The following is a 72,089-nucleotide window of genomic DNA, read 5'->3' as shown; positions in this document are numbered from 1 at the left end:
CTACATTCAGTATTAGCCATGATGGCCAGACTCATGTAATTCATTAATGATTTTTCACTGAATAGATTGGGAAAGGCAGAGGAGGTTGTATTATCTAATTTTCTATTACTGTAATGAAGTATCATGATCAAGGTAACTTACAGAAGGAAGGGTTTATTTTGGCTTATGGTTCCAGAAGGATAAATAAGCATCATTATCACAGATGGCATACATGGCAATAGTCATGGTGGCTGGAGCAGCAAGTTGAGAAGTCACATCTTGAACTGTAAGCACAAAGCAGAGAAAGCAAACTGGGAATAATTAGTGCATATCTTTTGAAACATCAAAACATACCCCTAGTGACATACTTACTATGGAATGGGGTGCTTCATAAACCTACCTAAACAGTGCCACAAACTAGGACTAAATATACAAATGCCTATGGGGGACATCTCATTTAAACCACCACAGAGGTTTTCTGATTTCAGGTACATTATCAAGTGCTTGTTTATAATTTCTGTGTAAACCTTAGTAAATTTCCTTTAAAGAGTAAATTGAGAAAGAGATAAAATTCTATAGTGTTGCGCCCGTCCCACCAGCAGGAAGAACGACAACAACAGGATTCTTCTCAAGCACACTTTATAGGGAGCTCCAAGCTGAAAGAGAGAAGGACTGAAAGAGAGAAGGACTGAAAAAGAGAAGGACCCAGACCCTACGGAGTGCCAAGCTTATATACTTGTGATGATGTGGACGTGCAGTGTCGTCTGATTGCCTTAGGTCTCATCGGATGATTATGCATCACCCAATCGGGATAGGTGAGCAGCCATATTAGGATAATGTCATATGCTCATGTGCAGACGATTAGGATACAAAAGCAGTAAACAAGCTGACGTGGCAAAGCCTGACAAAGCCAGCATGGCTTCCCACACTATAGAGGGAATTAAAAACAATGTGGTTTTGGCACCATATCGGCTCTTTGATTTTCTAAAATTACACCATAGGTTCCTCCTATTCATTGGCTATTGCAACAGACTACTACTAGCTAGGCTGGCAAATGCACCACCTCTAATAAAGCTAAGATCTAAGGCCTATGCTTGATGGACTATGATCAGCACAGAGGTAACTTTGTCTCCAGATAACAATATGTATGCTCATCTACAGTCAGTGTTTATGGTCACCAGTCTGCCCCAAGTTCCAAATAATTAGTTAAGACTATTAATCCAGCCAGCTATGACAAAGTTCCAGGAGGCAGATGTCAGGCCTCTACAATATCTGTAAGATAAACAGTTGCATAATAGGCTTATTGTTCCCAATTTTATTATAGGAACTATTATCAAGTGAATTATGTTGGGTGAGAAAATTTTCTTGGGAAGATGTAACACATGTTTGTCTACACAGCTGAGATAGAGAGCCAACAACAGACCAAAGTAACAACTGCACTAAAGTCCAACTTGGTGAATTACTTAAAAAAAAAAAAATGGGGTTACTAACAGGAGTATTGCCGCGCCTGCACGGCCTGAGACCCAGAATCTGTGGAGGGTGTCAGAATTAACAACACAGGACTCTTGCTTGATGTTAAGAAGGCTCTCTCTTTATTTTGCTCCTGGGGCTGGCTTTTATACCCCGGCACCAGATGAAAGAGGAGGAAGCGGAGGGGGTGGTTAGTCATTTCAGGTTTCAAGGAATGGTTAGGGCGCTTTCAGGGGCCCATCCCAGTGTTGTGGAAACCACAGGAACATCTTACCTTAGTAAACACATTTTTCTTTTCCTCCAGTTACAACTGCCATCCCCTGATGACAGCAGGGGAAAGTGAATTCTTAGCCAAGGTCTTAATTCCCACAGAGTATGGGTAAGGGGCTACTTAACTGGGACACAGATGATTCAAAAGCAGCAGCATCACCAAAAAGCCCACCCTAACATAGGTGGTGACTCACAACAGTTGCAACCTCAAAGCTCTCTGCATAGGTTGCAGACATCTGGAAGGGTCCCAGAGATCTCACCTTTTAGCATCTTGCAAGTTTCAGCTTCCCTAGACATAAGATTTTTGCTTCCCTCTTGAGCCTCATGAGCCTCTTCATATCTCCTGAGGGGAATGTTTCTGTGTGTAGGAAATTACCATATGTACCAGGAATTCTAATAGGCCTTAATAATAAAAACCTGGAGTCAGTCTGACCTCATACTAATTGTTCAAACTGCAGTGAGCTCCTGTCTCCTCCCATCTTATATTTCTCTCACTGCCTAGCCATATCCCTTCCTGTCTCCACCTCCTCAGTCCTGAGATTAAAGACATGTGCCTCCCAAGGACTTGGATTAAAGGTGTTTTTCTACTACCACTTGTTCTGTATCTCTTTTAGACTGGCTCAATTTCATGTATCCCAGGGTGACCTTGAAATAACAGAAATCTGTCTGTCTCTGTCTCCTGAGTGCTGGTATTAAAGATGTATACCACCACTGTCTGGCCTCTATGGCTAACTAGTGTGGCTAGTTCTGCACTCTGATCTTCAAGCAAGCTTTATTTGTTAGATCACAAACAAAATATCACCACAATCATAGAACACTCAGGTCATGTTTTCTAGAGTAAATTTGATTAATAACGTATACCTAATTATGAATTTGCTCCCCAGTAGTCTCCTCTAAGCTAGGTAAACTACAGTCTGAGGTATGAAATAAAATAGCAGTATTGAAGATGGAATGATAATGTAAAAATACCTCAGACTTATCAAGTAGTTAGGCTTGATAACATAAAAGACAACCTTTGGATTCTAACAGGAAGACTATTTGATATGAAATATAAATAAGTAAATAAAAGCCCAAAGTGATTTTAAGGATTCTTCTGCTGTAATTTTAAAAGAGGCATGAGAGAGAAAGATGCCATGGGACAAAGTTCACTTGGAGGATTTTTTATTAGGGGAAAAGGAATGTGAAAAGAGGGAGGGGGAACTGACCATCTTCTATCAAGACAGTAGATTCAGCTATTATCTTCACTCATCCTAATGAGCCTTGAGTTTCTGCGTCAGGTTGTTTTGATAAATGTATTTGGTCTAAGGTATAAGGCCTAGGTAAGGACTCCCCAGGACCTCACCATGGCATTCAGAATCATACAATTTAAAGGGGGGGGGGCGTAGAGAGATGTCTCAGTGGTTAAAAGTACTGGATGTTCTTGCAGTGTGCTGATACCTTGCTTCTACAAATAAAGCTTGTCTGAAGAGGAGCTTGTCAGTAGCTAACCATAGAGGTCTGGAGATCTGTACAGACAGACAGGAAGTGAGATGGCTGGTTGGAAACAGTGAATGAGATGGTTGGGCAGAGAGAGGATGTAAGCAGGAACAAACAGGAACTCAGCACCTACATGCTAACTCACAACTATTAGTTAACTCCAGTTCTAGAGGATCCATCACCTTCTCTCAGCCTCTGCAGACACAACACATGTAGGAGACACACAGATATACATGCAAGCAAAACATGCATATAGATAACTTTTTTCTTTAAAATGCCTATCAGATTGTGGCAACCTTAGAGCTGGAATATTGAGAAAGATGGGCTTCTGATAATCAAAAGCCTCTTGTTTTCTTCACAAGATAATAGGGAGCTAAGTTATGTCTCTTTAATTATTCATACAGAGTCTTAGCCATAAATTTGTATTCAGGAATAAAAAAAAACAATAATAGACTATTAATTTAAAAAGAAGTCTGGGACTACAGAGATGGCTTAGAGGTTAAGAGCACTGGTTGCTCTTCCAGAGGACCCATGTTCAATTCCCAGTCCCACATGGCAGTTTACAACTGTCTGTAATTCCAGTTCAAGGGAATCTGACACCATCACACAGATGTACACACAGCCAAAACATCAATGCACATAAATTAAAATAATCATTTTTAAAATCCTAAGATGTTTTCTAGTACTTGGGATTGGAAGGGTCTGAGTGGCTTAAATAAAATCCCCCAAAAGAATCTATGTCCAAGACTCAAAATAAATCCTAGCTATAATGCCTTTTGTAATAATAAACTGGTCATGAGCTCAGAAATTTGATACCCTTTGTCAACTAGGAAATTTAAAATTTATATTAGGGAATTTGAGGGCCTCTTTTCTTTTTTAAGAAATGTTCTTATTTTACATATAAATTCCCTCCTTGCCTCTTCCTCCCATCCTCCCATACCCCCCACTGACCCTCTAACCTACCCCCACCCACTCCCCAAGGATAGTGAGGCCTTCTATGGGGGATCATTAAAGTCTGTCACATCATTCGGGCAGGCCTAGGCGCTTCCCCATGTATCTGGGCTGAAATAGTATCCTTCAGTGGGGAATGAGCTCCCAAACTCCATTTGTGCACTAGGAATACATCCTGGTTCCACTGCCAGAGGTCCCCTAGACTGCTCAGGACTCCTAACTGTCACCCACATTCAGAGGGCTTGGTTCATTCCAGTGCTGGTTCCCCATCTGTCAGACTGGGGTCCATGGGCTCTTACTAGGTCAGGCCAGCTATTTCTTTAGGTTTCTCCAGCAGGGTCTTGACTGCTTTGTTCAACTCTCCTACCTTTGAGGGCCTCTTTTTAAGGAAGGAAAGGTAAGATCACCCAAATGTTTGTAAAATTAATATAGAAAGTTGTAAAATGTCCTTTGCTAGGGCCTGTTCAAAAATATGGAGGCTGTCTATAAAGTCTCATGGAAGGATAGTCCAAGTTAGTTTTAATTCCAACCCTGTTACTCCAACCCTGTCTACCAGAGTACTCAAAGCCAATAAAGAAATTAAGATACAGGAACTGGTGTGGGGAGAAGCTCACACACCACCCTCAGACATGGTTTCCTTGTGTAACAGTCCTCACTGTCCTGGCACTCACTCTGTAAACCAGGTTGGCTTCAAACTCACAGAGATCCACCTTCCTCTGCCTCCTGAGTGCTGGGATTAAAGGCGTGTGCCACCACCCAGCTCCATTAGATCTTTTTAAACAGCCACAACTGGAGTATTACAGGATGACTAGTAGAGAGCTAAAAGACATGATAAAGAAATTTCTCAGGAGATTAAACCTGAGTCCCACTCAAACTTCAGGCCAGATCAAAATGTAGGGAAAGCTTGAGTGTTCTTTAATCTAGGTGACTCTGACTGTTCTATCTGATATGTTAATAGCCCATGCACAGTGATTAGCAGGGAGGCCTACTAAAGGCTAAATCACTGTTTTTGCCTTCAGGAAAGGTGATTATGGCCATTATTATGAGGTTTTGTAGCACGTTGAAGACAATTTGAACTCCTATTGCTCTTAATAGATCTCTGCTTGATAAAAGGATAGTATATGAAGGCAATATTAGAAAAGTATGGGTAAATATTACCACATACACAGCATAAAGGCAGAGGAAGATTTTGGTCACAGAACTGCTGTTGATAATCTCACTTCTATAAAGAGTCAGATGCTAATTGCCTTAAATATAATATTAGAGACCTTGTCAAGAAAACCTAATCTTTGAAAAAAAAAAGAATGCATCTAGAAAGTATTATATCAAGCAAGGTAACAAAAATTGTATGTTCTCTTTTACATGTGGATTTGTATCAGGCTTCCTTTTGAGCTAGCAATTAGCTCCCAAATTGTGACATGGTGGTTTCTTATTAGCTATGAATGTTCAGCCTTATCTTATGCTTGTCCCACTAGCTTTTACCACTTAAATTAGCCTGTTTCTCTTCATCTGTGTTTTGCCTTGGAGCCTTTTACCTTTCTTTTATTCTGTATGTTCTTTTCCTTGTCTGTCTGACTGGTAGCTGCCTGCTTGTCTGGCCTTGTGTTATCTCCCTCTTTTCCTCCCTCATTCTCTTCTCCTCTCTTCTGAACCTAGATTCACCCTTCTACTTACTCTCTCTGCCCACCATCCCCACCTATACCTCTACTGCCTGGCTATTGGACATTCAGCTTTTTATTAGACCAATCAGGTGCCTTAGGCAGGGAAAGTAACACAGCACACATTTTTACATAATTAAACAAATGCAACACACCTTTACATAGTTAAAGTAATATTCCCCAACATAAACAAATGTAACACATCTTTACATAGTTAAATAGTCCACAACATGGATCCTGTCATATAATTTCTGTGGGAGAGGGTATACGAAAGTTGGGTATAGGCTATGAAATTAGTAAGGGGACCAGTTAGGAGGAAAAAAGGATGTTGAGACGGGAGAGGGTAATAGGTAAATGAGGTGTGAAAGAAAGAAAATAAAAGAGGCTAGAGGAATAGATGGATGGGGATTCCAGGGAATAGAAGAGGATCAACAAAAACAAATTTTGTTTGGAAATACCATAATAAAACCTAATACTGTGTGCTCTATTTTTTAAATAAAAAAAGAAGAAAATTTAAAGTCTTGCCTGCAACTTCAAGATTTACATAATGCTCTAACATATCAATTGTCACGGTTGAGTCAAAGGACAACTGAACCAAGAACTTCCTTATTCTAGGGTTAACAACTGGGGCTCTGGTCTGAGAGCCCTTTGATGCTTGTGGCACTAAGCTCTTCAGTGTTCTGTTTTACCAAACTGAGGGCAATAGATATTGGAAGGATTCCAATATTGGGTAATTTCTCTTCCAGTGGTCTTTCTGATGACAGACAGCATTTATTTCAGAGTCTTTCTGATTGAGGATGTCCTTCTGTATATATGTTTCTCTTATTGGTTGATGAATAAAACAGTGTGGCCAATAGAGGCAGGAAGATAGTCAGGACTAGGAGACGAGGAGAATTCTGGGAAAGGTAGGCAGAGACAGACTGTGAGAGGACACCATGTAGTCACAAAAGGAGCAACAAATCCAGTCATTCTCTGGTAAGCCAAAACCACATGGAAATAACATAGATTTATAGAAATAGGTTAATAATTAAGACAGAGATAGCCAATAAGAAGCCCTAGCCATCAGCCAACAGTTTAATAATTAATATAGTGTCTCTGTGTGTTCATTTGAGGCTGAAGTGGCGGGACCTGGCAGGACAAGAACCTCCAGCTACATCTTTCCTCTGGGAAAGAAAAGCCAGTGGGAAATGTTGAGTCATCCTATAAAGCTGAAGGAATTTCTGCATACCTTTTTTTCTCTTCCCCTGGTAGTGCTAACCTATTTTTGTCCCCTCATTCCCCCCTCTAGCCTTTTGTCATTGAAAACAGAATTTCCTATATTTTTGACCATCAACGAGTATCTTGGGTACTAATGACAAATTTTGCAATTTCCTTCTGGTATCAGGGGTGGATTGATAGAAATTTGTCTCAGAGACGTATTTTTTTCTTCAAAGGAAGTGGTAATACACACTCTACTAAAGATACCTTAAAAAGACAGTAAGGATTTTGCCCCCCCCCACACACACACACAGAGAATTACCAACTCAGCATAATACTGTGGTATTTACTTATTGCGTTTTAGTCCCTCAAGGACACAGCATAGCATCCTCAGTATCCCATCTCTGAGAATACACCAGAAATGCTTCAGGTCATATGGGATACTTAGGATCTAATGCATGTAACTGATCTGCACAATGTTTATTGGAAGCCACATTAATTCTCTCAAAATCTTTAAATTATTGTCTTACAATAGCATTGGCATCCTCCCAAGACCGTTCATAATTTTGAAAGAATGTCAAAGATTGGGTATATATTTCTCAGAATCATCTAAGAAACTTCTATGAACCTTTGTTTAAAGTCTTGCATAGAGAATAGTTGTTTAATCCCTAAGAAATTCTTGGAAAAGGCACACCTGCAGGTTGGGAGTGGTGGTGGTGGTGGCACTGGCCTCTTATTGTCCACTAGATGGCAATGTTAGCAACAGTTTTTGTTCTTACCATTTTTCAGGTGGCTATCTCCCACATTCCCTAATTGAAAGGGTCTGTCTTACTTTATTACTCTTGGATGTAATTTACATTGTTGCCTAAATCTGGCTCTTCTCTTACAAAAGATAAAACGTATATGTAAGATGCCTTGGACCTTTTCCCAGTTATCTACAAAAGAGACATAGTTGTAAAACCAAATTATAAAAATTACTTACATTTCCAGGCTGTGTCTTGCCTGCCTCACACCCACCAGCTCATATTTTATATTCAGCTTGATTTCTCTATGTCCTGTGATTCAAGTACATGGTATCTTCAACAATAGGGTCTTACCATCAAGTTATGGAGGTAAACAAGAGTTATGGAAATAGCCTGTATGGTTTTGGAAGTATATGGGACCTAAATGACTCAAAGGTACATTATACCATGTAGTGGGATATTCACTTTGTCTCCTTTTGTGGCACTGACCACGCCCATTGTGGGGTGGAGACAGAGCAGAAGTGACCGGTGGAACTAGGTCTGAAGAGGGAGCCTGGAAAGCTCTCTTGCTGGTGTGACGTGGAGAGGAGAGCATCCAGTGGAACCTGCTGGTGTTCATCTGTCTAGGTTGTACGTTATTTCTCCCTGAATAAACATCTGTTCGGCCTATTTATCCTGATCCTTATTAAACCATGATATCCGGTGTCAGAAGTGGGATCAGGATTTTTATGGGACTTGGGTTTCCCCCAGGCGGCAGACGCCATTCCCTCCACCCACCATCCCTGAACAGGTAGTTGCCTTGCCTAACCAGGCGGACACACTGCAGCTTATGAGACATTTGTATCTGCCCCACAACTCCTTTACCTCCACCACGGCCCTGAGACCATTGCTCATGTCCTGCCCATTCCCTCACATTGCATTCACACAGAGCCCTGTGGTGCCCGCCTCATTTGTGTGTTCCTGAGCAAGGCCTGGACTCTGGGCCTGCCCTGTTTGTGTTCCTGTGGTGTGGCGGTGCCAGTTGGAGGCAGCACCTATTAGCCATGCGGTCACAGCAATTTGCACAAGGCCTGTTTCACTTCTTTATTTAACAAAATTTCGCTTGCCTTAGTTTGTTAAGAGCTAGTCTACAGGGACTGGGATCAGAAGGATCGTCTGCTGCCGGAAGCTATTTGGTGGTACACTTCCGGACACTATTTGGTGGTAGACTTCCGGGTAGAACCGGGATCGGAAGGATCCTCTGCTGCTGGACACTATTTGGTGGTATACCTCCAGGTGTAACTATCACAAGTTGAGATCTACAACTAAAAGCATCAAAGTTCCAGGACAGCAGAGTTACACCTAAGGTAACTGTAACATCCTTTGTAATTTAAGCTGATATAATATCTGAGATCAATTGCTCCATACCTATGGTGGATAATCTTACAATGCAGGACTTTAGGAATTCTTTTACTTCATATATAAAAGAAATTTTAGCAGAAAAAAATTATTACTGGACCACTATATACATTATTTTTATAATAGCAATAATTAACATGGTATTCTTAAAGAAATGGTTTGAGATTAGAGCAAACAATAAGGAACTTGTACAAACCATAGGAGACTTAGTAACAAGGATTCAAAACATTGAAAATGACAGAACACAAAACATACAATGTTTAGGAAAAAAAGGTTCAGAATATTGAAGATGGCAATAGAGAGCTGACAGGTAGAATACAAAACATGGAACATAAAAATGACCAAGTAGAACACAGAATTTGTTCCATGTCTGATGTCTCAGTAACCAAAAGAGAAACAATACAATGTATTAACACACTAGCAGAAACAGCTCGTTCCTGGTTGGATGAAGCTACTAATAAGGTTAAAAAACTAGAACATCAGATAGAAAGACTAGCAGATAGAATCTGTTCCATGTCTGAGGATAATGACAAGCTAACGGATAGAACATTGTTTCTGGAAGGCAGTTTACATGCCATTCAGATAATATCTAAGGATGAGAATATTAAAAACATGGAATCATTCGTAGTTGGAGAAAGTAAGAAACTGACTGAAGCAATGACATCTCTAGAAAGTTATTTGACTGAAGAAGTTCAGACACTCAAAGAAGCAATGGAGAGTAGATTTCAGGCCTTAGAAGACCTTCAATCTGATACATCAGAAGAAGAACTACAGGTAAGAGGGCATGAAAAAGACTTAAAATTTTCTACACTGTTTAGGGTCAGGAGATCTTTCCCTGTATCTATTAATGAAAAACCAGCAACGAAAAAAAAAAAAAAAACACCCAAAAGGTGTCATTGCATATCAGTGGGAACCAATACGTATGAAAGATTTAAAAGGTATAAAGGAAGCAGTAGTCTCTTATGGCATGCACTCACCTTATGTGAAGCAATTAGTAGAATCATGGGCATGGAATAACAACGTAACCCCTAAGGATTGGGATCAATTAATATCAGCTGTCCTTGAAAACTCCTCTCAATTAGAATGGAGGGCTTTATGGAGAGAGGAAGCTAAAGCTCTTGAACTTCAGGACTTAAAGAAAGGTTATAAAGCCCCAAAGATAAAATTCTTGGTGAGGTTCTTTATGCTGACCCAGAAACCCAAGCTGCCTATGATGAACATATATTGTCTCTATGCAGTACAGCAGGTCTGAATGCTGGGGACAAGGTTCATGAATTAGGGGAGAGGATAAAAACCTATCCCAAGATAAGGCAAGGACTGAGAGATCGTTTTAGAGTGTTTCTAGAAAGATTGTCTAGAGCAGTACAATTAGAGATAGCAGACATAGATTCTAGGCGAATACTCATAGAATAATTAACTTATGAGAATGCAAATCCACAATGCAAACAAGTGCTTTTGCATTTAAAAATCAGATCAGCACCCTTGGATGAATGGGTCCTATATACAGCCAACATTGAGTATAATGACAATAAAACTGGAGCTTGGGTAGGAGAAGACATATCTAAAGGTCTGAGAAGACATCAAGATAACAGGTCTTAATTATGGTGACATAGAAGCTTGGGAAGGTAGGAGAAGCCATCTCCAAAGGTTTGAAAAGATATCAAAAGGTCAGATGTTTTAACTGTGGTAAGATAGGACATCGAAAAAGAAATTGTAAGCAAAGCATCTCTAGAAATAACACTCCCAGGAATGAATCCAACAGAAGGCCTCAGCCTTCTGGGTTATGTAGAAGGTGTGGCAAAGTCAGACACTGGACAAATGAGTGTAGATCGACCAGAGACAAGCAAGGAAACCATTTACCATCGGGAAACTACTTGGGTGGCTTCTCAAAGGCCCCCACATCAAAGGTGGTCCAAACATTCCCACTCACTGTAGATAACAATCTCCCACAGGACAATTAAAAAATCCAGTGCCTATTGTAAAAACTCATACCTCTCTGGAGGACAAAGAAGTGATGGAAGTTGAATCAAACATGACAGAAGGAAATAAAAACGTGTATTTTGGCAAACCTCTATAAACAGTCAAAGGCCTGGATTAATAGTTAAGATGAATAACAGACTGTTTGAAAGAATTGTTGACACAGGGCCTGACATAACTATCCTAACTAATAAATCTTGGCCTCGAAAATGGCCCCCACAAGAGGTAAATGTTAAATTCTTAGGGATTGGAACCCTGTCTCAGGTAAAACAGAAAACAAGATGGATTGAATGTGTAGGACCAGAAGGACAGAGAGGAAGGTGGAGACCACATGTGGCTGATGTAGTGATAAACCTATGGGGTCGTGATCTATTACAGCAATGGAATGCACAAATAAGCATTCCTCCAGTATTAGATAGGAATGATAAATGACCTCATGATTGTGGAAGTATTATAAAATACTATACAAGACAGACACCAAATATCCAATCTGTACAAAAACAGAATGCAAGTGCTGAACAAACAGAGGAACCAAAAGCTCTACCCTTAAAATGGCTAACAGAGGAACCTCTCTGGGTAGGAAAATGGCCTATGACCTCTGAGAAGATAGATGCTTTAGAAAGCCTGGTTCAGGAACAGCTAAATGCTGGACATATCGAGGAATCAACCAGCCCTTGGAATTCTCCTGTATTTGTTATCAAAAAGGAATCTGGTAAATGGAGAATGCTTACAGACCTGAGAGCCATCAATAAAGTTATACAGCCTCTGGGCTTTCTACAGCCTGGAATGCCCTTGCCTTCTTTGATACCTAAAGAATGGCCTATTATAGTTATTGATTTAAAGGATTACTTCTTCACTATACCTTTACAAGAACAAGATAAAAAGAAATTTGCCTTCACGGTACATAATTATAATAATTCTCAACCGGTGAAGAGATATCAATGGAAGGTTTTGCCACAGGGAATGCTAAATAGCCCTACTCTGTGCCAATATTTTGTACAAAAACCTCTGGAAATAATTCATAAACAGTTTCCACAATCCATAATTTATCATTGCATGGATGATATATTGTTAGCTGACTCTAAAGTAGAAATATTGGAAAAAAGGTTTGAGAAAGTAAAGGAATTTTTATCTCACTGGGAATTACAAATTGCACCTGAAAAAATACAAAATGGAGATTCTGTCAACTACTTAGGATATAAAATAGGTCTACAAAAAATTAGATCACAAAAAGTGGTCTCAGGAGAGACCGCTACCAGACTCTTACTGATCTTCAAAAATTACTAGGAGCGATTTCTCAGCTGTAAACTATTATTGGAGTAGAAGGGCATGATTTGAAAAACTTGAAAATGGCCCTAAAAGGGGACAAGGACTTGAATAGTCCACCAATACTATCAGCTGAAGCTGAAAAGGAATTAGAATGGGTAGAAAAGAGGATGCTAAAAGCACATGTGGACCCTGTGGATCCAAACCTAGACTGTATTCTGGTTATATTACCATCTAGAGAATATCCTTCAGGGATTTTGATGCAGAGAGAAGATATCATACTAGAATGGATATTCCTACCACATAAACAGAATAAAAAAACTAAAAAACATTCATATAGAAAAGATCTCTGACTTGATTATAAAAGGTAAATTAAGATTTTGTCAGCTAACAGGAAGGGACACATCAGAAATTATAGTACCTTTAACTAATGAGGAAATTTCCTCCTTATAGAAATATAATTAATATTGGCAGAAAGCATGCAGTAATTTTGGGGGAATGATTACCAACAATTATCCCAAAAGTGAAAGAATCAAATTCATAAAGAAAACTATTTGGATCCTTCCACGCATTGTAAGAAAAACACCTGTCTCTGGAGTTCCTACATTCTACACTGATGCAATCAAATCAGGTAAGGCATGATATAAATCAGGAAAAATAAGTAAAGTGATTCAAAGCCCTTACAGTTCTGTACAAAAGGCAGAATTGTATGCCATTCTCATAGTATTTATAGATTTTACAGAACCCCTCAATATACTTACTGACTCTCAATATGCAGAGTTGTCTTACACATTGAGACTGCAGAATTTATTCCTGATGATACAGAATTAACTTCATTGTTTATACAGTTACAAGATATTACCAGAAAGAAGACTCATATATATATATATATATATATATATATATATATATATATATATATCTCACTTATCAGCTCCCATACAGGTCTTCTGGGTCCTCTAGCACAAGGCAATGGTGAAATTGATTGGTTATTGATAGGAAGTGTGCTAGAAGCCTCAGAGTTTCATAAGAAACACCATGTGAACAGCAAAGTTTTAAAAAGGATGTTTCTATCACTTGGCAACAAGCCAAGGAAATAGTAAGGAAATGCCCTACTTGCTCACCAGGCAGTAACCCTAAAGGAACAAATAGGAATGAAATATAGCAAATGGATGTGTTCATTTTACAGAATATAGAAAATTAAAATATGTACATCACACTATAGATACATATTCAGGGTTTCAGTGGGCCACTGCTCTGAGCTCTGAAAAGGCTGATTCTGTTATCACACACCTATTGGAGGTAATGGCCATTATGGGCATACCTGCACAAATAAAAGCTGACAATGCTCCAGCATATGTCTCCAGCAAATTGAAACAGTTTTTTGAGTATTATAACATAAAGCACATAACTGGTATACCACACAATCCTACAGGACAAGCAGTGGTTGAGAGATCCAATTGTACTTTAAAAGAAATGCTCCATAAACAGACAGGAGGAACCAAGACACCCAAACACAGATTACATAATGCTTTATTAACATTAAACTTTCTTAATGCTAATGAAAAAGGAAAAACAGCTGCAGAAAGACACAAGACACTGGACAATAGAAAAAACTACTGAACTAAATAAGCCAGTGTACTTCAAGGATATATTGACCTCAGAATGGAAACCAGGATATGTGTTACAGTGGGATAGGGGTTTTGCATTTGTATCTACAGGAAAAGAAAGGATATGGATACCATCTAAGTTAATCAAGATCCGAGTTGAACAAGAGAAACATCTTAATGAAGAGAAATGACAAGTCATCCAAAAAATTAAGTCCCATGAGGTGTGTGGAGACCTCTCAAAGGTAGGGGAAGTGTTCTGTTCTTGTCCTTACAGGAAAACAGAGAACACCTATCTTCAAATAGCCAAAAGACAATGAACATTAGGTACCTACAGAAGAGAAGACAGCTCTCCAGAAAGAATCACTTAATGAAGAGGAATCTGGTTTATGATAAAAATATTTAATTCTGTTAAACTATTTCTATACAGAAATCTATTTCTCTTTACTGTCTAGTATTCCTGTAGTCCTAATTCATGTAATTCAATGCTGGCTTTGGAGTTGGATTTGGCTTTGCTTCTCTAAATGCAAGCACGTTGTTAAGATTAAATTCACAGTTTCTGCCTTATATCAAGAAGCCAATTGGTGTCAGGCAGAAGAAAGCAAAGTCTGGGGACTCATTCGCTTATACGCAATTTTCCCTCTGAAATCCTAATTTTCTCATATACATTTTAATGCTTATTGTTGCCTTTCCCTAATGCATACCTTAAACTTGAAAATTTTACTTTGATATTGATGTTTAAGTTTTCCACAAGGAATAATAACAATTCCTAACAGCAATCCTTGACGTCTCCAGAAATAAGATTGGGCCCCACGTCATCATTTCCACTTGACTCAACCTGATGCATCTGGACTACAAACTTCACCCTAAAACCTGTTTGAGACTGTTTTGCTCAAGACAACTCATGACTAGCTAGCTGTAATGTTGCACCTTCTTATTACACCCTGGCCATAATTTCAAATAGAACTCCAGTCAAGCATTTCCTGCCACACAGTGACTAGCTACATATGTCACAGCCAGTTTTCTATTGAGAAATTTAGTTGCTAAAAATTTTCTTCCTACAGGGTCCCATGGAGCAATCACCGTCCCAGGTCAGCAGGAAGTAATCTTAAGACAACGACGCCCTCTTTCCCCACTCTTGGAATTTAGGGATAATATTCATCTTCTTAAGGTTGGTTTTAGTTACTTGGGGTTGGGTATGGAAGGTGATGCTTAGACTTGGGTATCTCTTTTAGACAGGAATATAGTATGGTTGGGAAAAGTGTGGTTTAGAATGGATATAGGTAGATTAGCCTATCTTCTTGTGAATTATTTAGTAAGAGTGAGATATTAGTATTACAGCTTACATTGTTATATATTCTTATTTGTGGTAACCTATGTAAAATTAAGTTTATATTCCCTTCCTGGAAGAATTGTATATTATACTTTGTCATATTGTATGAAATCTTTCCATTTATGATGTTTTATGCACATTATTCTTACCATATTCTATGTATATATACTTTTACTTATGGTCAAGATATTTTGTATATTGATACAATTTGGGATATTTATCATGCTTGCCTTTATAGTTCTACCTCATGACTAGACATTTATACTCTACCTCTGTTTTAGGGATTTACATGTATATGTATGTACATAGATATTTATCCCTGCTTTACTCAGGGAAGTTTCAGTTTTTTAGCAAAGTTCCTGAGTATTACAGATTATCTTCACCCATGTTTCCTTTACCTATGAGATTAGTCAGATGTAGATGCTTAATCTTCAATCACTTCATAGACATGTAGAACATGACATTTAAATGTTTTAATATTAGTACTCTGTCGACATGAGACACTATTGCTCCTGACAGCACTGTGCACTTCCCTGAAAATATGTTGGACACTGTTGTTGCTCCTGCTGGAGTCCATCTTTGCTTCAGCTATGGCCTCTTGGGCAAAGAACTGTCCCCACCTTGACCACTGATTTGGACATGCAGTCCTATATGCTTGCAGGAGACAAATATAAGACTGCTAAACCTTGCCAAGTCAGGGTAAGACAGCCATTCTACCTCCCTGCTGTTGTTGTGGTCTGTCAAGTGCTCTTGGCCTTAGCCAAAACTGGGTGTACCAACGTTGCTGTGAGACCTAGGGTGACTGTCCAGGTAGCTTGCTGCTTCTGTCCTCGCTGCACCTTTTAGAAGTTGCCCATCTGCACTTGCTGTCTACCCTAGTATCATTATTTTCCTTCTCAGGTCTTGATGAGGTTGAAGATTAAACTATCACAACTATTATTCTGTCTTTCTAGTTAGATATATTAGGTACTAGACTTAAGTTTTCCAGCTTAGGACAACTCTATTGTAAACTCCGTCATCCTGGGACTAGATATGTAGGTCATTTTGTTCTCGATTTTCCTTTTCTTAGAGCATACTTGTTATTCACTGTTTTGTATATAGTTTTGTATCAAGCCTAAATCCTTTCTTTAGACTAAAAGGGGAATTGTAGTGGGATATTCACTTTGTCTCCTTCTGTGGTACTGACCACGCCCATTGGGGATGGAGCCAGGGGTGGAAGTAACCAGTGGAATTAGATCTGAGGAGGAGCCTGGAAAGCTCTCTTGCTGGCGGGACGTGGAGGAGAGCATCCGATGGAACCTGCTGGTGTTCATCTGTCTAGGTTGTAGGGTATTTCTCCCTGAATAAACATCTATTCGGCCTATCTGGAAATGGACTTTTTGTTTGACAGCTTATGGTATCTGGAAATGGCATTATACCTCTACACAGGGTAATTCCATTAGAATCCATCCCCCCTCTGTGTGTGTGTGTTGTTGTTGTTGTTGTTGTTGCTGTTGCTTTATAGGAAGCTTCTAAAGTATCAGGTTGCCATATAGCTTTTTCAAAGATCTTCATTATTAGTTATTCATCCTCATACCCCATCCTCTTCCCTGCCTTTGTATCCTCCACCAACACTTAAGTATTCCTGGCCCATTATTCTCCTTTTCCACTTCATACCCCCTATTTTCTACTATCTCTACTCCCTTAAAATATACCTCATAGTAATTTTCTAGTTTCCTGACTTCTTTTGATTTTTTTTATTTTATTTTTTCTGGATTTTTAAAACTTTTAATATTTTTTTCTTATTGTACATACTAATCCCAGTTCCCTCCAACTTCCATCTTCCCATGCCTCCGATCCATCACCCACCCACTCCCCAGGGAGGGTAAGGTCTTCAATGAAGGATCATCAAAGTCAATCAAGTTATTTGGTGTAAGGTCTAAGCCCTCCCCCGTGTCTCTTACCAAGGGAGTATCCCTCCATGGTGTATGGGCTACTGGAGTCGGCTGCTGCACTAGGGATACATCCTGGTTCCATTGTCAGAGGTGCCATATACTTCCCAGGCCATTGAATGAGACCTGTGTTCAGGGGGGTCTGGTCAGTCTTATGCTGGTTTCCCAGCTGTCAGTCTGGGATCCATGAGCTCCCCCTTGTTCAGGTCAGCTGTTTCTGTGGGTTCCTCCAGCCTGGTGTTGAACCCTTTGCTCATCACCCCTCCCTCTCTGCAACTGGATTCCAGGAGTTCAGTTCTGTGTTTAGCTGTGGGTGTCTGCTTCTGCTTCCATCAGCTACTAAATGAGGGCTCTAGGATGACGTAAAAGTTACTCATCAATCTCATTATCGGGGAAGGGCATTTAAGGTACCCTCTCCATTATTGTTTAGATTGTTACTTGTGGTCATCCTTGTAGGTCTCTGGACATTTCCCTAGTGTGAGATTTCTCTTTAAACCTATAATGGCCCCATCTATTATGCTATCTTTATTCATGTTAACTTGACTCAATTTTACTGCTCCCTCATGTTCTCTCCCCTCCCCCCTTCTCTTTCTACTAACTTCTTCTCCCTGCTGCCTGCTCCCTATTTGCTCAGAAGATCGTTTCCCTTTCCCCTTCTGTGAGGGACCATGTATGTCTCTTTTAGGGTCCTCCTTGTCTTCTCTGACAGTGTAGATTGTAGGCTGATTATCCTTTGCTGTGTGTCTAAAATCGATACCATGTTCATCTTTTTTGTGACTGGGTTGCCTCACTCAGGATGGTTTCTTCTAGTTCCATCCATTTGCCTTCAAATTTCAAGACTGCATTTTTTTCTACTGAGTAGTACTCCATTGTGTAAATGTGCCACATCCTCTTTATCCATTCTTCAGTTGAGGGAAATTTAGGTTGCTTCCAGGTTTTGGCTATTACAAATGATGCTGCTATGAACATAGTTGAATGGATGGCTTTGTCACGTGAATGTGAATCTTTTGGGTATATGCCTAAGAGTGAAATTGCTGGATCGTGGGGTAGACTGTTTCCCATTTTTCTGAGGAACCACCATACTGATTTCTAAAGTGGCTATATGAGTTTACACACACACCAGCAGTGGAGGAGTATACTCCTTACTCCATGTCCTCTCCAGCATAAACTGTCATTGGTGTTTTTTATTTTTGGCATTTTCACAGGAATAAGATTATCTCAGAGTTGTTTTTATTTGCATTTCCCTGATGGGTAAGGTTGTTTTGCACTTTCTTAAGTATCTTTCAGCCAGTTTGGATTTCTCTGTTGAGAATTCTCTAATTAGAACTGTACCCCCACTTTTTAATTGGATAATTTGGTGCTTTGGTAACTAGCTTCTTGAGTTCTATGTATATTTTGGAAATTAGCCCTCTGTCAGATGTGGGGTTGGTGAATATCTTTTCCCATTCCGTGGGCTACCATTTGGTCTTGTCGACTGTGTCCTTTGCCTTACAGAAGCTTCTCAATTTCAGGAGGTCCCATTTATTAATTGTCATCCTCAGTGCCTATACTATAGGTGTTATGTTCATTAAGTGGTCTGCTGTACCAATTTGTTCAACAGTACCTCCTACATTCTCTTCTAATAAGTTCAGTGTGGCTGGATTTCTGTTGAGGTCTTTGATCCATTTGGACTTGGTTTTTGTGCATGATGACAGACATAGTTCTATCTATAGTCTTATACACACCATCATCCAGTTGTGCCAGCACTATTTGTTGAAGATGTTTTCTTTTATCCATTGTATAATTTTAGCTGCTTTGTAAAAATCAGGTGTCCATAGGTATATACTTGAAGTTCTAGCTAGAGCAATAAGACAACAAAAGGATATCAAGGGTATACAAATTGGAAATAAAGAAGACAAACTTTCACTTTTTGTAGATGATATGATAATTTACATAAGTGACACAAAAAACTCTACCAGTAAGCTCCTACAGCTGACAAATACCTTCAGCAAAGTGGCAGGATATAAGATTAACTCAAAACAATAAGTAGCCCTACTATATACAGATGGTAAAGGGTATCAAAAACAACTCTGTACAATAAAGGAACTTCTGAGAGCATCACCATCCCTGACTTCAAGCCCTAACATAGAGCTATAGACCTGAAAACAGCTTGGCATTGGTGCAGAAATAGACAGGAAGACTAATGGAATCGAATTGAAAACATTGATATAAAGCCACTCACCTTTCTGATTTTGTGTGTGTGTGTGTGTGTGTGTGTGTGTGTGTGTGTGTGTGTGTGTGTTAAGAGAACAGGTCACGCATGAAAGTATAACATAGAATTGTCCAGTTTGTGGCTGGGAGGAGAGGAAGAAGAACTTGAGGAAGGAGAACTGGATAGAGGAGAACTGGGACTGGGCAGAGGTGTAAGTAGTAGGAACTATATAGAGCTAATTAGAAAGCTGTAAAAAACTATGTAACTGTGGATACAGAAAAATTCTCAGAGAAGATTATTTATGATGAAGTACAAGAGAAATTGCCACCAGAAAGCATCTGTGCTTCATTATATTTTCCTCTCAGATAAAAAAAAGTTATCAACACATTTATGGATTTTCTCACATACCCTGGTGCAGACTGTGGGCTGTTCCCCAAATTGTCAGAGTTCTATTTCTAGTATAATGTAGAATCCTTTGACAATATACTCCAGAGTGGTAGAGCTGGATCATATGTATACCTATTTCTAGCATTTTGGAAACCTCCACACTGATTACCATAGTAGCTATACAGTTTGAATGCTCAGCAATACTGAATATATATTCCAATTTAGCTATTGCCATTTCAGCATTTATTGGTATTATTATTAATTATATTTTAGGAATTCTTACTGGGGTAGGATGAAACTCCAAATATTTTTAATTTTTATTTCCTTAATTGATAAGGATGATGATATTTAAAAACTCTTAGCCATTTGTATTTTTTCTTTTGGGCAATTAGGGAGGAATGGGTTTATTTGACTTATGCTTCAATATTATTGTTCATTATTGAAGGGCATCAGGATAGGATTAATTAAACAGAGAAATATCATCTTTACAATAGGTTAAGGGAGTATCCCTCCATGGGGGATGTGCCTGCAAAGTCCTATTGTGCACCAGGGATACATCCTGGTTCCCTTATACTGCCCAGGCCTTCTAGCTGAGACCTATGTTCAGGGAGTCTGAGTCAGACCCATGGTGGATTCCCAGCTATCAATCTGGGCGCCCGAAAACTCCTCCTTGATCACAGCTGTCTATATGTGTTTCTGCAGGGTTGTAAGGTGTAAGGTTTTTCCGCCTGCCGCCGTCTGGTCTTGTCCCGCCGCCACGCCAGCCCCAAATAATACACAGAGACTCTGTATTTGATATTATGCTGTTGGCCAGGTACTACTTTCTTATCGGCTAGCTCTGTCTTAAGTATTAACCCATTTCTGTTAATCTATGTATTTCCATGTGGTCTTCTTACCCAGAGCCGGCTGCCGCATACTGCTCTCTCCAGACTCTCCATCTTGACTCCTCCTTACTACTTCCTATTTCCTCCTTGTCTCTCCTATCTTCCTTTCCTATTGGCCAACAGTGCTTCCAGTTCGACTCAGTGTTGTGGGTGTTTGCTTCTGTTTCCAACAGGTACTAGAAGAGGGCTTCATATGGTGGATAAGTTGGTGGTTGATCTCATTTTCAGGGAAGGGCATTTATGGTAGCCTTTCCACTGTTGCTCAAATTGTTAGTTGGGGTCAGACTTGTAGATCTCTAGACATTACTTTAGGTTCAGTTTTCTCTTCAAATCAATAATGGCACTCTCTCTTATGTTCTCTCTCTTTCTCTCTCTCTCTCTCTTCCTTTCTTCCTCCCCTGAACCAATCTTCCTAGTCCCACATGCTTTCCCTTCATCCAATTCTCTTTCTCCCTAGTTCCCACTCCACTCACTGGCCCCTGCCCCCACTTCCCATGTGCTGTGGAGAACTAGTCCCTTTCCCCTTCTGTGAGGGACCTTATATGAATCTCTGAGAATCCACCTTGTATCCTAATACCTCTGGTGGTGTGAATTATAGGCTGGTGATCCTTTGCTCTAGGTCTAAAATCCATATATGAGCGTGTATATACCATGTTCCTCTATTTATGACTGGATTACCTCACTCAGGACGGTTCCTTCCATACAAAGTTGATTGTTATCCTTTCAAGGTAAGTGAAGAATTGTGTTGGGATTTTATGGGGATTGCATTGAATCTCTAGATTGCTTTCCGAAAGATTGCCATTTTTACTATGTTTATCCTGCCTATCCAAGAGCATGGGAGTACTTTCCATTTTCTGTTATCTTCTTCAATTTCTTTCTTTAAAGATACAAAATTCTTATTATACAGGTCTTTCACTTGTGTGGTAGGCATTAACCCAAGATACGTTATGTTGTTTGTGGCTATTGTAAATGATATTGTTCTTCTGATTTCTTTCTCAGCCCCTTTATTGTCTGTATATAGTAGGGCTACTGGTTGTTTTGAGTTTATCTTGTATCCTGCTAGTTTGCTGAAGGTGTTTATCAGCAGCAGGAGTTCCCTGGTAGAGTTTTTTGGGGGGTCACTTATGTAAACGATCATATCATCTGCAAATAGAGATGTTTGACTTCTTCCTTTACAATTTGGACCCCCTTGATCTCCTTTTGTTGTCTTATAACTTTAGCTAGAACTTCAAAAACAATATTGAAGAGATATGGAGAGAGAGGGCACACTTGTCTTGTTCCTGATTTTAGAGGAATCGCCTTAAGCTTCTCTCCATTCAGTTTGATGTTGGCTGTATTCAACCATATTCTAAGATACACCTTATACTCCCCAAATCATGGTTTCCAGGACGGCTCTGATGATCAAGAGTTTGGTTGTTTTCCTGCAAATGTGAAAAGCTGATTTGGAGTGAGATCCCAAGAAAGTAGAAACACCAGAGTGGGATATTTCTGGCTCCCGGACCTCCTTTCAGATTAGCGTGGAGCAGCACTGAGGTAATTGGTTGTGCGTGTGAAGTAGTGCCTAGCTGTGTACAAACAGCCCGCATGCAAGAATCTTGCTAAGGTCACTCATCAGTTCCCGTGACTGTGTTTTGTTTTGTGTTTTTGTTTGTTTGTTTGGCCAGAGCCAGTCCTCTCGAGGTCCTGTTTTCACAAGTGCTCTGTGGGCCTCGCCTCACGTGGTGCATTGAGGGGAAAGGGGCGGGGTTTGGCAGAGGCGCCACCTCAGTCCTTCCCAGAACCGGCAGGGGGCGTTAGTGTCGGTGGTGGGCTCTGAGACGCCCTGAGCAGCCATGAAAGACCCCGGCAGCAGTGCGGGTGACCCACCGAGCAGCAGAGAAGACCAGAGTAGCCTCCCAAACTCTGGTGCCCAGGACAGCGGAGGTGGTACCGAGAGAGATGAGGGCAATGCCAGAGTGCCGAATGGTCCCGACTGCTCTGGAATCCCCCAAGGTTGTGAGGGCACAGAAGAGGATGGCACGTTGGTGGAGAAAGCTGCCCTTGTGGAGAAGCCACCACATGATCCGGAGCAAGAGGGAGAAAGCGAGGGAAGCCAATTCCTGGAGTTGTATCCTTTCTGACGTCTGTGACAGCAGCTGAGGTGGCCTAGACGGCCACAGAGAGTGCTGGGGGGGGGGCAGCATGGGGACGTCTTGAGAAAGTGGTGGAGGAGGAATGGGGGAATCAAGGGCCCTGGAGAAGGCAGTCTGTGGGGAGAGCAGCCAGAGACAACAAGACGAAGTCACCTTAACGGCATCCACACCAGTGAGCTCACGGTGCCTTTCCTGTCCTTCATGGATGCAGAGATTGCGCGCTTGTACCTGACCCGGGAAGAGGAGTCCCTGGAAGGAGCAGTTCACCGGGAGCTCAGAGTGACTGGCAGTGACCTTATGATGTAAGTTCTAGAAGGGGAGGGGCCTGCTAGGGGGCAGTTGGCAGCCGTTCCTGTCTCTGCCTGAGGAGCCCACCCCATTGTACACTGGCAGACACCTTAAGAGTCACTGTAAGGAGGGGACGTGGTGAGCTGGGCCTGTAGGCGCCTGGCAGGGAGACTGAGGGAGTCCTGGAAGGACTGGGTCCACTGGCTCCAGGGGAGGAGGCATGGAGGACGAGTGGGCCGATGGGGGGGGGGAGCAGTCAATGGCTCTAGGGTGACTTTTCCTCTCCCCCTCACTTTTAGTCGAGTGACTTCTGAAAACTCCAGCCTCCTCCACAGTTGTGTCTCCTCCCTGCTCAGCCAGCTCTCTACAGTGGTGACTGCCCTGAGGTTCTTTGTGCCTGAGTTCTTCAAGCCTCACCAGGAATAGAGAGGGCTTGGGCTCTCAGCATGCATCCTCCTGCCCCAGCCACTGCACCCTTCCCTAGGGCAAAGACTCCCACAACCTTTGCTTTACTGGGGAGGAGAGGGGAGGGGAGGGGGTGGTGGTGGTAATTGTTTCTCTGTGCTTTCCCTAGGGTGGCTAAGTGTTTGCCAACGTTCAAAATAGAATAAAGCTGGGAGACAGGTCTGGGTCTGTGTCTCTGTCCATCTATTGCTAGTCCAGGTTTCCTCATCATCAACCCTCTGTTGCAGGAGAGAGACTGGGATTCAGATGCTCAAGGACGGCAAGGTGATTGCAGGCGGGTTAGGAAATGTGCAATCAGCTGGGTCCTGTCACTGACTGTTAGCTCCCACCAGCACTCTGATAAAATATTTACACTCTTTCTTCTGTATGCATGTGTACTAAAATATCCTCTTCCTTAACCTCCGTTTTCAAAAATACAACCTGATACTTGCTTCCTTTAAATATTTTTCTGTCTAGTGTTTATTGGTTGCTTTTTTTTTAAACTTTCTTTCATTTCTTAATATTATGAGGCACAGCAATGAAAATTTATCAACACATTAAAAAGAAAATGAAAGCAATTTACATTAAGTTATTTTACCTTGTGAGATTTAGGAAAATGCTACTACTACTTGAACTCTTCTGGTCGTTCGAGACAGGGTTTCTCTCTGTAGCTTTGGAGCCTGTAGCCCTTGTAGGCCAGGCTGGTCTTGCCTGTGCCTCCCAAGTGCCAGGATTAAAGGCGTGTGCTGCCACCGCCTGGCTTGCTTGAACTCTTCAAAAGGCTGTTTGACTGGGCTGGAGAGATGGCTCAGAGAGCTTCTCTTCCAGAAGACCCAGAGCCAATTCCCAGCGCCCACATGGAAGCTCACACCTGACTGTAATTCCAGTTCCAAAGGATCTGGCACCTTCACACACACATCCGTGCAGGCAAAACACCAATGCACACAAAGTAAATAAAGAAATTAACTGTTTAAAAAGGGCTCTTTCTAATTCCCCCCCCCTTTGGTAGCCTTATCAAAGTCTGAGAATTTCAGAATGCTATGTTCCAGTGAGAGCTGGCCAGGTTAACAGAGCTACTAATAACCTGGGACACTGAACTGTCTTGTAAATAAGAAACAAACAGGACGACATACGAAAAGAACCAGAATCTTTCCATGTTAACAATAAATTGCAGTTTGGGACACAAAAAGGCATTTGGTTGGTCCCCTGAAGATAAGATAATAAATGGTTATGCTTTCCTGGAGGGCCAAGGAAGGAAAGAGAGAATCCGGTGGTATTGGTTGAGCAGGAGACTCTCACTGCTGATTCTAGTGGCCACAGGCTGTGCCTAGATCAACTTGCAAATGTTTGAGAAATACAGGAAAACCACGTAACCGACAGTAGCTTGGCCTTACACGCTTCCCTCAATGGCAAACACTCGACCCTAACTTGGCTCTCTCTCTTCACGATAAAGTGAAAGTCCGTGGCCACAGAATTAGAGATCATGAATGGAACATCCTGCGTTAGTTGTCGTTTTAAAATGTCTAAAGGAAACACGGGGTGCTGGAGAGACTGTTCAATGGTTAAGAGCACTGGCTACTCTTCCAGAGGGTCTGGGTAAAATTCCCAGCATCCATATGGTGGCTTATAGCCACCTGTAACTCCAGCTCCATGGGATCTCACACCCTCTCCCTATTTTGGCCTCTGACCCTGAGACCCAGGCAGTGTGGGTCCCAGAAACCTGGCAGGAATGGAGAGGGAATGGAGAAATAACAGGTGCGTGCACAGAAATGCTGTGAACAGGTGGGCCATGCACACTCTGATGGAGCTGCAACAACTATGTAACAACCAGGAACCTCAGCATGTTGATATTAGGTACGACACAAGATGTAGGAGCTAGCCAATCTCTGTAGGAGGTGTCTGTAGGTAAGCAGTGTCAGACTGAAAACATCCAGGAGGAGGAAGCTGCAGTTGCTGGTTTTTATACACACCGATCGAACAATCATTCTTTCCTGCTTGGTGCATGCACACTGTCAACATTTGCACTTGGACTAGAGGAAAACTTTGCCACACTTCTCTGAAACCCACCCTGTGGGGAAGGCTTTGCTATTTTCATGGGTCTGAGGCACTGTGTCATTTACATGCCTTGCAATGTCAAACAATGCACATCCACTCCGGACTTCATCCTTTCTTACACATTTACTCAGAGTATCCCCACATACCAAGAGTGTCAAGCATGCACAAAACGCATACATAGAGACAAAACGCTCATACACATAAAATAAAAATAAATGAGCTGAACAAAAAGAAAACAAAAACAAACAGGCAGGCAGGCAGGCAGGCAGGCAGGCAGACAGACAGACAGACAAGTTCTCTCTATGTATCCCTGGCTGTCCTGGCACTCACACTGTAGACCAGGCTGGCCTCGAACTCACAGAGATCTGCCTTTCTCTGCCTCCTGAGTGCTGGGACTAAAGGCGTGTGTTGCTACACCCTGGTGAAAATCTTTAAAAATAATGATAATAAAAGAATTGTTAGGTGTTTTCTTGTACTGCCGTCTTCCCATAGCTTCTTCCAGTGCGTGCAGGCGGGGTCTCTCTCTCTCTCTCTCTCTCTCTCTCTCTCTCTCTCTCTCTCTCTCTCTCTCTCTGTCTGTCTGTCTCTGTCTCTGCCACTGCCCTGGTGGGCTTAGGAAGGTCAGAAGTTTGATTTTTGTAGCTCTGGGTGGTCAAAGCTCTCTAGGAGGTCTCTCCTCAGGCAAGGGCCTGGCAATGGGGGTCAAAGATCCAGCAGGCAGGGGGAACTCAGGATGGTCCCACGGGGCTAAGCGGATCTCCCGCCTGGGCCCGGAGCTCCAGGCAGAGGACCGGCAGTGGAGGTCAGAGATCAGGCAGACAGGGAATCTGGATGGCCCGGCGTGGACAGGTGGGTCTAATGTGCTGAGAGCAGCTCCAGGAGAGTTCCCCGAAGGTGGCTGGATTGTTGGAGCCTCCCTCTGCTCCTGTGCTCAACCAGAGCTGTGGGACAGTGGGCATGGTATGGCACAGGGTGGGGGGAGGGCAGGCTCTTGATAGGGGTGGGCGTGGGCGTGGGAGGTGTGTATCAGAGCACTAGGAGCCCTCTCACTGTGGACAGGACACGGGGGAGGGGGGGAGGCCGGAGGGGGGAGCGAGGTTCGGGGCCAATCCATGGACTTTCCAGGGAAGGGTGTGGGGGTGTCTATGGCCAAGCACTAAACTCAAGTACAAATACATCAATGACCTCAACATCAATCCAGCCACACTGAACCTCTTAGAAGAGAAAGTGGGAGGTACCCTTGAACAAATTGGTACAGGAGACTGCTTCCTGAACATAACTCCAGTAGCACAGACACTGAGAGAGACAATTAATAATGGGAGTTCTTCAAACTTAGAAGCATCTGTAAGGCAAAGGACACAGTGGACAAGACCAAACGGCAGCCCACAGACTGGGAAAAAGATCTTCACCAATCCTACATCTGACAGAGGGTTGATCCCCCAAATATACAAAGAACTCAAGAAACTAGTCAATAAACCACCAAATAACCCTATTTAAAAAAAATGGGGTACAGAACCGAAGAGAGAATTCTCAATAGAGGAAATCAAGAAGCCCGAAAGACACTTAAGGAAGTGCTGGACATCCTTAGCTATCAGGGGAATGCAAATCAAAACAACTCTGAGATACCATCTTTCTCCTGCCAGAATGGCTAAAATTAGAAACACCAATGACAACTTATGCCGGAGAGGATGTGGAGACAGGGGAACACTCCTCCACTGCTGGTGGGAGTGCAAACTCGTACAGCCATTTTGGAGATCAGTATGGCGGTTCCTCAGGAAAATGGGAATCTGTCTACCACAGGACCCGGCAATCCCCCTCTTAGGCATATACCCAAATGATCCACATCCATGCAACAAAGGCATGTGCTCAACTATGTTCATAGCAGCATTATTTGTCTGTCTTAAGACAGAGCTAGCCGATAAGAAACAAGTAACTGGCCAACAGCATTATATCAAATACACAGTCTCTGTGTGTTAATTTTGGCTGGTGCGGGGGCGGGACAAGACCAGCGGCGGGCGGGAGGAAAAACCTTACTCTGTACAGTTCACAGAGTACTCCTGTGGAACCATTAATAGCTGGTTCTTGGCATTGGCGACCAGGGACCTGCAGGCCATGTCTGCCTCCACAGCAGATGGTAAAGGCACTCTTACAGAGCTGGAAGGAGGCTATGGTTAAGGTTCCATGCACTATTAGGTTTCCTATTGCTATGTGGCCTGGTATATTTCGGAGTCCTGTATGGCACTGCCCCCTTCTGCCACCCAAGACCAAGACTTCCCCGGAACCTTCTTTCTGACAATGCTAAACAAAACAAGCCTCATCCACTTCCCACCTCCCACCTCCCACCTCCCACCTTCCCAACAGTTCAGCTTTTCTTCTACATCCTGAAGTCGTCTCAGGATTGGGCAACTCCCTGTCCTGCCAACATGATATTTCTTCTTGGGCTAACTGTCCAGAGTGCATCACTCTGTTCTTTCCCTTCCCTGCTCACCCACCCGAAAGTCTTTGTTTTATGTTTCATCCTTCCTATCTTCCCATGGCCCATGCCAAGGGTCTCCCAGGAAAGGATACAACTCCAGGAGTCGACTTGCAGTTGTTGCAGGCAGCATCTCCACTGGGTGCAGGGAGAATTGGTGGCTGCTCATCTTGGGGGAATGACTGCTGCCTCTGAAGCTGCCACTCCTAATGCTAAAGAGCTTCCTGGGCGGGAGCTGCCTGGAGCAGATTGGCTACTGGCATCTTGTGGGCCACTCTCACGAGGGACACTGTCTTGGTCAACCTGGGCCGCCAAACCCTGAGAGCTAGCATGGACATCAGAAGTTCGAGGTCTATGCTGCCCATCCTCTTCCTCTTCCTCTTCTTCTTCCCCTGTTCTGCCACCTGCAGCCTCACCAGGACCCTGCATGGCGATTCTGACTTTCTACTCAGCTCCTCTGGTCAAGCAACCGTACACCACTCAGGCTCAGCTAAGGAAATGAGGCAGCAGTTACAAGCCCCACCCGCTAACACCGAGCACACCCCTCAAGGCCCACTGCGCTTGCACAATCAACTTCTGGTGAGGGTTGGCTCCTGCTGAGCTACTGCCTCCTGCTGGGGTCTTGGTGGGTGTGTGCGTGTCTGGGGGCAACAATTCCTGCTCCCTGCAAACACATTCTCACGAGGTTTGGCTCCTGCTGAGCTACTGCCTGGCTCTTGGTGGGTGTGTCTGCACCACCACCACCACCACCACCAACCCATGCCGTCCACAGAATTCCTGCTTGCTAAATTGACTCCTCCTCTAGGAGGCTTGTACTGATAGAACCTTTCGGTATAGGATTTCCCCCATGGTTCTCTATCCTCGAGTGTCACTGCTTCCTTGCCACACAGAAAGCCTGAGGCTTCAGGAAATTCTTCATGGCAGTGTTAGTGCATGGTGTTGCAAGATCGCCTGCACAAGCAGGTCTAGCATGTGTCCAGCATACCCGTAATTGTTGGGACCCTAAGAGATGGCTCCGCTGAGCCAAACTGTTCCCCCTGAACCCAGAACACCCTTGCACACAATGCAGCCCTATATCCCTCACCAGAGGGGCATCCCTTAATGCGGCTGACTAGTGTGACCGAAAGAGATTAGTGCTGGCCGAGATCAGAAACAGATCTTCACTGCATCCCTGCAATCATGTTCCTATGGTTGGACCTTGTGTGGGGTGGGGGATGGGATGGGATGGGCGATGGGATGGGCAATGGGATTGAGTGGCATGGTATTGACCCACAAGTCTTTGCTTCTCTCCCAGAACTGGACGACGGAAGGAAGAAATGTCAGTAAGATGATGACAGGTGCACTTGTCCCTATGGGCGCTAACAATGTTTTCAAAGGCTCTGGACTCATTTGACATAATGCCAGGCATGGCACTGAGGAACCATCTGCTAGGACAGTGCCTTAGTTTGGAGTCTATGACATGAGCCTGTAGACTCTAGGCGCTTTTTCCCATTCACAGTGAAGAAAGATGTGCTTTATTCCTGCTCTTGCAGATCAGGGCTAAAGGTATTGCTTAGAAGTGGTATTTCCTGCTATCTGGTGGTGTCTAATTAGTGTGGAACTGTACTGTATTCCCTCTCAAAGCAGATGATGTAGTGAACATATAGGCTGCAGACGAACTCATAGGTCCTGCTGAAATCAGAGAGCAAAGACACGGCCGTCCTGATGGCCTGAGTATCTGCAAAGTTGTATGTGACTCTGGTGTACACATGAGGCTTCTAGAAGACTCAGCCTACAGGCATATGGGGTACTCATCAGTACCTCTTGTGTCTAGCCATGTAGTGATGTCCTTCTGGAATCTGGAGTATGCAGTTCCCCAGGATTCAGAGGGCAACCTGAAAATTCTGAATAGCTGGACTCTCTAGGGGGTGGTTTGGTCCACAGGCTGAGTCAGAGCTGGATGGATTCTGCATTACAGTAAGTAGACCAGAAGCAGATTGCTTCAGTTTTGTGGCTCCATAGAGTCTGGTTTCGTGGTGGGGATGTTCAGTGGTGAGCAGAGTTCATGGAGGATGTGAAGGACTCCTAGGGGAACCGTCCAGGAAACTCTTGGGGGATTGGTCCATTGGAGCCCAGAGGCACATTTGAATGGTCTGAAGTAGGGACAGAGGCCTGAGGGCAGCCTGGGTCAATACACATCTCTGAGTGGGAGGCCTTCTTTAACTGAACCTTCCATCAGTATCTTCATCTTTCTTTCATTGGTGAACACAGAAGCAGACTTGTTCTTTCAGTGCTGGACCCCACAGGATCAGCACCTCCAGACCTCCAGGGCAGTTCAGAAATGCCTCACAGTGTCCGCCAATGCACTGACAATGTGAATGCACAAACAGGTGGCCCATGGGTGGGTTCAGTCACCATTGGAGAGTCATTAAGAGGTCAATGGGTTCACCCAAGAACCACTAGTCCCCAAGAACACACCTTGATGCAGTGCAATCACCAGAAGTAACAGCAGAGTTGACACCTTTGCCCCCCTTGTCTTCACTTTTAGTGAATTGACTAGTAAAGATTCTGGGCACTTGGTACTTTTAACCAACTCCTGTTTGGATTACGTTGCCCTATTGGTGCAGGTCATGCAACGTTTTGTGCCCTGATTTTCCCCCTTATGTAGTGAGATATTCACTTTGTCCGCACCTGTGGCACAGACCACTCCGATTGGGGGTGGAGACGGGGTCGGACGTGACATGGGGGAACTAAGTCTGAGGAGGGGGCTCTGAGAGCTCTCTTGCTTGCAGCATAGGGACAGGAGCACTTCCGGAGGCATCCTTGGGGCCAGGACAGGAACCTGCTGGTGTCCATCTGTCTATGTTGTAAGTTATTTCTCCCTGAATAAACATCTGTTCGGCCTATTTGTTTCTCCTGATCCTTTAAACATCAATATCTGGTGTCAGAAGTGGTATCCGGATTTTCACCTGGCCTGGTTTTCACCCAGGCGGCAGACCCCTGCTCCCTTCCCCCACCATTCCCAAACAGGCAGGGTCCCTTGCCTAACCAGGTGGACACACCACAGCTTGTGGGTCTTTCGCCTCTGCCCTACAACTCCTTTACCTCCACTGCGGGCCTGAGAAGGCACTCACTGCTTCTCATCTTTTGCCCATTTCCCCACATTGCATTCGGGCACACAGAGCCCTGTGGCACCGCCCGCCCCACTTGTGTGTTCCCGAGGCTCAGTGGCACCAGGAGGTGACCCCTGTTAGCCCTGCGGTCCCAGCAATTTGCAAGGCCTCAGCTAAGCAGAAGTAGCTAAGCCTGACCTAACATCACTTAGGTCAGGTGTCTGTGCCCAATAAGTATGTTTTGCTGCCTACCACTTCATCTTCTAGGCCTAACAGGTGGGCTGCTTTGACCCTTGGCTATTTCACCCTGTTGTTCTTGTCCTGTTTCTGGAAGAGAGGCTGCTGAAATGTCTGTTATCCCAGAAAATAAAACTACATTTCTTAGCTTATTTTTCTTGCCACTATGATATAGTGCCCTGACAAGAGCAGCTTAAAGGGATAAATGGTTTATTCTATTTCATATTTGAAGGTTATTGTTAATCTTGGTATCGAAGTCAAGGCAGCAAGAGCTAAGAAAAGCTGGCAACATCACATCTACAATTAGGAAGCAAAGAATAATGAAAGTATGCTGCTGTTTAGTTTATTTTCTTCATTCATAGCCGAGAATTCTAGCCACCTACAGTGGCCAAGTCATCCTGTCTCTGCTAAGGCAATCATGATGATCCTACACAGGCATGCCCAGAGGGATATCTCCCAGGTGACCGTAGAGTCTGTTAAGCTGACAACACTGACCATTACAAGTTTACCTCTTGTAAGCCTGGCATCCAAGCACATTATTTGTAATCCATTACCTTCTACCCCTTGTCCCTATAGGCTCTCAACTATGTTTCAAGGTAACATGCATTTAGTCCAACTTTTTTTTAAAAAAATCTTTTATTTTTTATTTGTATTTTTCTAATATTTTTGTTTAATATTTTTTCATATTTTACATATCAATCGCAGTTCCCTCTCCCTCCCATCCTCCCATGCCTCCCACAGACCCACCCCCTCAGCCCCCCATCCCCCATCTACTCCCCAGGGAGGGTGAGGACTTCCACGAGGGATCATCAAAATCTGACAAGTAGGGCCTAGGCCCTACCCTGTGTCTCTAGACTAAGGGATTATACCTCTATAGGGAATAGGCTACTGGAGTCCCCTCCTGCACTTGGGATACATCCTGGTTCCATTGTCAGAGGTACCATATACTTCCCAGTCCTCCTAACTGAGACCCACCATCATGGGGTCTGTATCAGTCCTATGCTGGTTTCCCAGCTATCGGTCTGGGGTCCGTGTCCCCCTTGTTTAAGTCAGGTGTTCCTGTGGGTTTCTCCAGCCTGGTCTTGACCCATTTGCTCATCATTCCTCCCTCTCTGCAGCTGGATGCCCTAGGAAAGAATTCTCAATCTAAGAAATTTTAGGTTATGCTTAGCTGCCTCTGTTTTGAAAACAATGAGGCCTAGGAGAGGGGGGGGGGACGGAGGGAGAGAGAGAGATAGGGAGGGAGGGGAGGAGGGAGGGGGAGAGAGAGAGAGAGAGAGAGAGAGAGAGAGAGAGAGAGAGGAGAGAGAGAGAACATAGAATACTGCATGGTGTGTATCAACAGAGCAGCCTTTTCCAGACTGAAGGTAATGGAAATTTCGAACTGTTCAGTGTCCTCATCAGTCAGTCAGTTGGTTAAAAGTGAGGGTGAAGTGGAGAAAGGTAATTTTTTTTTGTTTTGTTTTTACTTTTGGTGATAACTTTGTTGTAAACAGGCCCATACCATCAGGGTATGTTCTTAGATCTTATCCTGGGATGATCCCACTGACATCTCATAAAGATGCCACAGATACAGAGTTAACCTAGCCATAGGCCACCATGGCTCAACTATACCTCCTCTCTGTTCTGACATCACCAGTATGCCACCAGACACTGTGGATTCTATCCTTACTGCACGGTGAAGGGGCTAGTCCTCTAGGACCAGATACTGGAAGGGTGTCTCTCTTTTCATACATGATGGGGAAGGCACCAAGAGGAGGATGGTATTGAAATCCAGTTTTAAGGCACAATCTGATACAGATGTTGCCCATATTTGGACCTCCCAATCACCCTAATACTTGTATGACAATTTCCTTTATTATAAAACCTCCAACCTGGAGGGAAGCTTGTTAAGACAATGACTTTTAAAAGAGAGGTGAAAAATTCCATCCTGCAAGGAAGCTTCTTAAACTTGGGAAGTAAAATAACTACAAAAACTTCAGGAAGTCCCTGAAATTGACTACTACTTCTTCTTTCCCAAGCATACATAAGTTGTAAAGACAGCTCAGAGAGTATCTCCAACAAGCTGAGCCACAAAGAAGAGAATTCTGCTAAGCTCCTTGGAAGAAGCTCAGACCATCTGAGCAACCTGAAAGAGGCACTTCCTAACTTATTAAGCTGACTTTACATTATGTAGTACATTTCAGGTTTCCAGAGGTCACCAATTCTGGGGTGTGCTTTGGCGTTGCAACTATCTTTGAGTCGTTTGTGTTGCTATAACTAACCCCAATAAAATAACTTGTAGGTTCACCAAGTTGGATTTTTGTGGTATCCTTACTTTGGGGAGTGTCCATTCCCTATATGGTAGAAGACATTTATTCACATGTCCCCAGAAACATTCTCACACAACACCTGGATACTCCAGAGCTGCAATCAGGTTTCTGCCCCAAATTTGGCACTGCCAAAGTCTGAGGCCTCAACCCCAATGCACCAACACCCAGCTGGCTGTTTTCCCATTGTTTTCCTAGATGTGTTCCTCCAGGACTGCCTGTGTAGTTGATAAAGCTGCACACACCACCAAACATCCCCCATTCACATGAGTATACTGAATAGGATACACAATAGCAAACCCTAGCCCTCTGTGTGAGGCATCTATCCAGCTCTAACTTGGTCAGTGGAACAGACCGTCATCAAGGAAGTCTGCACAGGCCTGGCCAAGGATGCCTTCTGGACCCTGGTCCATGCCCTCTGGACCCTGATAGGGTACCTCCATTCATGGCAGGGACATGAAGTACCTCTGAGTATGCTACGGGACCATAGATTGACGGCCCTCCCTCTTAGATGCCAACACAGCAATGGTTCACTCTGTGGCTCCAGGACGTAGCCCAAATAGCCTTGTCCTTTATCCCCAGCTGCAGCAGCAGCAGCAGCAGCAGCAGCAGCAGCAGCATCTTAGTGTTCAACCTTCATGGTTGCTTGGTCACCCTTCTTCCACACCTAAGAGGACCTCACAGTCCCTCATAACCTGAATGCCTTCAAGCAGGAAGCACAATTGGGCAGACAACCCCGACCAAGTGGGAAAAGCTCTACCTCTGAAAGCACTCACAGCTTCAGTGAGAGTGTAAATACATTTCTTCCACATGACAAATGGTGAGCTTGTGTGCTGGGCTCCAAACAGAGGGTGCTGCTGTGACAGATGTTTTCTATATGCCCACCCTGCTTGTGCAGCACAGTAATCGAGGGCTGTGATGATCTTACGCTTTCAGTTACACTAATCAGTATCACTAGGCCGTGCCAGCTGAAGAACACTGAATTATGTGTGTATGAGGATGTTGTGGGTCCAGGGGTGGGGCAGTTGGACGGAACCATCATAGAAGGGTCCTAACAAGTCAGGGTGTTGGGGATGGTGGCCAGTCAGCTTGCGTAGGTTTTCTGAATACCCAAGTGGCACCACCTATCCATCCACTCCTGCTGCTGGGCTGAGATTCCTGAAGCCTCAGGCTTGTTGGGATCAGTGTCAGTCATGGGTGGGGCAGCTTGGAGGAAACCTATATTGGAGGGCCCCATTAGTACAAGCCCCGCGAAAGAGCTGTGTGAGAGAGCTATACGTTTTGGGTTCTCAGAGACACCCCTCCCCCCGCGAGTCTGAGCAGACTGCCAGTTTAGTGGAAACCAATCCTCGCGAGATCTTGCTTGCACATGCGCAGTGGACCTCACGTGCTGTTCCCTGTTTAAAAAAAAAAAAAACGGTGCATTTGGCACAAAGACTTCCTTTTCTCTGCTGAGGGTTAGTGGCAGGGGTTGGATTGCTGGGAGGAAAGCCAGAGTAGTCATGCAGGACCCTGATGAGGGCCTAGTTGGGAGAGCAGTGGCTGAAGAAGGTGACGAGAATGGGCAGCAGAGTCCTCAAGCTCCTGAAGCCCAGGCTACCTCTCAAAGTCTGGCAATCGAAGGTGACCGTGGCAACTTCCCTCGGAGTGGCCCACACGATTCCAGTATCCCAGCTGCTCCTGGTAGCCCGGCTGCTCCTGGTAGCCAAGCTGCTCCAGGCAGCCCCAGCTCGGGGAGCCCTGTAGGGTCCGGAGCAGCCGCTGAAGAGGCAGCTGTCGTTCCCCACAGCGAACAGCCACCACTTGTCCCTGGACCTAGCGGAGATACTGCATCGACAACTGGAAATCGACTCCTGGAGTTGTATCCTTTCCTAAGAGACAAGGGCTACGGGAACATGGGGGGCTAAAATGCCCATGGCATGGAAGGCTTTTGGGGCACGGGCACGGTGCACAGCTAACTAGAAAAGGTCAGATGGCTGTAGTCAGTGCAGCGGTTGGCATCCAGACAGGACGAGGAGACTCCTTGCCTGAGAGGGTTGAAGGGTATAGAAGAAAACCCAAATCACTAGGGAGGTGGGAGGTGACTGGGCTCTGGTGGCAGGAGTGCTCATTGCCAGACAGGCCTAGGAAGTTTATCCAGGCAAAGGGTAACTAAGTAGTGGATGGTGCCTTAACTTTATCTCCTCCCAGCTCTGTAACAGTGCCTTTCAGGTCTGCAGTGGAGGCAGACATGGCCCGCAGGTCCCTGGTCGCCAATGCCCGTCGCCAGCAAGTGATGGTTCAGCAGGAGTTCACTGTGAACGACAGTATCTTGTCTGTGTCAGTATTCCAAGAGTGTGGAGTACGGGTGGCCTCAGGGTTGGAAGGCAATGTGCACTCTAGGGTTGTCTTAATGGAGACACTGGTGGCAGGCATGATGTGGTGGACCTGAACAGATTCCTTCATCATTTCCTTGACAGTGTCTGTTGTTCTTTTGCTATAATTATTGCCTAAGAAACACAAACACGAGTCTCACTGCCCACGTGGAGTTTACTGGTAGAGGGGAGAGAAAGGAGGGGTAGCTGGTGGCCAACAGAAAGCAGGAGAGAGAGAACAGAGAAAAAGAGAAGGGGGAAGAGAGCAAGGGACCGGGGGGGGGGGAGGAGAGAGAGAGCGCTTGGAGAGCTTGCTTTAAAAGAAAAACTTGGGCATGCGTAACTGAGTCCCCTGTGCAGCCAGGTAAAGCTTGAGCAGCCACTTAAGTCATGAGGTAGAGAAGAAAGGGCCTTAAGCATCCTGCCCATTATCAGGGGGCAGGGTCAGCGAACTGCTGGTTCCCAACATTCCCACCTCTTATTGTTATTAAAAAGGTGGGGGTTGGGCATGGCAGGTTTGGGAATAAGGACGTTGAGTTCAAGACTGCTTCCTGCTGACTTGGAGTGGTGATCGTCTTTGGGGGATCCGAGAAGGCTGGTGGTGCTGCCACATCCTGGTAGCTGGTTGTTTCATCGCAGTCCTGACAGTATGGAACTCTGTCTTTTTGAGACCCGGCAAGATGTTAACAGAAGAGAGGACAAGGTTGAGTTTAGTAAAAAAAAAAAAAAAAAAAAAAGTTTCTTTCTTAGCTCCTGGTACTTGAGGGAAGAATTGTATGATGAGGGAGGAGTTCCCGAGGTGAAGGAAGGGAGTCCTGGGACCAGGGAAGGGTTGAATATTTATTTGGAGTGAATCTGGCCTGTTTGGATGGGGCCAATTCGGTTCCTTGGAACTTAAAAGATCACATGTACAAATATATTAAAAAGGACTGGGTAAAAATAAGAAAAAACCGAGTGTGAAGCCATGTGTAACAGAGTCAGTGAAAAAAGAAATTAGAGACAAAGAATAAAAGGCAAAGGTAAATGAATGACAGGTTCTGTCGGCGGCAGAAGCTGGCTAGATGGTCCCTCTGCCTAGGTGGCTGGTGTAGCAGAGGGAAGAACCATGGGGGGTGAGGCTGGGCCACATGGTCAAGATGGCGGCTGCCATAAACACATTCCCAACCTCTGGCAGAAGTCATAAAGTATTGAGATATAATTTTGTTGGCATTTTTCTCCCCATGAGTGAGGCAGAAGGATTTGTGAAACTAACAGGACACCCGAGTCCAAGGGGTACAATATCCAAAAAGACCACCGTAGGTCTGAGAAATGTATGTACCAGTCTAAGGGCAGTGCTAGGGTATAAAACCCGAGAGACCCCTTGTGGGTCTGAGAAACGAATGCGTAAGTGGTGCTAGGCCTAGCACAAAATCTGAAAACCTCATTCCTGGGGGAAAATGAAAAACTCTCAGAGTATCTTCAGCATATGCTGCCTCAGCCCAGCCCACTGTGAGCCACTGGCATCTGCACAGAGAAGAAACTAAGCAGCAGAGCAGCAGAGAGGACAAACAAGAGCGAGACATTTCAACAGGAGTATAAGTTGCCTAGTGAGACAGGACACTTCTAGGCGGAGAGAGGTTCCCGCCCTGAGACAGGCTGCAGCTGCGGCAGGCGGGAGAGTTTTAGCGCGTGGAGGGAAGAGAACAGAAACAAGTTTAGGGAAAGAGATTGTTTAGCAGAGAGATAGAAAAAACTCCTTCCATCTACCTGTTTGCTGGCAGTAATTGTGTGGCCAATTTGAGTTATTTTCTAGGGGATATCTAGACTGGTTTATTTCCCATGGGTGAAGTAAAATCTGGCCAATCATTTTTGGAACTCATCAGCCCAAGAATGTGGCCAAGGGCAAAGGGCCCGATAAGGACTCAGCAGTCCGAAGGCAGGAAGGCTTGAAGCCAGAATCTTAACTCACCAGTGGGAAATATCCCAGACCCCAAGAAAACGAGTTACAATGAAAAAAGGGTACCTTACCAAATTGTAGCCGGTGTGGGATGGTATTTCCAGAGAACGGGTGGATGGAACTGGACTGCTGCTTCGTAATCAGGGTCCCCGAATGTCTCAGACTGGCCATCCAACAGTAGGCGGCCGCCGAGTACTCGAGGAGTGCCTGACCGAGTCACGGCACCAATGTTGTTCTTTTGCTGCAGCTATTGCCTATGAAACAAAACACGAGACTCAGCGCCCACGTGGAGTTTATTGATAGAGGAGAGAGAAGGGGGGGGGGTAGCTGGTGGCCAACCGAAAGCAGGGGAGAGAGATAGAAGAAAGAGAGAGCAAGAGGCAGAGCAAGAGAAAGGCGCGCTTGGCGCGCTTGTTTTAAAAGGGAAACTTGCGGGCATGCATAACTGAGTCCCCTGGCAGACAGGTAAGTCATGAAGTAGTAGTAGAGAAGACATGGCCATGAGCATCCCGCCCATCATCAGGGGTCAGGGTCAGCAGACTGCTGGGTTCCAACAGTGTCTCTTTAAATTTTAGTAGGTGGACTACTGAAGACCCTGTCCTCTTCCGCATTTCCATCAACAACTTTCTTGACCAGCTCTCCCTGGTGATGAGAAACATCCAGCGCCTGGAGTTTGTGGCTGTTGTCAAACGAGGAAGAGGAAGAAGTCGGGAATCCTAATATGTTACTGGATACAAGAAAAGTCAGAGGCGTTTTATGTTTTGAGTAATTGTTATTTTGCCTTTAAAAGTTCAGTATTTCAATACTGTATGCTATGTATTAATCTCATGGTTGGGTTGCTGAAGGAATGGGTGTTTACATATTACTGAACAAAATAAAAATTAGCAATTTCTTTTCATCTGATTTTACTTTTGACTACGCCAAAAACTGCCATGTTTTCGCATCTGTGTGCTTCTGTGGAGAAGTTCTGGAACTTAAATGTTTGAGTAGTCCAAAACAATTAAAGACAATTTAGGAAATGGAAGAAAAATTCAATTACTTAAGTATAGTCATACAATAAAAATGCTGGAAATGTTTTTGAAGTGCAGGTGTTTGTATATGTACATGTTCATGTTGTGAGGGTCACCTGTGTGCACATGCATGTGTCTGTGTATATATACATATGTATGTTCTGCATGTGGAGGACAGATGCCATCCAGGAATGTCTATTCATGAGTCCTGTATACCTTGTTGTTTTATTTATATATATATATATATTTTACTTTCAATATGGATTCACAGTGATTAAGGCATTCCAATTTGCTTAGACTGACTGGGCAGTAGGCTATAGGGATCTGCCTGTCTTAATCTTTCTAGCTCTGGCAAGACAAAGTATTGCCACCCACTCCTGCTTTTTATGTCCGTACTAGGAATTGAATAAACATCTTCATACTTAAGCATCAAGAACTTAACGAAACTGACCCATCTCCCTAGATCCAACACATTTTTGGAGTAAGAAAGTTGGGAGCTACGTTTGTAGCATGCTAGAGGTTCTGGGTCGCAAGTATTATAAAAAGTAAGAGTATCTTTTAGTAATTTTTTTCATATATTATGTACACGAATGGAACTATAATATACTAAGGGTGCTGTATCGTTTTCAAGGCATATTTCTTTAAAATATTGTCTTTTCCACTTTCTAAAACTACAATTAAAAAGCACAACAGTGCATAGTGTTTGCAAGTTATTTTCCCTATAACAACTAAAACTATGCATGACTACTTTGAAAGACTTTAGTTTGCAGAGCAAGGATGTAGGAGAGGGGCAGAAGAATAGCTCTTGCAAGCAGAATATAGAAAATCACAAAGAATGGATGTTGACATGGGTGGAAAGATCAGGGATTATGAGAACAAGAAAGGTTACTATGGTGATGGGGCTAGTGGTTATAGGCTAGGCTGATCTTGCTAAGTAGGGCTAGTTACTGAATCATCAGACCTTTGTGGAATAACTGAAGGCTCTAAATGTATAGCCAAGGGGAAGCCAGAGTATGAAAGACTTTAGAAACAAAGATAGAAAGTTTCTCACAGGTCTTGGCCCACAACAAGGAAATGGGCCCCCAACCCTGGGACAAATGGTTCCAGATGACCAGCCCTGTCTGGGTCACACCTGGCCAATGGACAGTCTGGGGTCTTTCCAAGTCGTTCTGTGGTTTTTCCTTTGAAGAAGAACAGGTCACACCTGGGTGATCTCTCAAGCATGAGATCATACTTTGTAATCAATCACCTTGTGCCCCATGCGTGTGTGCTGATTTGCAGTTTGTCTGTATAAAAAGGAGCCTGAACCCTCTGAGGTGTGTGCTGCTTTCCCCGAGATTGCTGTCACCCGAGTGTGCGCTCGTGCAATAAACACCTCTTGCTTGTTGCATCTCCTGGTTTTGGTGTTTGTGTCGCGGGGCTCTCCCATCGGCCCATCAGGACCCCCGAATTAGGGTCTTACAACTTCTTTTCTTAAACTAGATTCTGACAGGGGTGCCTACTAAGTTAAGTATTTATCCATTTATTTCTTAATCTCCTGCATCTGCAGAAAGAGACTCTCCTAAATGTACCTTCCCACAAAAATAGAAGTTCCGTATACTGACCACCAACGGGATGTCCACTTGCTAAAATTTACAATGGACATCATGCGAGATGGCAAGAAAGTAGAAACACCAGAGTGGGATATTTCTGGCTCCCGGACCTCCTTTCAGATTAGCGTGGAGCAGCACTGAGGTAATTGGTTGTGCGTGTGAAGTAGTGCCTAGCTGTGTACAAACAGCCCGCATGCAAGAATCTTGCTAAGGTCACTCATCAGTTCCCGTGACTGTGTTTTGTTTTGTGTTTTTGTTTGTTTGTTTGGCCAGAGCCAGTCCTCTCGAGGTCCTGTTTTCACAAGTGCTCTGTGGGCCTCGCCTCACGTGGTGCATTGAGGGGAAAGGGGCGGGGTTTGGCAGAGGCGCCACCTCAGTCCTTCCCAGAACCGGCAGGGGGCGTTAGTGTCGGTGGTGGGCTCTGAGACGCCCTGAGCAGCCATGAAAGACCCCGGCAGCAGTGCGGGTGACCCACCGAGCAGCAGAGAAGACCAGAGTAGCCTCCCAAACTCTGGTGCCCAGGACAGCGGAGGTGGTACCGAGAGAGATGAGGGCAATGCCAGAGTGCCGAATGGTCCCGACTGCTCTGGAATCCCCCAAGGTTGTGAGGGCACAGAAGAGGATGGCACGTTGGTGGAGAAAGCTGCCCTTGTGGAGAAGCCACCACATGATCCGGAGCAAGAGGGAGAAAGCGAGGGAAGCCAATTCCTGGAGTTGTATCCTTTCTGACGTCTGTGACAGCAGCTGAGGTGGCCTAGACGGCCACAGAGAGTGCTGGGGGGGGGGCAGCATGGGGACGTCTTGAGAAAGTGGTGGAGGAGGAATGGGGGAATCAAGGGCCCTGGAGAAGGCAGTCTGTGGGGAGAGCAGCCAGAGACAACAAGACGAAGTCACCTTAACGGCATCCACACCAGTGAGCTCACGGTGCCTTTCCTGTCCTTCATGGATGCAGAGATTGCGCGCTTGTACCTGACCCGGGAAGAGGAGTCCCTGGAAGGAGCAGTTCACCGGGAGCTCAGAGTGACTGGCAGTGACCTTATGATGTAAGTTCTAGAAGGGGAGGGGCCTGCTAGGGGGCAGTTGGCAGCCGTTCCTGTCTCTGCCTGAGGAGCCCACCCCATTGTACACTGGCAGACACCTTAAGAGTCACTGTAAGGAGGGGACGTGGTGAGCTGGGCCTGTAGGCGCCTGGCAGGGAGACTGAGGGAGTCCTGGAAGGACTGGGTCCACTGGCTCCAGGGGAGGAGGCATGGAGGACGAGTGGGCCGATGGGGGGGGAGCAGTCAATGGCTCTAGGGTGACTTTTCCTCTCCCCCCTCACTTTTAGTCGAGTGACTTCTGAAAACTCCAGCCTCCTCCACAGTTGTGTCTCCTCCCTGCTCAGCCAGCTCTCTACAGTGGTGACTGCCCTGAGGTTCTTTGTGCCTGAGTTCTTCAAGCCTCACCAGGAATAGAGAGGGCTTGGGCTCTCAGCATGCATCCTCCTGCCCCAGCCACTGCACCCTTCCCTAGGGCAAAGACTCCCACAACCTTTGCTTTACTGGGGAGGAGAGGGGAGGGGAGGGGGTGGTGGTGGTAATTGTTTCTCTGTGCTTTCCCTAGGGTGGCTAAGTGTTTGCCAACGTTCAAAATAGAATAAAGCTGGGAGACAGGTCTGGGTCTGTGTCTCTGTCCATCTATTGCTAGTCCAGGTTTCCTCATCATCAACCCTCTGTTGCAGGAGAGAGACTGGGATTCAGATGCTCAAGGACGGCAAGGTGATTGCAGGCGGGTTAGGAAATGTGCAATCAGCTGGGTCCTGTCACTGACTGTTAGCTCCCACCAGCACTCTGATAAAATATTTACACTCTTTCTTCTGTATGCATGTGTACTAAAATATCCTCTTCCTTAACCTCCGTTTTCAAAAATACAACCTGATACTTGCTTCCTTTAAATATTTTTCTGTCTAGTGTTTATTGGTTGCTTTTTTTTAAACTTTCTTTCATTTCTTAATATTATGAGGCACAGCAACGAAAATTTATCAACACATTAAAAAGAAAATGAAAGCAATTTACATTAAGTTATTTTACCTTGTGAGATTTAGGAAAATGCTACTACTACTTGAACTCTTCTGGTCGTTCGAGACAGGGTTTCTCTCTGTAGCTTTGGAGCCTGTAGCCCTTGTAGGCCAGGCTGGTCTTGCCTGTGCCTCCCAAGTGCCAGGATTAAAGGCGTGTGCTGCCACCGCCTGGCTTGCTTGAACTCTTCAAAAGGCTGTTTGACTGGGCTGGAGAGATGGCTCAGAGAGCTTCTCTTCCAGAAGACCCAGAGCCAATTCCCAGCGCCCACATGGAAGCTCACACCTGACTGTAATTCCAGTTCCAAAGGATCTGGCACCTTCACACACACATCCGTGCAGGCAAAACACCAATGCACACAAAGTAAATAAAGAAATTAACTGTTTAAAAAGGGCTCTTTCTAATTCCCCCCCCCCTTTGGTAGCCTTATCAAAGTCTGAGAATTTCAGAATGCTATGTTCCAGTGAGAGCTGGCCAGGTTAACAGAGCTACTAATAACCTGGGACACTGAACTGTCTTGTAAATAAGAAACAAACAGGACGACATACGAAAAGAACCAGAATCTTTCCATGTTAACAATAAATAGCAGTTTGGGACACAAAAAGGCATTTGGTTGGTCCCCTGAAGATAAGATAATAAATGGTTATGCTTTCCTGGAGGGCCAAGGAAGGAAAGAGAGAATCCGGTGGTATTGGTTGAGCAGGAGACTCTCACTGCTGATTCTAGTGGCCACAGGCTGTGCCTAGATCAACTTGCAAATGTTTGAGAAATACAGGAAAACCACGTAACCGACAGTAGCTTGGCCTTACACGCTTCCCTCAATGGCAAACACTCGACCCTAACTTGGCTCTCTCTCTTCACGATAAAGTGAAAGTCCGTGGCCACAGAATTAGAGATCATGAATGGAACATCCTGCGTTAGTTGTCGTTTTAAAATGTCTAAAGGAAACACGGGGTGCTGGAGAGACTGTTCAATGGTTAAGAGCACTGGCTACTCTTCCAGAGGGTCTGGGTAAAATTCCCAGCATCCATATGGTGGCTTATAGCCACCTGTAACTCCAGCTCCATGGGATCTCACACCCTCTCCCTATTTTGGCCTCTGACCCTGAGACCCAGGCAGTGTGGGTCCCAGAAACCTGGCAGGAATGGAGAGGGAATGGAGAAATAACAGGTGCGTGCACAGAAATGCTGTGAACAGGTGGGCCATGCACACTCTGATGGAGCTGCAACAACTATGTAACAACCAGGAACCTCAGCATGTTGATATTAGGTACGACACAAGATGTAGGAGCTAGCCAATCTCTGTAGGAGGTGTCTGTAGGTAAGCAGTGTCAGACTGAAAACATCCAGGAGGAGGAAGCTGCAGTTGCTGGTTTTTATACACACCGATCGAACAATCATTCTTTCCTGCTTGGTGCATGCACACTGTCAACATTTGCACTTGGACTAGAGGAAAACTTTGCCACACCTCTCTGAAACCCACCCTGAAAAGTCCATGGATTGGCCCCGAACCTGGCTCCCCCCTCCGGCCGCCCTCCCTCCCCCGTGTCCTGTCCACAGTGAGAGGGCTCCTAGTGCTCTGATACACACCTCCCACGCCCACGCCCACCCCTATCAAGAGCCTGCCCTCCCCCCACCCTGTGCCATACCATGCCCACTGTCCCACAGCTCTGGTTGAGCACAGGAGCAGAGGGAGGCTCCAACAATCCAGCCACCTTCGGGGAACTCCCTGGAGCTGCTCTCAGCACATTAGACCCACCTGTCCACGCCGGGCCATCCAGATTCTCTGTCTGCCTGATCTCTGACCTCCACTGCCAGTCCTCTGCCTGGAGCTCTGGGCCCAGGCGGGAGATCCGCTTAGCCCCATGGGACCATCCTGAGTTCCCCCTGCCTGCTGGATCTTTGACCCCCATTGCCAGGCCCTTGCCTGAGGAGAGACCTCCTAGAGAGCTTTGACCACCCAGAGCTACAAAAATCAAACTTCTGACCTTCCTAAGCCCACCAGGGCAGTGGCAGAGACAGAGACAGACAGACAGACAGAGAGAGAGAGAGAGAGAGAGAGAGAGAGAGAGAGAGAGAGAGAGAGAGAGAGAGAGACCCCGCCTGCACGCACTGGAAGAAGCTATGGGAAGACGGCAGTACAAGAAAACACCTAACAATTCTTTTATTATCATTATTTTTAAAGATTTTCACCAGGGTGTAGCAACACACGCCTTTAGTCCCAGCACTCAGGAGGCAGAGAAAGGCAGATCTCTGTGAGTTCGAGGCCAGCCTGGTCTACAGTGTGAGTGCCAGGACAGCCAGGGATACATAGAGAGACCTTGTCTGTCTGTTTGTCTGTCTGCCTGCCTGCCTGCCTGTTTGTTTTTGTTTTCTTTTTGTTCAGCTCATTTATTTTTATTTTATGTGTATGAGCGTTTTGTCTCTATGTATGCATTTTGTGCATGCTTGACACTCTTGGTATGTGGGGATACTCTGAGTAAATGTGTAAGAAAAGATGAAGTCCGGAGTGGATGTGCATTGTTTGACATTGCAAGGCATGTAAATGACACAGTGCCTCAGACCCATGAAAATAGCAAAGCCTTCCCCACAGGGTGGGTTTCAGAGAGGTGTGGCAAAGTTTTCCTCTAGTCCAAGTGCAAATGTTGACAGTGTGCATGCACCAAGCAGGAAAGAATGATTGTTCGATCGGTGTGTATAAAAACCAGCAACTGCAGCTTCCTCCTCCTGGATGTTTTCAGTCTGACACTGCTTACCTACAGACACCTCCTACAGAGATTGGCTAGCTCCTACATCTTGTGTCGTACCTAATATCAACATGCTGAGGTTCCTGGTTGTTACATAGTTGTTGCAGCTCCATCAGAGTGTGCATGGCCCACCTGTTCACAGCATTTCTGTGCACGCACCTGTTATTTCTCCATTCCCTCTCCATTCCTGCCAGGTTTCTGGGACCCACACTGCCTGGGTCTCAGGGTCAGAGGCCAAAATAGGGAGAGGGTGTGAGATCCCATGGAGCTGGAGTTACAGGTGGCTATAAGCCACCATATGGATGCTGGGAATTTTACCCAGACCCTCTGGAAGAGTAGCCAGTGCTCTTAACCATTGAACAGTCTCTCCAGCACCCCGTGTTTCCTTTAGACATTTTAAAACGACAACTAACGCAGGATGTTCCATTCATGATCTCTAATTCTGTGGCCACGGACTTTCACTTTATCGTGAAGAGAGAGAGCCAAGTTAGGGTCGAGTGTTTGCCATTGAGGGAAGCGTGTAAGGCCAAGCTACTGTCGGTTACGTGGTTTTCCTGTATTTCTCAAACATTTGCAAGTTGATCTAGGCACAGCCTGTGGCCACTAGAATCAGCAGTGAGAGTCTCCTGCTCAACCAATACCACCGGATTCTCTCTTTCCTTCCTTGGCCCTCCAGGAAAGCATAACCATTTATTATCTTATCTTCAGGGGACCAACCAAATGCCTTTTTGTGTCCCAAACTGCTATTTATTGTTAACATGGAAAGATTCTGGTTCTTTTCGTATGTCGTCCTGTTTGTTTCTTATTTACAAGACAGTTCAGTGTCCCAGGTTATTAGTAGCTCTGTTAACCTGGCCAGCTCTCACTGGAACATAGCATTCTGAAATTCTCAGACTTTGATAAGGCTACCAAAGGGGGGGGAATTAGAAAGAGCCCTTTTTAAACAGTTAATTTCTTTATTTACTTTGTGTGCATTGGTGTTTTGCCTGCACGGATGTGTGTGTGAAGGTGCCAGATCCTTTGGAACTGGAATTACAGTCAGGTGTGAGCTTCCATGTGGGCGCTGGGAATTGGCTCTGGGTCTTCTGGAAGAGAAGCTCTCTGAGCCATCTCTCCAGCCCAGTCAAACAGCCTTTTGAAGAGTTCAAGCAAGCCAGGCGGTGGCAGCACACGCCTTTAATCCTGGCACTTGGGAGGCACAGGCAAGACCAGCCTGGCCTACAAGGGCTACAGGCTCCAAAGCTACAGAGAGAAACCCTGTCTCGAACGACCAGAAGAGTTCAAGTAGTAGTAGCATTTTCCTAAATCTCACAAGGTAAAATAACTTAATGTAAATTGCTTTCATTTTCTTTTTAATGTGTTGATAAATTTTCGTTGCTGTGCCTCATAATATTAAGAAATGAAAGAAAGTTTAAAAAAAAGCAACCAATAAACACTAGACAGAAAAATATTTAAAGGAAGCAAGTATCAGGTTGTATTTTTGAAAACGGAGGTTAAGGAAGAGGATATTTTAGTACACATGCATACAGAAGAAAGAGTGTAAATATTTTATCAGAGTGCTGGTGGGAGCTAACAGTCAGTGACAGGACCCAGCTGATTGCACATTTCCTAACCCGCCTGCAATCACCTTGCCGTCCTTGAGCATCTGAATCCCAGTCTCTCTCCTGCAACAGAGGGTTGATGATGAGGAAACCTGGACTAGCAATAGATGGACAGAGACACAGACCCAGACCTGTCTCCCAGCTTTATTCTATTTTGAACGTTGGCAAACACTTAGCCACCCTAGGGAAAGCACAGAGAAACAATTACCACCACCACCCCCTCCCCCTCCCCCTCTCCTCCCCAGTAAAGCAAAGGTTGTGGGAGTCTTTGCCCTAGGGAAGGGTGCAGTGGCTGGGGCAGGAGGATGCATGCTGAGAGCCCAAGCCCTCTCTATTCCTGGTGAGGCTTGAAGAACTCAGGCACAAAGAACCTCAGGGCAGTCACCACTGTAGAGAGCTGGCTGAGCAGGGAGGAGACACAACTGTGGAGGAGGCTGGAGTTTTCAGAAGTCACTCGACTAAAAGTGAGGGGGAGAGGAAAAGTCACCCTAGAGCCATTGACTGCTCCCCCCCCATCGGCCCACTCGTCCTCCATGCCTCCTCCCCTGGAGCCAGTGGACCCAGTCCTTCCAGGACTCCCTCAGTCTCCCTGCCAGGCGCCTACAGGCCCAGCTCACCACGTCCCCTCCTTACAGTGACTCTTAAGGTGTCTGCCAGTGTACAATGGGGTGGGCTCCTCAGGCAGAGACAGGAACGGCTGCCAACTGCCCCCTAGCAGGCCCCTCCCCTTCTAGAACTTACATCATAAGGTCACTGCCAGTCACTCTGAGCTCCCGGTGAACTGCTCCTTCCAGGGACTCCTCTTCCCGGGTCAGGTACAAGCGCGCAATCTCTGCATCCATGAAGGACAGGAAAGGCACCGTGAGCTCACTGGTGTGGATGCCGTTAAGGTGACTTCGTCTTGTTGTCTCTGGCTGCTCTCCCCACAGACTGCCTTCTCCAGGGCCCTTGATTCCCCCATTCCTCCTCCACCACTTTCTCAAGACGTCCCCATGCTGCCCCCCCCAGCACTCTCTGTGGCCGTCTAGGCCACCTCAGCTGCTGTCACAGACGTCAGAAAGGATACAACTCCAGGAATTGGCTTCCCTCGCTTTCTCCCTCTTGCTCCGGATCATGTGGTGGCTTCTCCACAAGGGCAGCTTTCTCCACCAACGTGCCATCCTCTTCTGTGCCCTCACAACCTTGGGGGATTCCAGAGCAGTCGGGACCATTCGGCACTCTGGCATTGCCCTCATCTCTCTCGGTACCACCTCCGCTGTCCTGGGCACCAGAGTTTGGGAGGCTACTCTGGTCTTCTCTGCTGCTCGGTGGGTCACCCGCACTGCTGCCGGGGTCTTTCATGGCTGCTCAGGGCGTCTCAGAGCCCACCACCGACACTAACGCCCCCTGCCGGTTCTGGGAAGGACTGAGGTGGCGCCTCTGCCAAACCCCCGCCCCTTTCCCCCTCAATGCACCACGTGAGGCGAGGCCCACAGAGCACTTGTGAAAACAGGACCTCGAGAGGACTGGCTCTGGCCAAACAAACAAACAAAAACACAAAACAAAACACAGTCACGGGAACTGATGAGTGACCTTAGCAAGATTCTTGCATGCGGGCTGTTTGTACACAGCTAGGCACTACTTCACACGCACAACCAATTACCTCAGTGCTGCTCCACGCTAATCTGAAAGGAGGTCCGGGAGCCAGAAATATCCCACTCTGGTGTTTCTACTTTCTTGCCATCTCGCATGATGTCCATTGTAAATTTTAGCAAGTGGACATCCCGTTGGTGGTCAGTATACGGAACTTCTATTTTTGTGGGAAGGTACATTTAGGAGAGTCTCTTTCTGCAGATGCAGGAGATTAAGAAATAAATGGATAAATACTTAACTTAGTAGGCACCCCTGTCAGAATCTAGTTTAAGAAAAGAAGTTGTAAGACCCTAATTCGGGGGTCCTGATGGGCCGATGGGAGAGCCCCGCGACACAAACACCAAAACCAGGAGATGCAACAAGCAAGAGGTGTTTATTGCACGAGCGCACACTCGGGTGACAGCAATCTCGGGGAAAGCAGCACACACCTCAGAGGGTTCAGGCTCCTTTTTATACAGACAAACTGCAAATCAGCACACACGCATGGGGCACAAGGTGATTGATTACAAAGTATGATCTCATGCTTGAGAGATCACCCAGGTGTGACCTGTTCTTCTTCAAAGGAAAAACCACAGAACGACTTGGAAAGACCCCAGACTGTCCATTGGCCAGGTGTGACCCAGACAGGGGCTGGTCATCTGGAACCATTTGTCCCAGGGTTGGGGGCCCATTTCCTTGTTGTGGGCCAAGACCTGTGAGAAACTTTCTATCTTTGTTTCTAAAGTCTTTCATACTCTGGCTTCCCCTTGGCTATACATTTAGAGCCTTCAGTTATTCCACAAAGGTCTGATGATTCAGTAACTAGCCCTACTTAGCAAGATCAGCCTAGCCTATAACCACTAGCCCCATCACCATAGTAACCTTTCTTGTTCTCATAATCCCTGATCTTTCCACCCATGTCAACATCCATTCTTTGTGATTTTCTATATTCTGCTTGCAAGAGCTATTCTTCTGCCCCTCTCCTACATCCTTGCTCTGCAAACTAAAGTCTTTCAAAGTAGTCATGCATAGTTTTAGTTGTTATAGGGAAAATAACTTGCAAACACTATGCACTGTTGTGCTTTTTAATTGTAGTTTTAGAAAGTGGAAAAGACAATATTTTAAAGAAATATGCCTTGAAAACGATACAGCACCCTTAGTATATTATAGTTCCATTCGTGTACATAATATATGAAAAAAATTACTAAAAGATACTCTTACTTTTTATAATACTTGCGACCCAGAACCTCTAGCATGCTACAAACGTAGCTCCCAACTTTCTTACTCCAAAAATGTGTTGGATCTAGGGAGATGGGTCAGTTTCGTTAAGTTCTTGATGCTTAAGTATGAAGATGTTTATTCAATTCCTAGTACGGACATAAAAAGCAGGAGTGGGTGGCAATACTTTGTCTTGCCAGAGCTAGAAAGATTAAGACAGGCAGATCCCTATAGCCTACTGCCCAGTCAGTCTAAGCAAATTGGAATGCCTTAATCACTGTGAATCCATATTGAAAGTAAAATATATATATATATATAAATAAAACAACAAGGTATACAGGACTCATGAATAGACATTCCTGGATGGCATCTGTCCTCCACATGCAGAACATACATATGTATATATACACAGACACATGCATGTGCACACAGGTGACCCTCACAACATGAACATGTACATATACAAACACCTGCACTTCAAAAACATTTCCAGCATTTTTATTGTATGACTATACTTAAGTAATTGAATTTTTCTTCCATTTCCTAAATTGTCTTTAATTGTTTTGGACTACTCAAACATTTAAGTTCCAGAACTTCTCCACAGAAGCACACAGATGCGAAAACATGGCAGTTTTTGGCGTAGTCAAAAGTAAAATCAGATGAAAAGAAATTGCTAATTTTTATTTTGTTCAGTAATATGTAAACACCCATTCCTTCAGCAACCCAACCATGAGATTAATACATAGCATACAGTATTGAAATACTGAACTTTTAAAGGCAAAATAACAATTACTCAAAACATAAAACGCCTCTGACTTTTCTTGTATCCAGTAACATATTAGGATTCCCGACTTCTTCCTCTTCCTCGTTTGACAACAGCCACAAACTCCAGGCGCTGGATGTTTCTCATCACCAGGGAGAGCTGGTCAAGAAAGTTGTTGATGGAAATGCGGAAGAGGACAGGGTCTTCAGTAGTCCACCTACTAAAATTTAAAGAGACACTGTTGGAACCCAGCAGTCTGCTGACCCTGACCCCTGATGATGGGCGGGATGCTCATGGCCATGTCTTCTCTACTACTACTTCATGACTTACCTGTCTGCCAGGGGACTCAGTTATGCATGCCCGCAAGTTTCCCTTTTAAAACAAGCGCGCCAAGCGCGCCTTTCTCTTGCTCTGCCTCTTGCTCTCTCTTTCTTCTATCTCTCTCCCCTGCTTTCGGTTGGCCACCAGCTACCCCCCCCCTTCTCTCTCCTCTATCAATAAACTCCACGTGGGCGCTGAGTCTCGTGTTTTGTTTCATAGGCAATAGCTGCAGCAAAAGAACAACATTGGTGCCGTGACTCGGTCAGGCACTCCTCGAGTACTCGGCGGCCGCCTACTGTTGGATGGCCAGTCTGAGACATTCGGGGACCCTGATTACGAAGCAGCAGTCCAGTTCCATCCACCCGTTCTCTGGAAATACCATCCCACACCGGCTACAATTTGGTAAGGTACCCTTTTTTCATTGTAACTCGTTTTCTTGGGGTCTGGGATATTTCCCACTGGTGAGTTAAGATTCTGGCTTCAAGCCTTCCTGCCTTCGGACTGCTGAGTCCTTATCGGGCCTTTGCCCTTGGCCACATTCTTGGGCTGATGAGTTCCAAAAATGATTGGCCAGATTTTACTTCACCCATGGGAAATAAACCAGTCTAGATATCCCCTAGAAAATAACTCAAATTGGCCACACAATTACTGCCAGCAAACAGGTAGATGGAAGGAGTTTTTTCTATCTCTCTGCTAAACAATCTCTTTCCCTAAACTTGTTTCTGTTCTCTTCCCTCCACGCGCTAAAACTCTCCCGCCTGCCGCAGCTGCAGCCTGTCTCAGGGCGGGAACCTCTCTCCGCCTAGAAGTGTCCTGTCTCACTAGGCAACTTATACTCCTGTTGAAATGTCTCGCTCTTGTTTGTCCTCTCTGCTGCTCTGCTGCTTAGTTTCTTCTCTGTGCAGATGCCAGTGGCTCACAGTGGGCTGGGCTGAGGCAGCATATGCTGAAGATACTCTGAGAGTTTTTCATTTTCCCCCAGGAATGAGGTTTTCAGATTTTGTGCTAGGCCTAGCACCACTTACGCATTCGTTTCTCAGACCCACAAGGGGTCTCTCGGGTTTTATACCCTAGCACTGCCCTTAGACTGGTACATACATTTCTCAGACCTACGGTGGTCTTTTTGGATATTGTACCCCTTGGACTCGGGTGTCCTGTTAGTTTCACAAATCCTTCTGCCTCACTCATGGGGAGAAAAATGCCAACAAAATTATATCTCAATACTTTATGACTTCTGCCAGAGGTTGGGAATGTGTTTATGGCAGCCGCCATCTTGACCATGTGGCCCAGCCTCACCCCCCATGGTTCTTCCCTCTGCTACACCAGCCACCTAGGCAGAGGGACCATCTAGCCAGCTTCTGCCGCCGACAGAACCTGTCATTCATTTACCTTTGCCTTTTATTCTTTGTCTCTAATTTCTTTTTTCACTGACTCTGTTACACATGGCTTCACACTCGGTTTTTTCTTATTTTTACCCAGTCCTTTTTAATATATTTGTACATGTGATCTTTTAAGTTCCAAGGAACCGAATTGGCCCCATCCAAACAGGCCAGATTCACTCCAAATAAATATTCAACCCTTCCCTGGTCCCAGGACTCCCTTCCTTCACCTCGGAACTCCTCCCTCATCATACAATTCTTCCCTCAAGTACCAGGAGCTAAGAAAGAAACTTTTTTTTTTTTTTTTTTTTTTACTAAACTCAACCTTGTCCTCTCTTCTGTTAACATCTTGCCGGGTCTCAAAAAGACAGAGTTCCATACTGTCAGGACTGCGATGAAACAACCAGCTACCAGGATGTGGCAGCACCACCAGCCTTCTCGGATCCCCCAAAGACGATCACCACTCCAAGTCAGCAGGAAGCAGTCTTGAACTCAACGTCCTTATTCCCAAACCTGCCATGCCCAACCCCCACCTTTTTAATAACAATAAGAGGTGGGAATGTTGGGAACCAGCAGTTCGCTGACCCTGCCCCCTGATAATGGGCAGGATGCTTAAGGCCCTTTCTTCTCTACCTCATGACTTAAGTGGCTGCTCAAGCTTTACCTGGCTGCACAGGGGACTCAGTTACGCATGCCCAAGTTTTTCTTTTAAAGCAAGCTCTCCAAGCGCTTCTCCCCCCCCCCCCCCCCCCGGTCCCTTGCTCTCTTCCCCCCTTCTCTTTTTCTCTGTTCTCTCTCTCCTGCTTTCTGTTGGCCACCAGCTACCCCTCCTTTCTCTCCCCTCTACCAGTAAACTCCACGTGGGCAGTGAGACTCGTGTTTGTGTTTCTTAGGCAATAATTATAGCAAAAGAACAACAGACACTGTCAAGGAAATGATGAAGGAATCTGTTCAGGTCCACCACATCATGCCTGCCACCAGTGTCTCCATTAAGACAACCCTAGAGTGCACATTGCCTTCCAACCCTGAGGCCACCCGTACTCCACACTCTTGGAATACTGACACAGACAAGATACTGTCGTTCACAGTGAACTCCTGCTGAACCATCACTTGCTGGCGACGGGCATTGGCGACCAGGGACCTGCGGGCCATGTCTGCCTCCACTGCAGACCTGAAAGGCACTGTTACAGAGCTGGGAGGAGATAAAGTTAAGGCACCATCCACTACTTAGTTACCCTTTGCCTGGATAAACTTCCTAGGCCTGTCTGGCAATGAGCACTCCTGCCACCAGAGCCCAGTCACCTCCCACCTCCCTAGTGATTTGGGTTTTCTTCTATACCCTTCAACCCTCTCAGGCAAGGAGTCTCCTCGTCCTGTCTGGATGCCAACCGCTGCACTGACTACAGCCATCTGACCTTTTCTAGTTAGCTGTGCACCGTGCCCGTGCCCCAAAAGCCTTCCATGCCATGGGCATTTTAGCCCCCCATGTTCCCGTAGCCCTTGTCTCTTAGGAAAGGATACAACTCCAGGAGTCGATTTCCAGTTGTCGATGCAGTATCTCCGCTAGGTCCAGGGACAAGTGGTGGCTGTTCGCTGTGGGGGAACGACAGCTGCCTCTTCAGCGGCTGCTCCGGACCCTACAGGGCTCCCCGAGCTGGGGCTGCCTGGAGCAGCTTGGCTACCAGGAGCAGCCGGGCTACCAGGAGCAGCTGGGATACTGGAATCGTGTGGGCCACTCCGAGGGAAGTTGCCACGGTCACCTTCGATTGCCAGACTTTGAGAGGTAGCCTGGGCTTCAGGAGCTTGAGGACTCTGCTGCCCATTCTCGTCACCTTCTTCAGCCACTGCTCTCCCAACTAGGCCCTCATCAGGGTCCTGCATGACTACTCTGGCTTTCCTCCCAGCAATCCAACCCCTGCCACTAACCCTCAGCAGAGAAAAGGAAGTCTTTGTGCCAAATGCACCGTTTTTTTTTTTTTTAAACAGGGAACAGCACGTGAGGTCCACTGCGCATGTGCAAGCAAGATCTCGCGAGGATTGGTTTCCACTAAACTGGCAGTCTGCTCAGACTCGCGGGGGAGGGGTGTCTCTGAGAACCCAAAACGTATAGCTCTCTCACACAGCTCTTTCGCGGGGCTTGTACTAATGGGGCCCTCCAATATAGGTTTCCTCCAAGCTGCCCCACCCATGACTGACACTGATCCCAACAAGCCTGAGGCTTCAGGAATCTCAGCCCAGCAGCAGGAGTGGATGGATAGGTGGTGCCACTTGGGTATTCAGAAAACCTACGCAAGCTGACTGGCCACCATCCCCAACACCCTGACTTGTTAGGACCCTTCTATGATGGTTCCGTCCAACTGCCCCACCCCCTGGACCCACAACATCCTCATACACACATAATTCAGTGTTCTTCAGCTGGCACGGCCTAGTGATACTGATTAGTGTAACTGAAAGCGTAAGATCATCACAGCCCTCGATTACTGTGCTGCACAAGCAGGGTGGGCATATAGAAAACATCTGTCACAGCAGCACCCTCTGTTTGGAGCCCAGCACACAAGCTCACCATTTGTCATGTGGAAGAAATGTATTTACACTCTCACTGAAGCTGTGAGTGCTTTCAGAGGTAGAGCTTTTCCCACTTGGTCGGGGTTGTCTGCCCAATTGTGCTTCCTGCTTGAAGGCATTCAGGTTATGAGGGACTGTGAGGTCCTCTTAGGTGTGGAAGAAGGGTGACCAAGCAACCATGAAGGTTGAACACTAAGATGCTGCTGCTGCTGCTGCTGCTGCTGCTGCTGCTGCAGCTGGGGATAAAGGACAAGGCTATTTGGGCTACGTCCTGGAGCCACAGAGTGAACCATTGCTGTGTTGGCATCTAAGAGGGAGGGCCGTCAATCTATGGTCCCGTAGCATACTCAGAGGTACTTCATGTCCCTGCCATGAATGGAGGTACCCTATCAGGGTCCAGAGGGCATGGACCAGGGTCCAGAAGGCATCCTTGGCCAGGCCTGTGCAGACTTCCTTGATGACGGTCTGTTCCACTGACCAAGTTAGAGCTGGATAGATGCCTCACACAGAGGGCTAGGGTTTGCTATTGTGTATCCTATTCAGTATACTCATGTGAATGGGGGATGTTTGGTGGTGTGTGCAGCTTTATCAACTACACAGGCAGTCCTGGAGGAACACATCTAGGAAAACAATGGGAAAACAGCCAGCTGGGTGTTGGTGCATTGGGGTTGAGGCCTCAGACTTTGGCAGTGCCAAATTTGGGGCAGAAACCTGATTGCAGCTCTGGAGTATCCAGGTGTTGTGTGAGAATGTTTCTGGGGACATGTGAATAAATGTCTTCTACCATATAGGGAATGGACACTCCCCAAAGTAAGGATACCACAAAAATCCAACTTGGTGAACCTACAAGTTATTTTATTGGGGTTAGTTATAGCAACACAAACGACTCAAAGATAGTTGCAACGCCAAAGCACACCCCAGAATTGGTGACCTCTGGAAACCTGAAATGTACTACATAATGTAAAGTCAGCTTAATAAGTTAGGAAGTGCCTCTTTCAGGTTGCTCAGATGGTCTGAGCTTCTTCCAAGGAGCTTAGCAGAATTCTCTTCTTTGTGGCTCAGCTTGTTGGAGATACTCTCTGAGCTGTCTTTACAACTTATGTATGCTTGGGAAAGAAGAAGTAGTAGTCAATTTCAGGGACTTCCTGAAGTTTTTGTAGTTATTTTACTTCCCAAGTTTAAGAAGCTTCCTTGCAGGATGGAATTTTTCACCTCTCTTTTAAAAGTCATTGTCTTAACAAGCTTCCCTCCAGGTTGGAGGTTTTATAATAAAGGAAATTGTCATACAAGTATTAGGGTGATTGGGAGGTCCAAATATGGGCAACATCTGTATCAGATTGTGCCTTAAAACTGGATTTCAATACCATCCTCCTCTTGGTGCCTTCCCCATCATGTATGAAAAGAGAGACACCCTTCCAGTATCTGGTCCTAGAGGACTAGCCCCTTCACCGTGCAGTAAGGATAGAATCCACAGTGTCTGGTGGCATACTGGTGATGTCAGAACAGAGAGGAGGTATAGTTGAGCCATGGTGGCCTATGGCTAGGTTAACTCTGTATCTGTGGCATCTTTATGAGATGTCAGTGGGATCATCCCAGGATAAGATCTAAGAACATACCCTGATGGTATGGGCCTGTTTACAACAAAGTTATCACCAAAAGTAAAAACAAAACAAAAAAAAATTACCTTTCTCCACTTCACCCTCACTTTTAACCAACTGACTGACTGATGAGGACACTGAACAGTTCGAAATTTCCATTACCTTCAGTCTGGAAAAGGCTGCTCTGTTGATACACACCATGCAGTATTCTATGTTCTCTCTCTCTCCTCTCTCTCTCTCTCTCTCTCTCTCTCTCTCTCTCTCTCTCCCCCCCCTCCCTCCTCCCCCTCCCTCCCTATCTCTCTCTCTCCCTCCGTCCCCCCCCTCTCCTAGGCCTCATTGTTTTCAAAACAGAGGCAGCTAAGCATAACCTAAAATTTCTTAGATTGAGAATTCTTTCCTAGGGCATCCAGCTGCAGAGAGGGAGGAATGATGAGCAAATGGGTCAAGACCAGGCTGGAGAAACCCACAGGAACACCTGACTTAAACAAGGGGGGACACGGACCCCAGACCGATAGCTGGGAAACCAGCATAGGACTGATACAGACCCCATGATGGTGGGTCTCAGTTAGGAGGACTGGGAAGTATATGGTACCTCTGACAATGGAACCAGGATGTATCCCAAGTGCAGGAGGGGACTCCAGTAGCCTATTCCCTATAGAGGTATAATCCCTTAGTCTAGAGACACAGGGTAGGGCCTAGGCCCTACTTGTCAGATTTTGATGATCCCTCGTGGAAGTCCTCACCCTCCCTGGGGAGTAGATGGGGGATGGGGGGCTGAGGGGGTGGGTCTGTGGGAGGCATGGGAGGATGGGAGGGAGAGGGAACTGCGATTGATATGTAAAATATGAAAAAATATTAAACAAAAATATTAGAAAAATACAAATAAAAAATAAAAGATTTTTTTAAAAAAAAGTTGGACTAAATGCATGTTACCTTGAAACATAGTTGAGAGCCTATAGGGACAAGGGGTAGAAGGTAATGGATTACAAATAATGTGCTTGGATGCCAGGCTTACAAGAGGTAAACTTGTAATGGTCAGTGTTGTCAGCTTAACAGACTCTACGGTCACCTGGGAGATATCCCTCTGGGCATGCCTGTGTAGGATCATCATGATTGCCTTAGCAGAGACAGGATGACTTGGCCACTGTAGGTGGCTAGAATTCTCGGCTATGAATGAAGAAAATAAACTAAACAGCAGCATACTTTCATTATTCTTTGCTTCCTAATTGTAGATGTGATGTTGCCAGCTTTTCTTAGCTCTTGCTGCCTTGACTTCGATACCAAGATTAACAATAACCTTCAAATATGAAATAGAATAAACCATTTATCCCTTTAAGCTGCTCTTGTCAGGGCACTATATCATAGTGGCAAGAAAAATAAGCTAAGAAATGTAGTTTTATTTTCTGGGATAACAGACATTTCAGCAGCCTCTCTTCCAGAAACAGGACAAGAACAACAGGGTGAAATAGCCAAGGGTCAAAGCAGCCCACCTGTTAGGCCTAGAAGATGAAGTGGTAGGCAGCAAAACATACTTATTGGGCACAGACACCTGACCTAAGTGATGTTAGGTCAGGCTTAGCTACTTCTGCTTAGCTGAGGCCTTGCAAATTGCTGGGACCGCAGGGCTAACAGGGGTCACCTCCTGGTGCCACTGAGCCTCGGGAACACACAAGTGGGGCGGGCGGTGCCACAGGGCTCTGTGTGCCCGAATGCAATGTGGGGAAATGGGCAAAAGATGAGAAGCAGTGAGTGCCTTCTCAGGCCCGCAGTGGAGGTAAAGGAGTTGTAGGGCAGAGGCGAAAGACCCACAAGCTGTGGTGTGTCCACCTGGTTAGGCAAGGGACCCTGCCTGTTTGGGAATGGTGGGGGAAGGGAGCAGGGTCTGCCGCCTGGGTGAAAACCAGGCCAGGTGAAAATCCGGATACCACTTCTGACACCAGATATTGATGTTTAAAGGATCAGGAGAAACAAATAGGCCGAACAGATGTTTATTCAGGGAGAAATAACTTACAACATAGACAGATGGACACCAGCAGGTTCCTGTCCTGGCCCCAAGGATGCCTCCGGAAGTGCTCCTGTCCCTATGCTGCAAGCAAGAGAGCTCTCAGAGCCCCCTCCTCAGACTTAGTTCCCCCATGTCACGTCCGACCCCGTCTCCACCCCCCAATCGGAGTGGTCTGTGCCACAGGTGCGGACAAAGTGAATATCTCACTACATAAGGGGGAAAATCAGGGCACAAAACGTTGCATGACCTGCACCAATAGGGCAACGTAATCCAAACAGGAGTTGGTTAAAAGTACCAAGTGCCCAGAATCTTTACTAGTCAATTCACTAAAAGTGAAGACAAGGGGGGCAAAGGTGTCAACTCTGCTGTTACTTCTGGTGATTGCACTGCATCAAGGTGTGTTCTTGGGGACTAGTGGTTCTTGGGTGAACCCATTGACCTCTTAATGACTCTCCAATGGTGACTGAACCCACCCATGGGCCACCTGTTTGTGCATTCACATTGTCAGTGCATTGGCGGACACTGTGAGGCATTTCTGAACTGCCCTGGAGGTCTGGAGGTGCTGATCCTGTGGGGTCCAGCACTGAAAGAACAAGTCTGCTTCTGTGTTCACCAATGAAAGAAAGATGAAGATACTGATGGAAGGTTCAGTTAAAGAAGGCCTCCCACTCAGAGATGTGTATTGACCCAGGCTGCCCTCAGGCCTCTGTCCCTACTTCAGACCATTCAAATGTGCCTCTGGGCTCCAATGGACCAATCCCCCAAGAGTTTCCTGGACGGTTCCCCTAGGAGTCCTTCACATCCTCCATGAACTCTGCTCACCACTGAACATCCCCACCACGAAACCAGACTCTATGGAGCCACAAAACTGAAGCAATCTGCTTCTGGTCTACTTACTGTAATGCAGAATCCATCCAGCTCTGACTCAGCCTGTGGACCAAACCACCCCCTAGAGAGTCCAGCTATTCAGAATTTTCAGGTTGCCCTCTGAATCCTGGGGAACTGCATACTCCAGATTCCAGAAGGACATCACTACATGGCTAGACACAAGAGGTACTGATGAGTACCCCATATGCCTGTAGGCTGAGTCTTCTAGAAGCCTCATGTGTACACCAGAGTCACATACAACTTTGCAGATACTCAGGCCATCAGGACGGCCGTGTCTTTGCTCTCTGATTTCAGCAGGACCTATGAGTTCGTCTGCAGCCTATATGTTCACTACATCATCTGCTTTGAGAGGGAATACAGTACAGTTCCACACTAATTAGACACCACCAGATAGCAGGAAATACCACTTCTAAGCAATACCTTTAGCCCTGATCTGCAAGAGCAGGAATAAAGCACATCTTTCTTCACTGTGAATGGGAAAAGCGCCTAGAGTCTACAGGCTCATGTCATAGACTCCAAACTAAGGCACTGTCCTAGCAGATGGTTCCTCAGTGCCATGCCTGGCATTATGTCAAATGAGTCCAGAGCCTTTGAAAACATTGTTAGCGCCCATAGGGACAAGTGCACCTGTCATCATCTTACTGACATTTCTTCCTTCCGTCGTCCAGTTCTGGGAGAGAAGCAAAGACTTGTGGGTCAATACCATGCCACTCAATCCCATTGCCCATCCCATCGCCCATCCCATCCCATCCCCCACCCCACACAAGGTCCAACCATAGGAACATGATTGCAGGGATGCAGTGAAGATCTGTTTCTGATCTCGGCCAGCACTAATCTCTTTCGGTCACACTAGTCAGCCGCATTAAGGGATGCCCCTCTGGTGAGGGATATAGGGCTGCATTGTGTGCAAGGGTGTTCTGGGTTCAGGGGGAACAGTTTGGCTCAGCGGAGCCATCTCTTAGGGTCCCAACAATTACGGGTATGCTGGACACATGCTAGACCTGCTTGTGCAGGCGATCTTGCAACACCATGCACTAACACTGCCATGAAGAATTTCCTGAAGCCTCAGGCTTTCTGTGTGGCAAGGAAGCAGTGACACTCGAGGATAGAGAACCATGGGGGAAATCCTATACCGAAAGGTTCTATCAGTACAAGCCTCCTAGAGGAGGAGTCAATTTAGCAAGCAGGAATTCTGTGGACGGCATGGGTTGGTGGTGGTGGTGGTGGTGGTGCAGACACACCCACCAAGAGCCAGGCAGTAGCTCAGCAGGAGCCAAACCTCGTGAGAATGTGTTTGCAGGGAGCAGGAATTGTTGCCCCCAGACACGCACACACCCACCAAGACCCCAGCAGGAGGCAGTAGCTCAGCAGGAGCCAACCCTCACCAGAAGTTGATTGTGCAAGCGCAGTGGGCCTTGAGGGGTGTGCTCGGTGTTAGCGGGTGGGGCTTGTAACTGCTGCCTCATTTCCTTAGCTGAGCCTGAGTGGTGTACGGTTGCTTGACCAGAGGAGCTGAGTAGAAAGTCAGAATCGCCATGCAGGGTCCTGGTGAGGCTGCAGGTGGCAGAACAGGGGAAGAAGAAGAGGAAGAGGAAGAGGATGGGCAGCATAGACCTCGAACTTCTGATGTCCATGCTAGCTCTCAGGGTTTGGCGGCCCAGGTTGACCAAGACAGTGTCCCTCGTGAGAGTGGCCCACAAGATGCCAGTAGCCAATCTGCTCCAGGCAGCTCCCGCCCAGGAAGCTCTTTAGCATTAGGAGTGGCAGCTTCAGAGGCAGCAGTCATTCCCCCAAGATGAGCAGCCACCAATTCTCCCTGCACCCAGTGGAGATGCTGCCTGCAACAACTGCAAGTCGACTCCTGGAGTTGTATCCTTTCCTGGGAGACCCTTGGCATGGGCCATGGGAAGATAGGAAGGATGAAACATAAAACAAAGACTTTCGGGTGGGTGAGCAGGGAAGGGAAAGAACAGAGTGATGCACTCTGGACAGTTAGCCCAAGAAGAAATATCATGTTGGCAGGACAGGGAGTTGCCCAATCCTGAGACGACTTCAGGATGTAGAAGAAAAGCTGAACTGTTGGGAAGGTGGGAGGTGGGAGGTGGGAGGTGGGAAGTGGATGAGGCTTGTTTTGTTTAGCATTGTCAGAAAGAAGGTTCCGGGGAAGTCTTGGTCTTGGGTGGCAGAAGGGGGCAGTGCCATACAGGACTCCGAAATATACCAGGCCACATAGCAATAGGAAACCTAATAGTGCATGGAACCTTAACCATAGCCTCCTTCCAGCTCTGTAAGAGTGCCTTTACCATCTGCTGTGGAGGCAGACATGGCCTGCAGGTCCCTGGTCGCCAATGCCAAGAACCAGCTATTAATGGTTCCACAGGAGTACTCTGTGAACTGTACAGAGTAAGGTTTTTCCTCCCGCCCGCCGCTGGTCTTGTCCCGCCCCCGCACCAGCCAAAATTAACACACAGAGACTGTGTATTTGATATAATGCTGTTGGCCAGTTACTTGTTTCTTATCGGCTAGCTCTGTCTTAAGACAGACAAATAATGCTGCTATGAACATAGTTGAGCACATGCCTTTGTTGCATGGATGTGGATCATTTGGGTATATGCCTAAGAGGGGGATTGCCGGGTCCTGTGGTAGACAGATTCCCATTTTCCTGAGGAACCGCCATACTGATCTCCAAAATGGCTGTACGAGTTTGCACTCCCACCAGCAGTGGAGGAGTGTTCCCCTGTCTCCACATCCTCTCCGGCATAAGTTGTCATTGGTGTTTCTAATTTTAGCCATTCTGGCAGGAGAAAGATGGTATCTCAGAGTTGTTTTGATTTGCATTCCCCTGATAGCTAAGGATGTCCAGCACTTCCTTAAGTGTCTTTCGGGCTTCTTGATTTCCTCTATTGAGAATTCTCTCTTCGGTTCTGTACCCCATTTTTTTTAAATAGGGTTATTTGGTGGTTTATTGACTAGTTTCTTGAGTTCTTTGTATATTTGGGGGATCAACCCTCTGTCAGATGTAGGATTGGTGAAGATCTTTTTCCCAGTCTGTGGGCTGCCGTTTGGTCTTGTCCACTGTGTCCTTTGCCTTACAGATGCTTCTAAGTTTGAAGAACTCCCATTATTAATTGTCTCTCTCAGTGTCTGTGCTACTGGAGTTATGTTCAGGAAGCAGTCTCCTGTACCAATTTGTTCAAGGGTACCTCCCACTTTCTCTTCTAAGAGGTTCAGTGTGGCTGGATTGATGTTGAGGTCATTGATGTATTTGTACTTGAGTTTAGTGCTTGGCCATAGACACCCCACACCCTTCCCTGGAAAGTCCATGGATTGGCCCCGAACCTCGCTCCCCCCTCCGGCCTCCCCCCCTCCCCCGTGTCCTGTCCACAGTGAGAGGGCTCCTAGTGCTCTGATACACACCTCCCACGCCCACGCCCACCCCTATCAAGAGCCTGCCCTCCCCCCACCCTGTGCCATACCATGCCCACTGTCCCACAGCTCTGGTTGAGCACAGGAGCAGAGGGAGGCTCCAACAATCCAGCCACCTTCGGGGAACTCCCTGGAGCTGCTCTCAGCACATTAGACCCACCTGTCCACGCCGGGCCATCCAGATTCCCTGTCTGCCTGATCTCTGACCTCCACTGCCGGTCCTCTGCCTGGAGCTCCGGGCCCAGGCGGGAGATCCGCTTAGCCCCGTGGGACCATCCTGAGTTCCCCCTGCCTGCTGGATCTTTGACCCCCATTGCCAGGCCCTTGCCTGAGGAGAGACCTCCTAGAGAGCTTTGACCACCCAGAGCTACAAAAATCAAACTTCTGACCTTCCTAAGCCCACCAGGGCAGTGGCAGAGACAGAGACAGACAGACAGAGAGAGAGAGAGAGAGAGAGAGAGAGAGAGAGAGAGAGAGAGAGAGAGAGAGAGAGACCCCGCCTGCACGCACTGGAAGAAGCTATGGGAAGACGGCAGTACAAGAAAACACCTAACAATTCTTTTATTATCATTATTTTTAAAGATTTTCACCAGGGTGTAGCAACACACGCCTTTAGTCCCAGCACTCAGGAGGCAGAGAAAGGCAGATCTCTGTGAGTTCGAGGCCAGCCTGGTCTACAGTGTGAGTGCCAGGACAGCCAGGGATACATAGAGAGACCTTGTCTGTCTGTCTGTCTGCCTGCCTGCCTGCCTGCCTGCCTGTTTGTTTTTGTTTTCTTTTTGTTCAGCTCATTTATTTTTATTTTATGTGTATGAGCGTTTTGTCTCTATGTATGCGTTTTGTGCATGCTTGACACTCTTGGTATGTGGGGATACTCTGAGTAAATGTGTAAGAAAGGATGAAGTCCAGAGTGGATGTGCATTGTTTGACATTGCAAGGCATGTAAATGACACAGTGCCTCAGACCCATGAAAATAGCAAAGCCTTCCCCACAGGGTGGGTTTCAGAGAAGTGTGGCAAAGTTTTCCTCTAGTCCAAGTGCAAATGTTGACAGTGTGCATGCACCAAGCAGGAAAGAATGATTGTTCGATCGGTGTGTATAAAAACCAGCAACTGCAGCTTCCTCCTCCTGGATGTTTTCAGTCTGACACTGCTTACCTACAGACACCTCCTACAGAGATTGGCTAGCTCCTACATCTTGTGTCGTACCTAATATCAACATGCTGAGGTTCCTGGTTGTTACATAGTTGTTGCAGCTCCATCAGAGTGTGCATGGCCCACCTGTTCACAGCATTTCTGTGCACGCACCTGTTATTTCTCCATTCCCTCTCCATTCCTGCCAGGTTTCTGGGACCCACACTGCCTGGGTCTCAGGGTCAGAGGCCAAAATAGGGAGAGGGTGTGAGATCCCATGGAGCTGGAGTTACAGGTGGCTATAAGCCACCATATGGATGCTGGGAATTTTACCCAGACCCTCTGGAAGAGTAGCCAGTGCTCTTAACCATTGAACAGTCTCTCCAGCACCCCGTGTTTCCTTTAGACATTTTAAAACGACAACTAACGCAGGATGTTCCATTCATGATCTCTAATTCTGTGGCCACGGACTTTCACTTTATCGTGAAGAGAGAGAGCCAAGTTAGGGTCGAGTGTTTGCCATTGAGGGAAGCGTGTAAGGCCAAGCTACTGTCGGTTACGTGGTTTTCCTGTATTTCTCAAACATTTGCAAGTTGATCTAGGCACAGCCTGTGGCCACTAGAATCAGCAGTGAGAGTCTCCTGCTCAACCAATACCACCGGATTCTCTCTTTCCTTCCTTGGCCCTCCAGGAAAGCATAACCATTTATTATCTTATCTTCAGGGGACCAACCAAATGCCTTTTTGTGTCCCAAACTGCTATTTATTGTTAACATGGAAAGATTCTGGTTCTTTTCGTATGTCGTCCTGTTTGTTTCTTATTTACAAGACAGTTCAGTGTCCCAGGTTATTAGTAGCTCTGTTAACCTGGCCAGCTCTCACTGGAACATAGCATTCTGAAATTCTCAGACTTTGATAAGGCTACCAAAGGGGGGGGGGGGGGAATTAGAAAGAGCCCTTTTTAAACAGTTAATTTCTTTATTTACTTTGTGTGCATTGGTGTTTTGCCTGCACGGATGTGTGTGTGAAGGTGCCAGATCCTTTGGAACTGGAATTACAGTCAGGTGTGAGCTTCCATGTGGGCGCTGGGAATTGGCTCTGGGTCTTCTGGAAGAGAAGCTCTCTGAGCCATCTCTCCAGCCCAGTCAAACAGCCTTTTGAAGAGTTCAAGCAAGCCAGGCGGTGGCAGCACACGCCTTTAATCCTGGCACTTGGGAGGCACAGGCAAGACCAGCCTGGCCTACAAGGGCTACAGGCTCCAAAGCTACAGAGAGAAACCCTGTCTCGAACGACCAGAAGAGTTCAAGTAGTAGTAGCATTTTCCTAAATCTCACAAGGTAAAATAACTTAATGTAAATTGCTTTCATTTTCTTTTTAATGTGTTGATAAATTTTCGTTGCTGTGCCTCATAATATTAAGAAATGAAAGAAAGTTTAAAAAAAAGCAACCAATAAACACTAGACAGAAAAATATTTAAAGGAAGCAAGTATCAGGTTGTATTTTTGAAAACGGAGGTTAAGGAAGAGGATATTTTAGTACACATGCATACAGAAGAAAGAGTGTAAATATTTTATCAGAGTGCTGGTGGGAGCTAACAGTCAGTGACAGGACCCAGCTGATTGCACATTTCCTAACCCGCCTGCAATCACCTTGCCGTCCTTGAGCATCTGAATCCCAGTCTCTCTCCTGCAACAGAGGGTTGATGATGAGGAAACCTGGACTAGCAATAGATGGACAGAGACACAGACCCAGACCTGTCTCCCAGCTTTATTCTATTTTGAACGTTGGCAAACACTTAGCCACCCTAGGGAAAGCACAGAGAAACAATTACCACCACCACCCCCTCCCTCCCCCCTCTCCTCCCCAGTAAAGCAAAGGTTGTGGGAGTCTTTGCCCTAGGGAAGGGTGCAGTGGCTGGGGCAGGAGGATGCATGCTGAGAGCCCAAGCCCTCTCTATTCCTGGTGAGGCTTGAAGAACTCAGGCACAAAGAACCTCAGGGCAGTCACCACTGTAGAGAGCTGGCTGAGCAGGGAGGAGACACAACTGTGGAGGAGGCTGGAGTTTTCAGAAGTCACTCGACTAAAAGTGAGGGGGAGAGGAAAAGTCACCCTAGAGCCATTGACTGCTCCCCCCCCATCGGCCCACTCGTCCTCCATGCCTCCTCCCCTGGAGCCAGTGGACCCAGTCCTTCCAGGACTCCCTCAGTCTCCCTGCCAGGCGCCTACAGGCCCAGCTCACCACGTCCCCTCCTTACAGTGACTCTTAAGGTGTCTGCCAGTGTACAATGGGGTGGGCTCCTCAGGCAGAGACAGGAACGGCTGCCAACTGCCCCCTAGCAGGCCCCTCCCCTTCTAGAACTTACATCATAAGGTCACTGCCAGTCACTCTGAGCTCCCGGTGAACTGCTCCTTCCAGGGACTCCTCTTCCCGGGTCAGGTACAAGCGCGCAATCTCTGCATCCATGAAGGACAGGAAAGGCACCGTGAGCTCACTGGTGTGGATGCCGTTAAGGTGACTTCGTCTTGTTGTCTCTGGCTGCTCTCCCCACAGACTGCCTTCTCCAGGGCCCTTGATTCCCCCATTCCTCCTCCACCACTTTCTCAAGACGTCCCCATGCTGCCCCCCCCCAGCACTCTCTGTGGCCGTCTAGGCCACCTCAGCTGCTGTCACAGACGTCAGAAAGGATACAACTCCAGGAATTGGCTTCCCTCGCTTTCTCCCTCTTGCTCCGGATCATGTGGTGGCTTCTCCACAAGGGCAGCTTTCTCCACCAACGTGCCATCCTCTTCTGTGCCCTCACAACCTTGGGGGATTCCAGAGCAGTCGGGACCATTCGGCACTCTGGCATTGCCCTCATCTCTCTCGGTACCACCTCCGCTGTCCTGGGCACCAGAGTTTGGGAGGCTACTCTGGTCTTCTCTGCTGCTCGGTGGGTCACCCGCACTGCTGCCGGGGTCTTTCATGGCTGCTCAGGGCGTCTCAGAGCCCACCACCGACACTAACGCCCCCTGCCGGTTCTGGGAAGGACTGAGGTGGCGCCTCTGCCAAACCCCCGCCCCTTTCCCCTCAATGCACCACGTGAGGCGAGGCCCACAGAGCACTTGTGAAAACAGGACCTCGAGAGGACTGGCTCTGGCCAAACAAACAAACAAAAACACAAAACAAAACACAGTCACGGGAACTGATGAGTGACCTTAGCAAGATTCTTGCATGCGGGCTGTTTGTACACAGCTAGGCACTACTTCACACGCACAACCAATTACCTCAGTGCTGCTCCACGCTAATCTGAAAGGAGGTCCGGGAGCCAGAAATATCCCACTCTGGTGTTTCTACTTTCTTGCCATCTCGCATGATGTCCATTGTAAATTTTAGCAAGTGGACATCCCGTTGGTGGTCAGTATACGGAACTTCTATTTTTGTGGGAAGGTACATTTAGGAGAGTCTCTTTCTGCAGATGCAGGAGATTAAGAAATAAATGGATAAATACTTAACTTAGTAGGCACCCCTGTCAGAATCTAGTTTAAGAAAAGAAGTTGTAAGACCCTAATTCGGGGGTCCTGATGGGCCGATGGGAGAGCCCCGCGACACAAACACCAAAACCAGGAGATGCAACAAGCAAGAGGTGTTTATTGCACGAGCGCACACTCGGGTGACAGCAATCTCGGGAAAGCAGCACACACCTCAGAGGGTTCAGGCTCCTTTTTATACAGACAAACTGCAAATCAGCACACACGCATGGGGCACAAGGTGATTGATTACAAAGTATGATCTCATGCTTGAGAGATCACCCAGGTGTGACCTGTTCTTCTTCAAAGGAAAAACCACAGAACGACTTGGAAAGACCCCAGACTGTCCATTGGCCAGGTGTGACCCAGACAGGGCTGGTCATCTGGAACCATTTGTCCCAGGGTTGGGGGCCCATTTCCTTGTTGTGGGCCAAGACCTGTGAGAAACTTTCTATCTTTGTTTCTAAAGTCTTTCATACTCTGGCTTCCCCTTGGCTATACATTTAGAGCCTTCAGTTATTCCACAAAGGTCTGATGATTCAGTAACTAGCCCTACTTAGCAAGATCAGCCTAGCCTATAACCACTAGCCCCATCACCATAGTAACCTTTCTTGTTCTCATAATCCCTGATCTTTCCACCCATGTCAACATCCATTCTTTGTGATTTTCTATATTCTGCTTGCAAGAGCTATTCTTCTGCCCCTCTCCTACATCCTTGCTCTGCAAACTAAAGTCTTTCATCCCCCCATTTCTTTTTGTGAGGTTTTAATCTTAAAGCTTAAGGTCCCTCTCGTTGCTTGAGGGCCTGATAAGGAGCATGGGGGTTAGGAGTTGCACAGAAGCTTAGGGATATTAGGTTTAAGAGCATGAAAATCATTAAAAAGTTTTCTTTGAGAGTCTTATCTTGAGTGGGGTTTGGTTGCATTGAAGCTGCCATGATATGATTCTGCTGCTTCTGGGTCAGAAAGTGGGTCTGGCTTCGTGTACCCAGGCAGGAATCCCGTCGACTTTTAGGGCCTTTGTGTGGTGAGGAGCATGTTGTAAGGTCCCTTCCAGTGGGGCTCCAACGTCTTGGATTGGTGTCTCAGCACGTAGACCCTATCCTCGATCTGGACGGGGCGAGGCTTGGCCGGTGGTCTTTTTCTTGATAGACCGCAGCCAAGGGCCTCCAAATATGCTTCTGAACTGCTTGCAGCGCTTGCAAGTGTGCCTGTGGGGTTGGGGTATTGGCATAAGCAGATATATCAGAATCAAAAAATGTAATGGCTGGGGGTGGGCCCCCATATAGGATTTCAAATGGTGGGTGTCCATGGGGGCCGGGGGTATTCCTTGCTTTATAGAGAGCCATTGGTAGGAGTTGAACTCAGTCCCTAGTGCCAGTCTCCAGTGCTAATTTTGTTAGGGTCTCTTTGATTGTTTTGTTTATTTTCTCTATTTGTCCTGAACTCTGGGGCCTATAGGCACAATGTAATTTCCAATCAAGCCCCAGTAATTTGGCACCAGCTGACTTACCTGGGAGACAAAAGCGGGCCCGTTGTTTGTCCCTATTACCTTAGGAATCTTGAAATTCGCAGGCAAGTGGATGGCACTTGAAGAAACCATCCTGAATGAGGTAACCCAGTCACAAAAAGAGGAACATGGTATGTACTGGTTCATATATGGATTTTAGACCTAGATCAAATGATCACCAGCCTATAATTCACACTGCCAGAGAATCTAGGATCCAAGGTGGGAACTAAGAGATTCACACAAGGTCCCTCACAGAAGGTGAAAGGGACAAAATCTCCTGCGCATATTGGGAGTGTATTTGTGTGTGTGGCAAAATTGTATGCCATTCTCATGGTACTCTGGAATTTTACTGAAGCCCTCAATATTGTTACCTACTCTCAATATGCAGAAAGTGTCATCTTATACCTTGAAACTGCTGAATTTATTCCTGATGATACAGAATTAATTGTTTATATAATTACAAGAAATAGGACTCATCCTGTGTGTTTGTGTGTGTGTATCATACATCAGATCCCATAATGGTCTGCCAGGTCCTCTAGCATAAGGCAATGATGAAATTGATCATTTATTAATAGGAAGTGTGTTGGAGGCCTCAGAATTTTATAAAAAAAAAACACTATGTGAATAGCAAAGGTTTAAAATAATGCCCCCCCGACTGATAGCTGGGAATCCAGTATGGGACTGACTCAGACCCCCTGAATACAAAACAAATATCCTACTTGTTCCTTCTATAACCAACACATAGTAACTCTAAAAGTATGCATAGAAATGAAATTTGGTAAATGGATGTGTTTTACTCTGAAGAATTTGGAAAATTAAAATATGTACACCCTACAATAGATACATTTTCAGGATTTCAGTGGGCAACTGCTCTGACCTCTAAAAAGGCTAATTCTGTTATTATACACCTATTAGAGGTAATGGCCATCATGGGTATACCTGCACAAATAAAAACTGACAGTGCTCCAGCATATGTTTCCAGCAAACTGAAACAGCTTTTTAAGTGTTATAAAGCATATAACTGGCGTACCACACAATCCTACAGGACAAGCAGTTGTAGAGAAATCTAATCATACTTTAAAGGAGATGCTCCATAAACCAGCAGGGGGAACCAAGACCCCCTAAAACAGATTACATAATGTTTTACTAACTTTAAACTCTTAATGCTAATGAGACAGGAAAAACAACTGTAGAAAGACATTGAACAACAGAAAAAAACTTCTGAGCTAAATCATCTGGTGTACTTCAAGCATGTACTAACCTCAGTATGGACACGAGGGTATGTGTTACTTTGGGGTAGGAATTTTACCTTTGTTTATACAGGAAAAGAACACTTTGGACACCATCAAAGTTGATCAAGATCTGATTTGAGCAAAAGAAACCTCTTGATGAGGAGAAATGCGCACCGAGGTATATCCCATGAGTTATATGGAGACCTCATAAAGGTGGGGAGTGCTCTGTTCTTGTCATTACAGGAAAACAGAAAACACCCATCTTCAAGAGGCAAAAGACAGCAAACATGTAGATGCCTAAAGAAGAGAGGATAGCTATCCAAAAAGAACCATCAAACAAAGAATAATTTGACTTATGGTACCAATATCTATTCTTAGTAGGATCTTTGTACGTAAATTTTTTTATTTACTTACTTCCTAGTACTCTAATAGTCCCAATTCATGTAAAACCAATGCAGGCTTTGGAGTTGGATTTGGCTTTCGTTCACTAAATAAATTCAAATATGTTGTTAAAATAAAATTCAAAGTTTCTTTCTCATATCAAAATAAAAGCCAATTGGTATAAGATAGAAGGAAACAAAATCTAGGGACTATTATTTATCAAAACTGTCATCTCTTTATAATACTAATTTCCCTCATACTTATTTTCATCCTCATTGTTATATTTCCCAGTATGCACACCTATAAAATTTAAACTTTCTGTGATGATATTAATATATGTTTTCCACCATGAACAATAACATTTCCTAACAGCAATCATTGAAATCTCTGGACAGAAGATGGGGCCCTACTTCATCAATTCCACTTGATGTTTTTTGAACCAGTAAACACCAACTCTAAGACTGATTTGGGACTATACTGCTCGAAACAATTCCAGACTAGCTAGCTGAGATGGTGCACCTTCTTATAACATTCTGGCCAGAGCTTAGATAAGAACTTCAGTCAAGTATTTATCTTCTGCCACCGAGAGACTAGCTACAAATGTTATAGATACTCCTCTCTAGACTTTGTTCCTTTATTCTTTTCCCTACAGGATCCCATACAGCCACTGTCACCCCATTTCAGCAAGAAGTAACCCTAAGAAATACAATGCCCCCTTTCCTTTCAGTTGCCATTAAGGGTATTTTTTTCTCTTGTTGCTGAAAAAGGGATAATTATCACCTGCTTAGTGTTGGTTTTAATTTGTGTAGGGTTGGGCATGGAAGGTGATGGTTAGACTCCAGTATCACTTTTATATAAGTTTAGGGGTGTGGGGATGGGAAGGGTATGGTTAAGATGGATATAGGTAGACTAATATATCTTCTTGTGAAGTAATTCTAGCAACTGTTAGCTATAGATTAAATTACATTGTTAGATTCTTGTATGTTGACTTGTAGGGTCTTCTTTCTGTTTATGTTTTGCACATAAATATAAAACTATATGTATATATTTTGCATGTTGATATAATTTATATTTTATCATGTTGCACTTTACAGTTCTACCTCTAGTCCAGACATTTCAGTTCTATCTGTTATTGATACACACACACACACACACACACACACACACACACATATATATATATATATATATAGTTACATTTTTTTAAGTCATTATCCTTGCTAAATTATTTTGGGAAGCTTCAGCCATTGAGCAACTATGTTTATGAGAATTACAGATTGTAATTACCCATGCTTCTTATACCTATGAGGTTAATTAGACATAGATATTTGATCTTCAAACACTTCAAAGACCTTCAGAATATGGCATTTAAATGTTTTAATACTAGTACTCTGTTGACTTGGGACACATTTTGCTCCTGACAGCACTGAGCTATTCCAGACAGTATGTTGGGCACTGATGAGACTCCATCTGGAGTTCATTCCCTCCTCGGCTACTGGTCTCTTGA

The 72,089-nt window shown here is 45.6% G+C and overlaps 2 protein-coding genes across 2 annotated transcripts; one reads left to right on the top strand and one right to left on the bottom strand.

Moving 5' to 3' along the window:
* The first annotated feature begins 35,248 nt into the window (after nucleotides 1-35,248).
* LOC127217398 (EKC/KEOPS complex subunit LAGE3) lies at nucleotides 35,249-38,783 on the top strand. Its single transcript, XM_051178385.1, has 3 exons — nucleotides 35,249-35,609; nucleotides 35,939-36,067; nucleotides 38,614-38,783. Exons 1-3 carry the CDS (start codon nucleotides 35,251-35,253, stop codon nucleotides 38,756-38,758), a joined length of 633 nt encoding a protein of 210 aa, XP_051034342.1. The 5' UTR covers nucleotides 35,249-35,250; the 3' UTR covers nucleotides 38,759-38,783.
* Nucleotides 38,784-50,686: 11,903 nt separating this feature from the next.
* Nucleotides 50,687-54,219, bottom strand: LOC127217397 (EKC/KEOPS complex subunit LAGE3-like). The gene is given in 4 exon segments (XM_051178384.1): nucleotides 50,687-50,856; nucleotides 53,400-53,528; nucleotides 53,858-53,937; nucleotides 53,939-54,219. Coding segments are annotated over 4 exon segments (633 nt in total). The 5' UTR covers nucleotides 54,218-54,219; the 3' UTR covers nucleotides 50,687-50,711.
* Nucleotides 54,220-72,089: the final 17,870 nt, after the last annotated feature.

Source organism: Phodopus roborovskii, unplaced genomic scaffold (genome assembly GCF_943737965.1).
Source record: "Phodopus roborovskii unplaced genomic scaffold, PHOROB, whole genome shotgun sequence".
NCBI classification, from domain to species: Eukaryota; Metazoa; Chordata; class Mammalia; order Rodentia; family Cricetidae; genus Phodopus; species Phodopus roborovskii.
The sequence above is the reverse complement of the archived record's forward strand: the minus strand, read 5'-3'. Positions and strand labels throughout refer to the sequence as shown.

Coding starts and splice junctions, on each gene's coding strand:
- LOC127217398 (XM_051178385.1), top strand. CDS start 35,251: ATGCAGGACCCTGATGAGGGCCTAGTTGGGAGAGCAGTGGCTGAAGAA. Junction 35,610..35,938: donor GGAAATCGACTCCTGGAGTT/GTATCCTTTCCT, acceptor ATCTCCTCCCAG/CTCTGTAACAGTGCCTTTCA. Junction 36,068..38,613: donor AACGACAGTATCTTGTCTGT/GTCAGTATTCCA, acceptor TTTAAATTTTAG/TAGGTGGACTACTGAAGACC.